Source organism: Pholis gunnellus, assembly GCF_910591455.1.
Source record: "Pholis gunnellus genome assembly, chromosome: 6".
NCBI lineage: Eukaryota > Metazoa > Chordata > Actinopteri > Perciformes > Pholidae > Pholis > Pholis gunnellus.
In genome coordinates this window covers 20,166,768-20,238,856 of record NC_136532.1, presented here as the reverse complement: position 1 = coordinate 20,238,856, position 72,089 = coordinate 20,166,768, and the positions used below count along the sequence as shown (strand labels likewise).

Sequence of the window (72,089 nt, the reverse complement as noted above, 5' to 3'; positions counted from 1 at the left end):
CAGCCACTGTGCCATGTCATTGCAGGGTCAACAGGTGTAATCAATAACAGTAATTATGGCCCTGGTATTGTGCATGCTACCCACTGGAAGGCCGTGACACTCTAAATAGAAAAGGACCATAAATAATGTTAATTACACATGTTATAACCGTGCTATGACACCCGGGTTATTTACTATTTTACGACATGTAGAGAGCAGTATAGACACCAGGGCATCACAGAAACATTACCGATCTTTCTCCATCCTCTCCCACAGAAGGCGTTCTGCGGTTGCGAGGCATTGCAAGTGTCGGCGAGGCACCGAACACAGCAGGGCTGCTGAGATCTGGCTGTGCCGCTGCTGCTGTCTGGGATTCACTTCTCTGCGGCGTCTTCAGCACCGAGCGCGGCTGTAAGCTCCCACCTGGTGTGGGCGCCCGGGCCGGCGTGCCCCCCTTCTGTAGCGGTGTGCTGGGAGGCAGGTACTTATCAAAGAACTCAGGAGAGAGCGGACCTCCAAAGCAGACCGTCTTTTTCTTCTTCTTCTTCACCGTGGAGGTCCCGGTGGAGTCGTCCTCCCCAGCAAAGACAGTCATCCCTTCAACGCACAAATGATTTGCGTTTTTTGCTGCCCTCATTACACAATGTACGCAGAGGCAGAGAGTAAAGATTCTTCGCTTTAAAATCTTGCTGTTTTACATCAAAAGGAACTGATCACAAAAATGATTTAGGGTTCAGAAGTTTAAGAGAGATTGATTAAGTTTTTCAGACACTGATATGCCAGTTAGACAAGCAAATAGTAGAAGAAACTGAAACTATGACAAGATATGACATACGGGAATTTTTTAACTCATATTCAGATATTAATATAGTGTATTTATAATTCAACTATCTGAGATATAAAGGACTACCTAATTATCATGAAGCAGAAGTTCCTATAAATTTGTCATGTTGCAGCTTTCTTACACAATTAAAAGAAGCGTTTTCACTGGGTCAAAGTAATGTCTGTGGTATCAATATTGGGACGATTGAATTTGCTCATCGAGTCCAGGTGTTGTGAGTTGTGGGTGCTGATCCCCACATTGCACATTCATCCCATGTTTGGTCTATTTGATGAGAACTATTAACACTCCCCTTGTAGCTAAAAACACACACAGTGTTCTCCAATACACACGACTCAAATGCCGTTAATTAACACAATTTCTTTTCAGAAAATAAAAAGGTTAACACTCTCCTGGTATTCAGCCTGGATACGCTGCATCCAGCAGAACGCTGTGCACCGAGCCTCAAAGGCAGGCTTGAACCGAGATAAAAAGGTCAGTTACTCCTGCGCGGCCGCTGAGAGTACTGTGTGTTTACCTGTGGGCTTCATCTCCAACAGAGAGGGAAGAGAGGGGATGTGGAAGGGGGGGGCGGGCCGGGCCGGTGAAGCCGCTGCAGAATCATTGGGCGGTGGTCGGCCGAGGCTTTGGAGTTCAAAGACATCGTCCTGTTGAGAGGGATTATATGAGCTGTAGTTCAAGGAGCTTCACAGAGCAGGTTGTTCAGTACGAATTATTGTGTATAGAATCGGTTTCTTCCAGTAACCTCACAGTGGGTAAGACTGATCGCATGGACAATGTCCAAATGTTGTTGTGTAAACCAATTGGTTTGAACCACAGCTGTCAGCACTGATCAAAGTGGTTCACCTGTTAAAAACGTTCAATGTGGGGAAGAAGGACCAGGAAATGCATATTTAGCATTAGCTCTACACAACAAATACAGGTCCACTATAGCTGCATACTAGCGAATAAGAAACGTTTTTTATCTTAGATGAAGATGAATGTTGGAGTGGGAAAACACAGAGAGACCTTTAAGTGGCATTGTATGACATTTGTAAAAATGGTGCTTTCTGTCTCGTCGCCTGCGTGACCAGACACGTTGAGGGCGAGACGCTCTGTTGAGGGAGGAGATTGTCACAATCCCATTACTGTAGCTCCGACTTGTGATTGCCTGCTATGGGGCTGCAGTTGAGATGCATACGATTACTGCTTGGCACCATGTTTGAGACGGAAGTGTGCTATACTGAGCATTAAGAAAACAGTGTGCTTGGTTACTTAATGTTACAAATGTCACTTCACTTCCCTTTGGCAGTAAAAACAACAAAAAATCTGCTTGAATTCTCTCTGAATCTGGTTGTGCGGTCAATTAAAAAACACATCTTCACTGGTTCCATGGTTAGACCTGTGGATGTTTTTGATGTTTGTGTGAAAATGGTAAAGTCATTCTGTTACACAGTGGGAAGGTATTTGCGTCATAGCAGCATCACAAAGGTCTCTATAAATGTCTCTGTGATCCACTCCTAACTTTTGTGTGCACGTGTGTGAGTTCAAGTCTGGATTAAGACCAAACCTGCTGGTTCTTAGCAGGGGAGCAGGTTTGTAGCTCAGGGTCAACGTGAAGGGTCGGGGATATAAGCACAGCGTGGGCCTCTTCCACAGTCTCACGGGATGTCAGTGGTCCTTGTGCCACAACCTGCATCACTGGTTCTTTTTCTTCTTCTTCTTCCTGTGGATATGATCAAGGGATTCCCACTGTTTCATTCTGCTACACAGCACCACAACAGCAACAACACTACTACCAGGGATACAGGAAACGCAGATTTAACAAACTGCTGTTTCAGTGTAGTTTAGAATGAGACTGGTATCTTAAAACTTGATGTTGCACTTTACAGAAAGCAAGTGGAAGCTCTGAGTAAAAAAAACCCCCAAAAGATGTAATTATAAATAAATAAAGCTCCATACACAGCACTTAAATCAAACTTGCTTCGCTTGAAAGTTTTCCTCTTTTTTTTGGGATGCTTGTGTTTAAAAAGCCCCGTGCAGCACGGAGTTCTAACATTCATCGAGGAGTTAAAAATAATCAGAGGATTCAATGGAAGGCAAGTACAGAGAGGGAAACCCTTTTAGCTAAATTATTAAAAGCAGTCAAGTAAGTACATGGTCAGAGTGAGTGTACCTCCTGCTTCTTCAAGCTCATGTGGAGGATAGGAGCGCTGGCCTCTTTAATCTCCACCTCACTGCCTTCAACGGGGCCCATGCGCCTCCTCTTGCTGGGTATGGGCGTCATCATTGGTGGGTGGTTCTCCTTCCCTCCATAAGGGCGGTTCCTATCTGACAGAGGGGGAAAAAAAAGCACCCATCGAAAGGACAAGTTATATAAACATAGAAAAACAAATGGGACTTTGGGACACCTCAGCTAAATGAAGATAAAAGATCCCATATCAAATAAACATATCATAAAAGCACTGCTTGGGAAAAACAACTTGATCAAAGGGATGGAGATAAACTCTCACTACAGCAACAAACAGCTCAGAAACTGGCCCATTTAAGAAGCTGACCAAGCTCTAAAGAAAATACTGCTGCAAGATGTTGTCAGAGTAAAACTTATACTGTGCTATGCATTAATCCACTGCTTCTCAACAGTGCCTCCAGCCATCATAAAGGAGTCTTACTGGCATGGACCCTTGTTGAGAAATGAAACTATTAATCCTGTGGCAATGAGGCAGCCTCACCAGACAGATAATCTCTTGTCTTGATGCATCCTCCAGTGTTGCTGTCCTGCCTTGGCATCGGATCACAGACCTCACTCTCTTCCACATCCATCAGGCTCTGGAAGGAGGCCATCTTCTGCCTCAGCGTGGAGGCGACCCGGGGAAGGAAGGGGCTACTTCTGTCAAGCTGAGAGTTGAGACAGCAGAAACAAACAGATCTGCTCAGTGATGCAGTTTGACAGGTCAGAGGCTTTGGAGATTACAGAATTACCGAGAGGAAGGACATCTATCACAAACTACTTCCACACACACACAATCTGGGAATATTACTTTTAGAAGTTAACTGAGCTGTGCATCATCTAACGGCAAGAATATTCAGTCATTACTATTACGTATTATTATCAGACTCATCACCTGCAGAGAAAAACACCAAAAGTCCAGAGAAACTTCTTAAACCACTTCTGCAGCATAATGTCCTTAATATGCTCCCTGTGTTCCAAACATGCACAGTTTTGCCAACATATGGCTGAATGCATAGCTTTCATTTGAATCCTTTGCACAACGAATTTGTGCTTGTGAGCAGACTTGTGCCATTGGCTTGTCAATGCCCACCTCTTCTCCTTCATTGGTCAGCAACATCCCATCTAAAGCAACGAGTGCGCTCGGACAGAATATCATAGAAGCTGTTTACAAGCTTAATCCTAAATTATTTTGTCATATACAAATGATGTGCATAATTAAGAAGAATTGTGTGTTTCTCAAATGATCATAACTGAGAATATATGCTGATGTAAACAAAGCTTTAACAGCATCAGAAAACATGAAAAAGTAAAGACTCAGAGGTTGTCTATTGTTAGTCCAACTAAAAAGGAGACTGAAACATATTGTGGTTTGGGGCATACTGAAAACACGGATGGACTGCAGAGAATAGAGCAGAATTGATTTGAAAAGTGTAAACGGATGTTATTGTGGAGTCAACATATTCGAGTCATCCTGTGTATTCCTTCACACTAGTATTTCCATTACAAAGCAGCCTGGGAGAGCCCAGCTTTCATGAAAGAAGACTGTTTTCATTGAGTAATACTAACTATTCATATTTATTAAGTGTAATAGCTACTTTCACAATGATCATATGAGATACAAATGAAATCTAACCAAAGATGTCTCCATCAAGACACAGACTCTCCTAAATTGTTCTCTTCAAATGTGCAATAAGATAGACTCAGATAAGTCTTTTCTTTATGATGTTATGATATTTCAGCATATTATATTTTATATAAGACCACGTCAATATCATTGCAAAGGCTGTGAAAAGTTCTATGTGTACATTGAAGTTATCCTCTTAAAATAATGATATACTGTATATATATCATAAGCTACTTGATCTACACATGTGGCAGAATGTGTCTTTTCATGCAGAGTTTCTGCTACATTCACATGTGGTGGGCCGCCAAGCTGGAATTTTCAGTGCAACATCAATCCACTATACGTAATACTGCTGCATTTAACAGCATTTGCCAGAAGTCATTCAAAATGCCACTGTCACAACGGGAGCTCCATGCTTTTCTCTTCTGCTCTGTTCATTTGCTGCCTTAAGCTTATGCTGATGCAAAAAGCTACTGTTGATGTGACCACTTATTGGGCGTGATAAGTAGACGGATGTCTGCATACAGCAGCTTAATGATGCTTGTAAGGTCTATATCGGGACACAACACCAGTAACCCCACACCAGCTAACACGTGTTAAACAAGCCGGACATGATAGCCTGTCAGCCCCTTAGATCAGGATATAGTAAAACTTATTCTGAAGCTGATAAGCTTTAAAAATCTCAATATCTCACTGTATGTCTATGGAAATGAATGTGTCTCAATTTGTCTGTAATCCCCTTTTGAAGCTAGAGTGAGTCAAAGCAACTTCTGTTGACAGCAAGTTCTTTATCAGAGAGCACGTATGTGAACACACACTGTAGACGTAGTGATGGCAATCCTCGTTTGCATCCGACAAGGGAAAACAGTACACAACATTTCTTTACAGAAAGTGTGCCGTATCGTCACGTACAGTATCAGGAAAATATGTCAGTTTCAACATTGATCACAGAGAGCCAACCAAAAGCCAGACTGCAATCTAAATACTGCCTCACACAGGAATAGGATGTGACAAAGGTCTGCGAGATTTACTCAAATGTATCCCATGAAGGATCTCACCTCTGGGGTTTGGAAGGTTGGTGGAGTCTTCATCCTCTGTTGTGCCATGAAGCGGATGAGGGAGTTTGTCTCTGGGGAGCCGCGGACACCAACGCCGGACCTCCGCCTTGCCTTTAATTGTGCTAGACGAGATTTATCTAGAACAAGAGGGAGAAGAATGCCACTTCAGTAACACTTGATTGGTGACATATACAGACAAATACAAATGTCTTTTGCCTCTGATTTTATGCATTAGTTGTGCTTAAGAGTGCATCTGTTACTGCTTTGGTCACTGTAGTATGATTTAACATGAGTGTTTCTTTGTGGATGGTTTAACTGCTAATATTACAGATTATGACAAACCCTTGATAATACATGGATTTCCTTGTGTTTTCCAACGGTGGTGGATGAATGAAAACAAAGTAAACATTTCTGTCTATGAAAGGCAATGCACATGCAGTTTAGCGTCAAACAAAGACCTGTCCGCTCACCTTTGCTGTTTGATAATGACGCTGGAGTAAAACTCTGCACAGAGATGCCAAACTGACTAGGTGTGAGCCCGGAGAAGATCAAGGGGACTGAGGAGTCATCTAAAACTGGAGGAGAGTCCACTTCTGAGGGGGTCAACATCTGACCTCCATCGGTGTTTATCTCAGCGGTAGCCATCTGTGTTGACAAATTGAATAACGTTAGGTCTAATAATTCAAGAGCAGCGGAACAACAACATGTGAAGTGTTACTAGAAGTCACTAGGGAGAACTTAAAATGAATGACAACAGGGGACTATTAACTATCATATATTCCCTTTATATGTTGTTCCAATCAGTCTAATGCTTGTAGGCAATGTCAACTGACAATATACATTTTACATTTCTTTCAACTTCACGTCAAAGTCCATATGGTTGCAAAAAGTGACGTCCCACAGACTTTAGCATGATGCTAATATAGTTAGCTGAATCCCCGGTAGCATAACAAAACTAAGTTAGCGCTAGCTTCATAATAAATGCCCTTATAGAACGAACTGAATGGTACGGTTTAACAACAGTGTAACAACTAACTTTACTGTAGACTCCTGCCAGGGACGTAACTCTGTTATATCACCAACTATCACGGAATATTAACGATAAAGCTAATTGTTACAAGCTAACGTAAGTTGTTCATGCCCTTCTCCTCACACGCGACGTTGGCTAACAGTAGCAACAGTACCCCGTTAGTGTTGAAGATAATGGAATGACAGCGAGTGAAACACTTACCTCGTACATTTACCTCGTGTTTTCTGATTACATATATATATATAAACACATGTAGGGACTATTGTGTCATAAAAAGCACTGACATCTTAATACATGTTCCTATAAAACACAAACGTTAGAAAGGGAGCAGGAGAGAGATTCAAATTACGCTCCACGCCAGAGCCAGCGGCGACGTATGTATCCCTCCGCCAAAAAAAAGTCATCAACGTTTCTAAACAAATACTTATACGAATTCAAAACACGCTGTATATTATTTAGTCTTGTTTAAAAATGTATATTGTAAATACCAAGGACTCGCATTGTTAAAAAAATGTCGATACTAACGGAGAAAGTGTATCGTTTGGAGGAACTAACCCGTATTTTTCAGGGGTTGAAAGAGAGCGGAACTCGTTTAATATGAACTGGCCAATAGAAATACCAGATAACATACCACGTGACCTCCAAAAGTGAAAGCAGGATAGATGGATGAATGGATTGATAGAAGGATGGATGAATAGATAGATAGATAGATAGATAGATAGATAGATAGATAGATAGATAGATAGATAGATAGATAGATAGATAGATAGATAGATAGATAGATAGATAGATAGATAGATAGATAGATAGATAGATAGATAGATAGATAGATAGATAGATAGATAGATATCCAGCTGGACTGGAACTTGTTCCCTGATCTGCTGTTGGCTGTCTTGGAGCTCGGCTGCATCCTTTTCCCAGTCTGTTGGTTCATATAACTGACCTGAAGCTCAAAGTTAAAAACCTCAGTCAGACAGGTAGCTATCAGCATTTTCTTGATGGAGTTCATGACATGCTGTTAGTCCTTTTAACAGTAATAATAAAGCTGTGGGTTTTGAGCAACCAAAGCAGTGAAACATACCTTTGGGTCAATTCACTTGCTTTTCTCTTTATAATAGTGAAGTTGTGGTAAGTAAAAAAAAAAGAACTAAGCTAAAAACATAACCCAAAATGAATGACACTCAAATCAAGAATCAAAAAAATATCATGATGATAATGTATTCAGACATAAATTACCATATTTTCACGTGGTTCACAATAGTTTGACATAATATACAGCAAACTCAAAAATCAATAAGCCCAAACAGGTGGGTGAACTGTGTTCTAGTCTTGAAAAGCTCTGTAAAGCCTGCCCACACACACCAGTCACAAACAAACAGAGTTCCTTCTTTTGTGAGGTTTTGAAATCTGCGGCACAGCTGAGTACACTGAGATCAGATGCAACCGAGAGCCTCTTTCCACAGCTGGGACTGTCGACCACATTGAAGCATGTGGCTTCTTCTGTGGACACCAGGCAAGGCTGTGCAAGTCGATGGAAGCTTGACTTCTGTTGTTGTTGTGCAGCACAGTCTGGGCAAATGAAACAAGTCTAGACATTCACAGGTGAAATAAGCCTCTGCATGTATGAGTTCCTGACCCAAAATCAGATGTGTAAAATTTGAAAGTCTTATTTTGAGAAAATAGAATTACCAACACAATGATGCACGTAGTCTTAAAGTATTAGTCTGGCCTACATTTCCCAATCATCCCCAACTAATCCTTAAATGTTGGGTTGTGATTTAGGTTGTTTCTATAGGCTTTCAATGCCTTCATTTTATTACAGGAATTATATTTCAAATGATCCTACTGGATAACTTGGATAACTGTCTTCATTGAAGTGTAATAAGCTCAAGTATCCATTACCACCACTCGCCTTGTTCCAAATGTGTTGATTTGAGCTGATGTCATCATCCTAAAAGTGGATGGCGTTACAATATCCTTTCATGTAAGACATAGGAATTGTGTAGAATTAGATGTTACGGCTTGTTATCTGTTCTTTGTTGTATTTTACTCCCACCACTGTGAGTGACAGAAGCACCCAGAACCCAGCACTTACAGCAATTTATTTCACTTCTCTGCTCTCTTGTGTCTTTTGGAGTCAGCCTATTGCCAGTTATCATGACAATAAATAAAGATCGGTCTAACACCAGTTTGTAATTTGTGTGTTTATTTTCCTCTTTAAAACAGATATGTGGACGTACATATTTTTGGTCCCAACCAAAACTGTATAAGTACCCCTTAAGGTACAAGTATCATTGGTTTAAAATATTTAAACACTGTCTAGTATTTGCCTACATGTTGTGTATATTGATAAAATTATCATAAAAATTATCTAAAAATTAGCTAAACACTGGATCCTACATTCCCCATAATGCATCCCGATAGCTTATCTTTGTTGGACCAACTGTGTGCCCCGAGTATATAATGGAAGCCTCCTATTATAGCAGAGCCGAGATGGAAGCTAAGCTAACCCAGCTATAGGACCTAAGGCTACTCCACTACCCAGCCTACTGCTGGCTGTCTGATGCCATCTTCACAGAGAACTGGCTCCATTGTTCATCCCGGATCTAGCTGCACTTGATGGGCGGACAGCAGGACTCCGGTGGGACGAGAGGAGGTGGACTCTGTGTTTACATCATGATGCTTGGTGCTCAAACACAATCAAAGTTGATGGACAATGTTTTTCCTCACGTTGAATTTTCAATGTGAAGATGTCGGTCATATTATCTGCCCAGAGAATTGTTCTTGCTGCTGCTGTTTTCATTCCTTATGATGCAAATAAAAAAACGCACTACAGGAATGTACTACTGTTTTTGTTTTTGTTTGTCACAATTTGTGTTACAAATGGGCTACAACTAGATTTCGTTGTGCATAATGACAATAAATGATCCTTAAATCCAAGCTCAGGCCGAGATAACTCTGATGACATCACTGTGACATCATCGGGGTCATTTTCTCAGACTCGACAAAGCTTCTCCAGAGCCACAGAAACACTTTTACTCCTGCTTTCACAGGATAAGTAGCACTCTCTATGACTAAACTGACATTTATGTGTAAAATTGGTGTACTTCCTCTTTAACAAACAAAATCACACACCTCGAGCATATCTCTATTTTTATTTGTGTATATATACACATATAAAAAATAAGGACATATGTACAATGATAATAAATATCAACACATTTGTACAAGTGAAATAAGTTACTTAACATATTTAAAAACAAACATAAAAGATCAATAACAGACAAGCAAAAATGGGGCAAAATAAAATCAGGTTGATAATAGAATAATACAAATGATGACGCGAGAAACAGCAGAACTTAAAGCCATGTGTGGGAGGAAATATTATGAGCAAACAAATGTGTAAGAACTGAAGAAATGCACATGAAGTACATTACACATGCATTTTTTTGTAGTTTGAGACCTGTATTCCTTTATCTTTTTGTTCTTTGCAACATGTTATATTAAATAAAAGGCCTGATTGTAAAAAGGGAAATATTTTATAAGACATGACCAAGTACCAGTGTAAAGAGCTGACATGTTTTAGCTAAATGCTTAAGGGGATGTAATAATATAAAGTGGGCACATTCTATCACTGATCTGCTTTGAAGCAACAGATACATATTTGGTTTTTAGGAGCTGACAAATTAAATAATGGTTAAAGTTTTGGTACATTACTCAGCCTTTCATAAAGTGAGGGTATAAAGAATTGGGTCCAGCAGTTCACTACTGACATAAACAGGAAGAAAAGTCCATCAGCCTTAAGACATTTTGCTTGAGGGAAAATTTAGCTGCAGACACAATATGCAGAGAGGTTGCAGACATCAGCTCAGTGTAGCAAAGTGGACGGACTGCTGAGACTTAAATATCGATCTGGAATCAAATCAAATCAAATCAATTTAATTATTTCAACAAGAACAAAAGCAACTGCAGTCTACTTTGGCTTTTCCAAAAGGTGAAGAGGCACAGAAAAAGTCAACATGAACGCAGCCATGAATTCCTGTACAACCCTTGAACCATAAAATCAGACATATACATATTTGTTTTTCAAAGAGAGCATTATTGTTCCACAACATTAGTGTCTGTAAAAGTCCAAAAATGGCCGATCAAAATGATGCACTTGTACAAGGATGATCATATCAAAGATGTGCAGTCCACTTGCAGAGGATCATGCAACGTTAAGATGGAGTTCTGATGGAGTTCTGATGGCTGAGTACCTCTTCAACCGTGGGATCATTTTTGATATTCTACATCTCTCTCAGCGCTCTGTACACAGTGGGGGCAAAAACAAGGTATTTTTGTCCTCCCCTTCCTTCTTGCTGTGCTCCTCTGGTCCCGACAGACACGTCCCAAAAACAAAAAGCCACATCTGATGGACAAAGCACAGAAAGAGGACAAAATAATGTTAATTTAGAAACAGCAAACATATGCGCGTGGTGTTCTCTGAATTTTAAAGTTTCCTTGAAATTGGATCAGAAAGAAGTTTTTTTTCATCACCGTGGAACACATCACATTCTGGGCAGTTGGTGCATTGGATAATTTATTCTGATAGTTCATACTAACACCTCATTATACCAGCCTGAGTAGGTGACTAGAAAGCAATATATGAGGGTATTTGAGAATTTGCAGCAATTAATAAAATATTTGGTTATCTTCCAGTTATGAGTCGAAGACTGGAATGAAATGGTCCCATTTACTGTCTGAATCTTGCAAGCAGAACATTGTTATTAAACAGATATTTCAGGCTGACAAAGGTCTTCCTAAGGTCAACTTATTTTGATCCTCGTCAGATTGAAACGTTTTCTCCTTGATGAAATCTTGTAGTCGCAGGCTTCAGGCAGTGCAGGTCCTTTTCTTATCATTTGCCATGAAAGTTTCTGATGCACCTGTCCCCTCAAGACTTTAATAAAAGTTTGCACGAGGACAACTTTTGATGAGAAGGAGACTGGTCAAATGATGTAACACGTGTGGGCGTCTACATGCTAGCAGCTCTGGGGGGCTGTACTTGCTGCCAAACTCACTACAAAATGCAAACTAACATTGGGAATGGGATACTGCATTGAGCGTAAGAAATGCATTCTGATGTGAAACTGTTATGTGGGTCTCAACAAACCAAATGTGGGACAAAGACTGTTTGTGTTGGACAATGCTGGCCACGTTAACAATGCTGAGAGGTGGTCTCACATTTTTATATAAAGTCTATCTAACATGTCTATACTTAGCTGGTAATATCTCCTCTGGTTGATTCAGTCGCACACAATAGACTCTGCAGGTAACAGGATAGGCCTTTAGTGCATGTGAAGGACTTAACAAATGTATTTTATTTAAATGAAATACAGTGGATACAAAAGAAAACTAAAGTTTAACTCTGTATAGCTTGTGACTTTGTGGTGACAGCCTTCCCTGACTTCTTCACTGCCATTGGATAAAAACCAGATATTAGAAAGTCTGTCTTGCAGTGGTTTGACTTTTGAGAACTAGAGCCAATGAATATGCAGGACATCATCTCAATATGTGGAAGGCGGGACAAGCGACAAAAAGGCGGGAAACCTGGTCACCCTACGTAGCTAGCGTTGGTGTTTGATTTTTTTAGTCTACAGGCAATATGCTGTAATAATACCACTTTAAATGATTAGAATAAGATTAGTCTTCTAACCGCGGATAATGCTAGTCTCTGCAAGATAATCTGTGTTGTCTCATCATTAAATGAAGATACATTTTGGGAGATGCACACATTTGCGCTGTTGCAGAGAGTCACATGAGAAGATTAATACCACTCACAAGCCTGTCAGCTAAATCTGGAACTGGAGCCAGTTAACTAGGGAAAAAAGTTAGCCTGGCTCCGTCTAGTGGGGAAAAACCCCTGCCAGTATCTCTAAAGCTCACTGATTAAGACATAATAACTCCTTTGTTTAGTGGAAAACAACAAATAGCAGTTTGGGGGTTACATGCCAGACCATTTCTTGGCCAGGAGCGGTGACTTTGGTGAGGTTAGCAACTTTGTTTCTACACTTCAGTTCAGTAAAGATTGAAAAAAACAAGATGTGTTATTTAATGAGCCTTTGTGAAGCTTTGGAGGAGCCAAGTTTTCCCCTGCCTTCAGTTTTTTATGCTAGTTTTGCTAACCGTCTCATGGTTGTAGCTATATTTTTAATGGCCAGATAGAAGAGTGGTGTCGATCTTCTAATCTGATTCTCAACAAGGAAACAAAATGTTGCCTATTCCTTTTAGTGATAAGTTGAGCAAAGGGACAGAAAGATAAATGAACTAAATAATTCTCAACACTACACTACAACCAGAAAGATAAATTGGAAATCGTTGTTTGCATGAATTGAATCAAGTAGAACAATACCTTTCACTGGTTCACGGCTGTTTCCCGCCAGGAGCCAATGGTTTGTCGGCGTGGCAGCAATCAGTCTGTCTGTCCATTCGCCCGTCAACACTGTGTGTGTGTGTTCTTTTTGTGTTGGTGTGTTTTACAGTGCTCTTCCACTGTATAAGTCCACAGTAGCCCCGGGTCAGTCTCTGGGCATCGGTAAGAGGGAGGGGGGGTTCATGGGTTGTAAGGGTGCGTCACAAACACACTGTCGTCCAGGATGGTTGGCATTCAGAGGACTGTGAGTGTGTCGGTGTGTGTAGGAGGGGTTGTTTCCTTCTTGGCAGTGCAAGTTACCATCCTCACCATACACACACAATATAAAGCACTTATTGAGACATCCACAGCGGTCGCAACAGTGACGGTTCAACTACATTCTCCTTGCCTAATGTCTTCATGTCAGCTTCAATTTGGAATTAAGTGTGCAGTTATTGTTCCGCTGCTATGAGCTGAATGCAAATAGCCGTTTCGTCCTACAGTGATGAACAAACGTCCAAAAGGGCTCGGCCAAAACGCATATCTGTGACACACTTTGACTCTGATGAATGTCGTTTGGAGTGCACTTGTAGTATATTGGACTCGAAGGTGCGTTTGAAGGTCACCGTGCAGGCCTGAGCGAGGAATGTAAGCCCTCACATCGTCACTCACAGAGTGGAGCCATTCGTCACTTGATAATCGTCTGAACACTGCTGTAGTCGGTAAGACATAGAAAAAGAACAACAACAAATGTCTTGATTCAAACCAACCATCACAACAAATGAAAGTGGAAGGGATCAAGGACTTTCTCCGGGGCTAAATACAACATGGGGCGGGGGGGTTTAAATTGAGCAGAGAAAGTCTTGAGAGATTGTCCTTCATTCAAAACCCCCCCCCTTGCATCTTTCACTCCAATTCACTTCATTTTCCATTTAATTTCCTCTCTCTTTGTCTCTTGCTCTCTCTCGTCTCCTCTCTGTCCCTCGCAGAGCTCCTGCTACGGGGACATGATTGTCGTCTTGCTTCGAGATTAATTAGTCTTTTTATACCGCTCTCGCACTCTTGGCTCACAAATACAAAAAGGGAAGACACGCTTCCAGTTTTTAAGTGCAGTAAGCTGAAAAAGTCTCAAAGGAACAGGACAGAGCATCAGTTCAATAGTTCCAGTCAGTTGCACTTGCCATTCGTCAACTGGTTTCAGCACAGGGGCTAAAAGCCTCTTGGTCCACTCAACAAAAAAAAAGAAAATTTGCCCTTCAGAAGACATGTAACACCATTTGTTTGATTTCAATGCTTGAGGTGTTCTCCTCTGCGTTCAGCCTTTTTAAATACAAAATGTACACAAGTGGCATTTGCACACTGGAAGCAGAAAAAGCCACAGCCATGACTGCATGTTGCCCAGAACATAATAATTATAGGAGTGCATGTTGGCGAACACAGTGAATGAGTGTTTATATTTAACATGCTGTGTGCTATAAATGTCAACAGTGAGCCAAACAGGCATTGGCTGAGCGGGAGAGAGAGAGAGAGAGAGAGAGAGAGAGAGAGCACGGGGAATTGACAGCGTGTCACTGAAAGAGAGAGAGAGAGTAGGCATCCTCAGAAGGAGGGAGGTAGGTTGGTTGTTTTGTTTTTCCAACTCAGGGAATGGTGACGGAGGAGGACAATGCCTAGACGGACGACTCCTCGGGGTTTGCGTCGGGCAGCACGCTTCTCTGCTGCAGAGTGCGCCTCAGCTCTTCCTTGAAGGGGCTGGAGTAGTCGTTCCCGCCCATGCCCAGGCCTCCCAGCCCGCCGCCCCCAGCGCCAGCCCCGCTAGCCCTCTCCTCCCCTGCTGTGCTCAGGTTGAGGCGGATGTAGCCATTGCTACCTGAGCCTCGAATGTTGGTGAGGCTGAGACGGCTGGGGGAGTGGATGGGCTGGCCGGGAATGGCGCTGGGTGACGCCGTGCTGCTGACGCTGCTGGGCCCCAGGGCGTGACCGGGAACGATCTTCAGCGACCCGTCAGAGTAGTAGTAGTTGGCGCCTGTCTCCCAGAAGCGGTCCTCGTCGCAGGGCATCTTGCTGGGCACAAAGGTGGGCGGCTCCTTGGGCAGGGTGATGGGGTAGACCAGGGTGCTCTCGAGAGGCTTCATGTCAGCCCCCTTTCCCAGGGCCAGCTTCAGCCTCCTGCGCAAGTAAAGAGCCGCGACAAGGAGCAGCAGGCACGCCGCTCCGAGGGTGATGACCAGCACCCAGAAGAGCCCCATGCTGCTGTCTGGAGCACGGGCCTCCATGAAGACCGGAGCGCTGGCTACTACGGCCACCTGGTAGCGCTCTGTCTGAAACTTGACCCCCTGCTCCTCAGAGTAGCAGATATAGCGGCCCGCTTGCATCTGGCCCGCTTCAGGGACGACGAGAGCTTTGAGGGTCCGATCGAAGCGCGGCCCTCCAGCCTCGGGGTCACTCAGCTGGAGCTCACGTTCGTTGAGGACCCAGAAGGGCTGAGCCAGGTTGGAGACCAGCTGGCAAGGCAGCACCATGTCAGACCCCACCACCACTGTAACGTTCCTCAGACGGGAGTGCTCTGCAGAGGAAGAGGAGGAGAGTTTGAGAAGGGGGTGTAGGACAGAGGAAAAAGGAGAGGTGGCTAGGTGTCAGCCATAATAATTCCAATTCATATTCCACACCAGCCAGCTGTCTTCTGCTTAATTCAATTATTCAGCTACTGACTTCTGCACTGACAACCAATTCCCACAAGGGGCCACTACTGAGGTGTGGCCCCTTACTCACCAGGGCTGGGGATGGAGACGGGCTTATCAAACTTGGCTTTCCCCCGGCTGAACCTTTCCAGCATTAGATCCTGTGACAGGGAGGAGGTGGACCTGGAGGGCAAAAATAAGAGCGGAAGATTAATAACGGTCACGCCAAGTACTACAGACAACTGTGTAATAATAATACTAATAATAGAAAACTCTATAGAAAACACATCAAAACAAACATTTACATAATAATTTAGCTACAAGATAGCTGCAAATTTCCTTAAATAGACAAATACAGGATACAAGTCTTATATTACAACCCGGTGAATGTTATTCAGCTTTGATCACAGCTTGTTAATGTAGTTTCCCCACGAGGGACATCACAGCATGTAAAGTAGGAGAATTTTACGCAACAGCTTCAGGGGGAAAGTCTGCAAAAGCTGCAGTAAATGATGCATCACTCTTCTGTTAAGAGCTGCTTATATCTAGCTAATAGACTTTTATTGGTATGGTTTCACTCTAGAGTTAAGGGGCACATAATATCTAAAAACTGTTTCAGGGGCTTTTCCAATATTTGCAACCTGCAGGTTCCTTAAAAACATCAAATAACAAGCCTTTCACATTAAGTATGTTTAGTTTATAGTATGGACACATGGGTGCACATAGGTACTCGTCTCACCCGCGGTGGAGGTCGATGCGGACGCAGGCCCGACCCTCGCTGTCCCAAGCGCAGTAGGGATCCCGGGCGAGCAGACAGTCTGGCTGAGACTGATAGCGGCTGCAGTTGGCCAAGGGCAGCTGGAGAACCTCCGAACGAGAGCCGATGTACAAGTACTTCTACAGACAAACACAGAGAGAGGAAGAAGAAGAGGAAGACAAAGAACAGATCCAAGCCATCACCCAAAGACAGAAACCAGAGAGAGATGAAAAACAAGGAGAAAGATAAACAGAGCGAGAGAGAGAGTGACTCAGTTAGGAGTTATAGTAGATAATGGGATAATCACTCTCAATTACAATAACATTCACCCTTCTGACCCTCTTCCAAACCAATCTGGATTGCACTCTTTTTGCGAAAGCTGTTATAAAAAGTCTCGGTCGCAGCTAAGCCAGCATTAATAAGATAAGCAGTGGGCTTTAGATCAGGGAACGCCCCGTCAAAACTGCATCGATCGGCGGACAACAAGCCATTGTAGAACCACGGGGACACGGCCGGTGTCAACACACACGCTCGGTTGACAGGACAGGGACGTTGACAAAACAACAGGGGCAGAGGTTCAAATCCCCACTGAGGTGAAGGATTGTAATTACTGTTCTTGTGAAGAGGCTTTTGGATTCATGAGGCGACACTTGATCTGAAAAAGGGCAGTGTTAATAAAAACATCTGCTGAGTGGCAGCGGGCCAGTGGCACCGGGCTGACTGCCTGTCAGTGGAGCCATGTTTGTAAGTGTCTGGCAAAAACAGGTACCAACAGGACGGCAGAAGATAAAGTCATACTGTTATTATTGAATACCAATGAAAAAGTGATGCAACAGCAGAGCAAGCTAATGGAACCCCGGAACTATGCTTTCGAGGGGTATGATCAGGGGAAGAACCAAGATAGTTGTGCCAACAAACTTGAGTAACCTTCCCCCTGAGAGACCATTAAGAGTTCTTATCGCTCCGAAAGACAGAAAACAATGCTTCTAGGAGTTCATGACGTTACGTGCACGTGGCTATGCTTTACTATACTGAGTACCAGCAGCTGAAAGCTCAAACGATCAAAAAAATGAAAAAAAGGAAGAGCTGCTTTCTTCTATTTCTAATAAAATCCGTCCTGCCTCAATTTGTTGAATTGAATCTGGTCTGTTAACATGTTCTTAAGAAAAATGTATCCAGACAGAGATGAATCAACTGAAATGCCAACACACAGCCTTAAAGCATTTTGAGACGTTGCTTTTTGACTTGAAAGTATAAGTCTCGATTTGCTTAACTGAATGGAAGCGGTGTATCTTAACGGGGATCCTGCGGGGACTTAGACCCCTTTCCTCACAATTTGCTGACATCAGAATTAAAGGGCTGGATCGGACAATTTCTTTATCTTTCTGAAACAGACAATGTGCCAATCAAGCCGACTTTACGCTGTGATTGGTTTGCTGTGTGAGAAAGTGAGAAAGTAATCCGGATTTAGACTTCTCTCTCAAGCTCTCTCTTTTTGCATTTCATGTGTCAAATTCCATGTGTATAAACCAGCTGCAACACTGCGAATGCCCTCCTGATGTTCAAATGAGTATCACGTCTCTCCCCTCTCTGTGACTGCCATCTTTTTAATACATTTTTTGGGGCATTTTTAACTTCATCAGATAGCGATGGTAGAGAGAGATGACAGAAAATGAGGATGATGCCATTGAGTGCGGCAGTGCTATAAATATCTTCCAACCTGGGGAGGCGGTCACAGTTGACGAAACAGAGGTTGAGATATCCTGACGTTTTATTTCTAGATTGGGTCAAGCTCCAAAAACGCTACATGCATCTTTTTGTTCTGCCTGTGAGGTAACGCAGCCTTTCCATTAAACCGAGCATTATTAAAGCTAACCCAGGCGACATCATCAGGGGATATTTTCTCAGACTTGACAAAGTTCATCCAGAGCCACACGGGAATTACACAACGTCTGCATGTGTAAAACTGCTGCAATTCCCTTTGAATAACAAATTCTAAACATGCTTTCCCGTTGTCCTTACCTTGGAGTGGGAGATGGTCAGGCTGTCCACTGGCTGGGCTGTCTCAAACAGCTGGATCTCCTCTATCACGTAGGCCTCGGAGCCCAGGATCACCACCCTTTGCAGCCAGCCCTCCGCTGCAGCACACGGGAGAGAAAGAGGAAGGAGGAGTCAGCTCACTTCACCACTGTTGAGTCAATCTTTCACTTCAAGCTCACTTTAGCGCACTACATTTTCTTTATCTGATCAGGGCAAAGTTTTCACGGCACGAATAGAAACCCATCTTCAAACAGATCTGCGCTTCGGCACTCAGCTCCCGATACAAAACAGACTTCCCAAAGGATGTACACCTTTGACCGTAGAACAGCTCATTTGAATATCATTGATATGATATTAAGAAATATGTAGATACACACAGCTGCGACTGCACACCAGTTCATTTGAATAATGAAAATGTGATTTAATTAATTTGCCTGTACAGCTGTGACTGGATACCAATGAATATAAATATTAAGGATCTGCAAACAAACACCTGCTGTGACTGCACAGTATTTTACTTAAAAATTAATGATGTGCACAAACTATGCACCTGTGATTGCATAGAAGTTCATTAAAATATGAATGGTACGATATTATAATACACAAACACACTCCTTTGATGCCATGACAATTGATTTGAATATTGATATAAAAGGTCTATAAAAGACAAGGACTCTCCACTGAAAAGGTTTGCTTGAGGTTACTTACAAGAAAACAAATGCAAAGTTGTCTGCAACTTTCATCAACTTCTATTTGTGAAACTTTAACGCCAGCTGCACTAGAATGTCAACTGGCAACTCTGGCAACTGAGAAAGACAGAAAAGGAAAAAGACTTCTCCTGCCAGAGCTGAGTCCAGCTCAGCAAGAAAACGATCTAAAGGTGAATTTTAAAGAGTCAACATGCTGTTCCTGCCCTTTTAAGACCTTGGGTAAAGATAATATCATCAGAGACATTTGCAGACTTTTTTCATGAGGTGTTTGGGGAGCTGATGCTGAGGGAGGAGGAGATCTCTGCACCTCCTTTCATGTACGGCATTGTGAACAAGTTGAGATCCCCTGTGATGAAAAGCGTTTCAGGCACAGCTGCTGGGGTGACCTTGATGTGTGTGTGTATCCATGGATGGAACAGTATTACGTGCTGACATGTACTTTTTTGTGTGGCCCTCTCGATTAAGAGACTGTCACAGATAATATGAAACGCTAACTCGGTAGCTGACGGGAGGTTTGAGGGAAATACATACACACACACACACACACACACACACACACACACACACACACACACACACACACACACACACACACACACACACATATACAGACATAGCAAGCCACATATCATCACGATCGCCTCTCGCGGTGTCAGGGACCAGTGTCGGCTAATCCCTCAATCCTGGAGCCTGTTTCTTTTCTGAAGAAACAGTCTCGACAAGTGCTCCCTCTTTCTCTTTTTTCACGTCAGCTGTCGCTATGCTGCAGCTAATAGCTAATCAAGCCCGCAGCCCAATTGGCACTATGAGCGCACGTCTGCCAAGGGCCCTGTTGAGTTTGTGCTGTGAAGCACGACAAGCGGGGATGACTACACTTGGCTGAGGAAGCGTAAGTGTGAGCATCTCTGTGCGCTTGTGTGTATCAGTTTGTGAGTGTGTTACCCACGTGTGTCCGTGTGTGTGTGTGTGAGATGTGTGTGTTGATTTGTGTGTGTCCGGGTTGGCCTCCCTGCTTGCCAGCAGAGAAGCCCCGAGTCCGCTGTTGTCGCACTGTCAGTTTCCACAGTCGCTCTGTCGCTGCAGTGATCTGAATGGTAAGTAGTTGAGTCTCTCTCCATTCACGAGATGGGCTGCATTCAAATTCACATTCCCTGGAATCCACTGTCGGATCTGTGTTATTAAGGATTAAGGCTCCGTGAGGGATTCCAGGTCCGTGCCAAAACAGGACACCTGCATATGGGCCCGATGGCTACGACTGGAGATATTAATTAAGTCGCGCAGACGTAGATGTTTCCTTTGATGCATGAAGATGGATCTCAGCATGCAAATCAAGCCCTTAATTGAAACCCAGCTGAAGTCTGGCCAGATGGCATGTTGTTTTGCGCCACCATACCTAATGCCAGTACCTGTCCCTGTCTGCCGCCATGGCCTGTAAGCTTTCATCTCTTCAACAAATACTGTGTGCAACTCACACACACACACACACACACACACATACACACACACACACACACACACACACACACACACTCACCCACCCACAGTTAAGGGAATATAAGCAAAGACTGTGTACCTACAATACATTTTCTCTGCCACATCGAGAGTACATCATGCTACAGGAGGTGGGCAAAGTAACAGGAACACCATATACTGTATAAAGGAATCCTGCAAACAAATTCTAGTTTTAAACTTAACTTTTATGTATGTATACATATATATCATATATCACAAAGGTGACGATTTAACACATTTTTTAAAGCTGGCGAGTGTGGTGTTCTCTTGGCCTGCATTGTATTTGAAGAGGTTATTTTGTCCCAAAAACTTGAACAAAATGTAAGTATGCTCACTTTAAGTACTAACATTATAACCAGGTAGAAATATCTTAAAGCGTAAAACTCATATAATGTCATTTCTGCCACTGTGGGGTCTCAAAGACGGACTTTGCTGACGTCGTGAAGTATTGTGGGATCATGGGAGTTGTAGTTTTCATTGTAAAACAACCACCACTGTCGATGAAAATCTATCTGAAGTGACTCAGACAGGGGTCGTGCTCACGGACGGAGTGATGTATTTAAGTATTATTCATGTCACATTCACCAGATATATCATTTCATTCTAAAGAAATTGCCGCAAATAACACTAGCTAAACTTTACGTCAACTTCCTTCCTCACTCTCTGACGTATCAGCTGGTGTTTCCCGCGTTTCCCCGGTAGTTAGAGCAAGGTTACCTTGAAGAAAATTACAGATTCCTCTGGGTTTGAACAAACCTTTGGGACAACTCAACTAAAATACTTAACATAGGTCTAGTTTTTTTTCAGGCATTTTAGCACGGAAATGTTACAGCCTATTAATGTTACATAGCCTATTATACCCTCATGTAGTTTGTACCTGTGCCGATGAACAGCATGTTGTACGCCCGCTGGTCCAGGGCGCTAACCCGATCCACCGCTAGCCTTGTGAAGTTGACACCCTTGGTGAGCAGCAGGGGGCGAGCCAGAGCTTTGTCCTCCATCAGCGGGTGCTTCTTGGCAAAGTTGAGCGTGGCGTCAGGCAGCTGCAGAGAGCTGTTGTAGCCGTTCTCCCTGTCTGAGTTAGTTATACACTGCGGCACAGACAGAGGATAGAGAGACGGGGGAGGGAAATGGAGGGAGGAAAGGAATGGAGGAAAAGGACGAAGGGAAGAGTGAGAGGGCCAAGAAGGAGAAAGAGGTGAGGAAACTTCTTAGCTGCAGCTGGCACAGGTTGGCATGGCTTGCTGGCTTTGGGATGACTCCCTCCCTCTTTCCCTTTCTCTCCTCTTCTCCATCTTTATTTCCCCTCTCCCTTTCAAATCCGCCTTCCATCACATCCCTTCCTCGGCTTCCTTTCCTTTCGTCCTGGATCATTACCTTCTTAGCTTTTCGTGTCGTGCCAGCTTTTGCTCTTTTCCACTTTCATCGCTACAGTACCCCACACCACCCATTTATACTTCCCTCCCTCCCTCTTTCATTATCCCTCCTCTGCCCACTTATGTCCCCTTCTGTGGTGCAGTGGTTGACAAAAAACCCTACGTTTTAGAATAATGCTCTTGCTTCCTAAAGTTGCCCGGAAACATCATATATCACATGTGCTAGTATCGGGCGCCCAGGTTCTTACCGATCCAGGTCGTGGCACAGGGACAGCACCGGTGTAGCGCCCCCACCTTTGAGATGCCTCCCTGTACTCTTTGTAGGATCCTTCAAACACCTTCTTCACATCACTGATCTGGTACTGGCAAACCGCCGACACGTCCACGTCACCCCTGAAACATGGCGACAAGGCGGGGGAATTAGCGATGTGTGGCGGTGCAAACTGAGAGACGGATTACCTGTCATACACTTGTGGAAAATGTGTCTTTTCAGTAGCAAACAGCTTTTGGATGCAGCACAAGTAGAGTCAGACAGACGCACGAATGTGAGCTGTACCATACAGAATATGGTAAAACATAGCATTGTAAATATATAATACCCAACACCCTATGCTGTCACTTATTGAGTGAGCTGAAATGATAAGATGTGTTGACACATTTTCTGTGGCGAAGCAAATTGATGTACAAATTGATGTACATGTAATACATTTACTTGACAAGCCACCGAAATCAATCATTTGGTGCTGCGACTCAGGTAATGCATTTCATTTAATGGTAAGGCAAGGGGTGCAGGATCTTTTTTTTTTTTTTTAAACCCAATTTTAGACCCAAAGTGGGACTGAAATTGGGTATTGACGCATGACCCAGGCACATTAAGTCACAAATATATTTCATTTCCATTCTCATCGGCCGGGACGACGCTTACTTTATTTAGCTCTGAAACAGAGTTACTGACATATTAATAAAAAAGGCATATAGTTATGAATTAGCCACTAACGCTGTAGATTTGTCCTGTAAGGAAAGTGCTATTCCAGACTGAAACAGTGCTGTTAATGTGCAGCAGTTCCACGGCATTTAAACGATGAACATCTAAACCAAAGGACAGCACTGATGTCTTAGTAAGTTAAAAAGCTGGCCTATTCAGTCAGATTATGGCTTGAACTCTTGAGTCATCATTTACATAATGTCCAATTATCTTAATGCCATGGGACTTTAAGGAATCCCCGGCGAGTCACAGAGAAAAAGGATTAGGCGGTTTTTTTCAGCTGCAGTAGGAACTCTGAATGAAGAAACAAAGCTTGAAGTTCAAAGCTGGTTCGCTTTGCGATATGATATCTTATTGAGGAACACAAAAGACTGACATCAAAGGGTATTACCCGGAGACGGAGAAAGTCTCCAACTATCCTCCTAAAGAGAACCTCCTGGCCTCGCTCCTAGTTCTTTGTTGATAAGTAACACATTACAGTTATGTAGCGGTCCAACAAATGCCAGTCTTCACTCCACTAATAATACCCCAGTTCATTATCAAAAATAAGTTACTATTGTCAACACCAATCAACACATTGTTGTTTAATTAACGCTTTTAATGAAGTCAGAAAAAGTTGATTTGACCCTGAACTAATTATTATCAAGCTATAAACCAAGAGCCGAGAACCGTGGACATCAACAGAGTCTGTTTTCCCTGCTCAGTCTCACAAAGATGTCATTTACTGTTAGTAAGATAGCCAATGGTATGATGCATTTCTGCTCCCAAGAAAAAACAAAGGGGGGGTGTCATGATACTCACATCGGAAGGTATAAGAAGTGATGTAAATAATTTCATTCAACCAATGACTCAATCTCTAGTCTTTAGAAATTTAGGATGGAATATTTGTAGAGCAGGACCTAATTAAATCAGTCCGGCAAATGTGTCCACTATCCTCTGAAACAACATTACGTCTATGTGACATTAAATCACTAAAACATGTTCAAGCACACTTGAGTTGTATCCACTCAAAATAACTCACATTACTGTCAGTTGAAGGGCTATTATAATAAAAGCCCAATTACACAGTAAATACCTAATCACATAAAGTACATAATTAGAACTAGCATATCAGACTGACTGGATGACCTGTGATTTGAATAAAAAGCAGAGTAACTGATATGTTGGCAAAGTGATGTAGTGTCTCGCCCCGACAGCAGATGGCACATGTAGTAATTAACTCCAAAGGATGACACTTAAATTGAGCTACGGTCTCAATTAAAGGTCTCTGACAGCGCTCGCTGTGACTCACCACTGCGCGTGGAAGATGCCGTAGAAGGTGGTCCCCCTCCAGTCCTGGCCCGGCAGCGTGAAGACGGCCCTCAGGTTGTTGAAGGAGACGTGGCGCTCGGGGAGGGAGCACTCCAGACGGACTTTCTGGAAGGTGGTCCACTTCTTCTGCAGGGTTCTGGTACCACCCAGATCCCCCTGAGAGAGGACATGTTAGGTCTCATCAATGGCTGATATGGGTCGGATATATGTAAATTATTTTGGATTATTTGGATTTGTTAAAACCCCCCCTGCAATGTGCCTTTATTCAGTTCACTGTGCCTGCCCTGTGTTAACGAGCACAAGCTGCAGCCTAGTATTGGAATAATCAACAAGTCAGAGTCTTATTGTTGCTGTGTTGGCCAGGGCTCCCTTAGAAAAACAATAATGACATCAATAGCAATGACAATACTAAAAAGAACAACAACAACAATAATAAATCAACATAATTAATAAATCACAATTTTGCATTTTCTAGTATATTTCTAGTATATATTCTAGTATTTGAGTGCCTTAACTGTTACAATTCCAAATATGGCCAAATTTATGTAAATTATTAAATCTAAAACATGTATTTATAATTATTATTTCTACTTTCCCTGCTGAACCGAAAACGTACCGAACCGTGACCCCAAAACGGAGGTACAAACCGAACCAAGAATTGAGTGTAGCCTTCCACCCCTACACTGTGCCTTTTCTGTAGCAACATAATAACAAACCTGTTCCATGCGACTGAGCTGACAGAACTGTTGGCATGTTGGAAAAACCTCTTAAGGAGCATTTAGACCCTGGGATGTTCACGGGTACCATTGAAACGGAGGATAACAATAATAATAATATTCAATTATACAATAACCATTGCGCATTGATGAGCTGTCCCTTTATATAGTACACTGTGGGCTCAAAAGAGGCCCGTCTGCCACATATTCCTATCATCCTCAGTGATTGCAGAAGCTGTAAAAAGGAATAAAAAAAAGAAAAGAAGCAAAGGCTCATAATACAGCAGTAAAATACCGACATTGTGCAGCGGCGGCTACAGCAATATCAGCAGGAGGAGCTAAATTGTTCATTGCTCTAGTACACATCGTGGGTGAGCATCTGTTTCTAATTCCATTCAAAGAGCTTTATTGTTCATCACAGCGCAGACATGAAAGGACATTTACCATAAAACAGTGCATATATTGTACACTTAATTAGACACATCTCCTCAGATTGTTAACAATCTATTTTGCACAGTTTAAAGGTTACTGAGATATGTCTGCATGTGTAACTGTAACACGACTAAAAAGTCCCTAAAGCCAATGCGAGAAAAAAAAAAAAAAGCAGTCACACTCTTCACAGCTAGAAGCACCTCTGATGTCTGGCCATAATCACTGTGGTATATCAGACCTAATCAGTTATCCTAATGAGACCATTAATGAGGCGAATGAAAGCATTTATTACCAAATAGCTCCATGTCAATGTAATTGTCTTCACATAACACATTGTTGGTAAATGGTTGTTTAGCTGAAATTTAGGGTGGGACAAAGTAAAGCACAGGACAGCTATTTTCTCTGCGCAGCGTTTTCTTAGTGCTTTACTCTGGTAATAATGTAAAAGTGGTGGGTTGAACATGATGGAAACGTTCTGTGTCAGACATGACCTGATACATGTAATGAGAAACATGTTCTTCAAGCTTTTACATTAAATCTATCATCAACTCCATCTATCTACAAGGTAGATAGATGGAGTTGATGATTAGATGGACGCATAGAGGCATATGGCAGCTCAGAGATGACAAAATGTGAATGCATGTCTGTCCTCGAGTCAAGACATTAGACCGGAGATTTACAGGTAAAAATATCAGAGCACTACCAATATTTTGAGCCCTCTTGAGAAATTGTGTGTTCGCTGTCTAGAAAGCAGAGCAAGTGCCGTTGGATCTGAACTGAAAAAAAAAACCCAACCGCCATTATGTTGACGTAGCTTTGTAAGTAACGTCAGGCTATTGTAAGTGTGATTTATCAGATTTAAAGCTATATGTATTGACTTAACGTATACTGGAGCTGTTGAACATCTCTACCAGTTACCTCCTTATATGGGCATCTCCTGTTGAAGCCCAAAACTGTTAGCAAGCGCTGTCTCAAATTATTAAGTGCTCAGAAACAGCTGCCAAAACAGCTGGAGAAAACAGAAAAACAGCTGATTGCAAGCCAAGCATGCAGGACACTGTTTTGCAGACAAAACTAGTTTTGGGCTTCATATGTCCCCGTGCATTCCTAAACAAGTCAGATTGATTACTGTTTGAATTAGGATTTTGTCGTTTATAAACCTCCACAGAAGAAGGCAGCTCCTTTGACTTAGTTAGAATCCTAATTGGATCTGTTCTGATCAGTTTTGATGATTACCTTGCAGACTCGGGCCACTCTGGCCACAGTGAGCTCAGTGTCACAGTCCAGCTCCAACGCTCGCTCGCTGAAGAAGAAGTAGATCTTGTCGTCGTCCCCCTCTTTACTGCCGCTGCTCTCCCTCACCAGGGCTGAACCCACAAAGTCCGGCTCTGCACACACACACACACGTGGAGATAAGTATCAAAAAGTGTATTATTTACACAATGCCTCAGCCTCTAGGTGCATTTGAACTGAATCACAGCACACACACACACACACATAGACACACAAGCTTGACACCTCGTTCTCATTCCCTGCCGCCTCTTCTCACCTCTCTGTCTATTTTCTATCAGCACTCTCTCCTTCGCCTCATCTCTCCTCCAGTCATTTCTCGCTCTCTTTCTCTCCATTAGCGGCCCCATTTTGTGTTTCTCATTTCCTCCCATATCCATTCTCGTCCTTCTCAGATTCCCTCTACTTCCAGCCCTCATTAGATTTCGATTGATATGTTTTTTAAAAAGGCGGACACAGACATTCAACTAAATTCAGTCATTTTATGCTAAACTATTTTTTTTTTTTAATTACAAGGATACAACGTTCCCTCCAGATGGACTGTTCTTTTCTGCATAAAAGCCTCAGAAGCAGTATTTTATGCCATCATGGGACACTACAACTCTCCACTGAAAGCCAGGCCAATTAAATGCTCTCAGGCTGGTTAGAAGCTGCTTAAATCAAGGTGAGGCTAGCTTCATTGGTCTACTTTTTAATAAAAGCTCAGTATCAGCATGAATAACAATCGGACACATCGATCCGAACCTCAGCCTCATCTGTATGTCGCTCCTTCATCCCCTCAGTTTTCCATTCCCCTCACCTATCCCTCTATCTTTTCATCGCCAATCCTAATGTCCGTTCTTTCATCAGCCATATTCCCTGCTGTGACTTCATCCTCTTCTCTCCCCTTCGTTGCTCTCCAAGTAGCTCGCTCCTTTCTCCACCTCCTCCCCCCCAAAAGATAACGATCCCTCGCTGTAGCCAAGTCCTGCGCTTCATTTCCTGCAACTCATTTCTTTTTTTTTTCTCCTCTTGTTCTTTTGCATGTTTCTAGCTCACACTTTTTTTTTTTTTAATGAAACTCTGTTAAAAAGAAGCCAGCGTTATCTCTAATGCGATTCATTTTATTCAAATACATATTTAATGTGTCAGTGTCGCAGTGTCTTGGAAAACTTGATGCAGCATATTTAAGTTTAATTCAATGGTAATTATGGAATAGATATTTTTCCATAAATTTGAATTTTCTTCTGAACATAACGGTACAATACAAGTGTACAGTTGTGCATGGAATTCTAGTACTGTGGTGGCGTAGTTTCTACGCTGGTTTGGAACGTAGTGTCTTCTTTTAGGGCCAAAACACACACACACACACACACACACACACACACACACACACGCACGCATGCACGCACACACACACACACACACACACACACAGTGTAAAAGTGTAATCAACAAAGGCTACAAACGTGAGCATGTCTGGCAACTAACTTAGAAAAGTTAGCAGTAAGCTAGTAGTACTAACACTACCCCTGGATGGTACAAACTGCGTAGCTTACTTGTAGGAGGTAGCATATCATTAGCTACCCATTACCTGAGATATAGCGTTACTTTTGCCCAATTCATCCTTCTCCTTCTTCTCAAAGACTAAATAAAACATATTGCTTGGATTTAACCTCTGTGTTGCTTGTTCATGTTTTTCCACAGACACATTCAAACAGGGTTACATTAGGACTAACCAACATTTGAATTAATTCTCTACATTAATTAATGTACTATAAAACTATGGCTGGAATCCACCAGTAACTGGTGAGGATACTGACCTGTGACATGTAGCTTTTAGCATCGGCCTTTATAGCATTACATCATGTATGTAGCCAATAAGAGCAGATTAAAGATCCCTTTACATTCGTTTGAACACGAGATGCCAGCTGGCAAGATTAGAAATTCTTCTGGAGGCAGTTTTCAAACAGCTCATTAGTGCTGATAAAATGTGCAAACGACGGTCGTCATTTCAGCCGACAAAGTTGTTGGTCGTCAGCTAGAAATTAAAAGCCTGCTGTTGTTTACTTCTGTGTGAAATTGAAATCCCATTGTTTCAAAAACGACTCAAAATTTTGAGTAGGCCTAGTAAATGCGCTCGAAGCTAACAACCAGTTTAATTATTTTTCTATCCGTTCCCTCCCCTTTACTTCCCGCTTCTTTCTCTTTGTCGTTCTAATGTCCTCTTTTTCACTTACCATTGAGCCAGGCAGGCAAGTATTCACTCTTCATGCTGTAGTGCTGTTGGCCCAGGTTCCTCAAAATGACTGGCTCTGTACCCAGGAAGTTGTTGAGCGTTGCTGAGTACAGCTCCTTATCTGTACCAACAAAATGCAAGCTTTAGTTTAATTCTGTTTTTCGGCCACAATTGTACGGGCCTGAGAGAGGGACATTGGTTTAGCGGGGATGCACAAAGAAGGACAGAGAATGGGTGCCTTTCAGTTCAGAGAAGCTGTTCACACTGAAGTGAATGCAGCGTGCAAAGTTAAATTGGACTCCTGGACTCTCAGTGCAATCATGTAGCTACAAAGCAGATGGGAAATGCTGCAGAAGTGGGTTGTGGAGACATTTTATGCTAGAGCTGTAACGACATGGCGGTGTTGATCACTGTACAGACTGCTGAGCTGACTGTTGGTTTGGTGTTGATTGATATGAACCCTTTTCCAACTAAGAAGTGCTCATGCATCTTTTGTTTAACGCGATCCTTTAATGATCGTTACACTCGTTCAGAAACACTCACACTTGTATTTTCTTATAGATCATTTTTCAAGTGCAATAGCCTGTCCAGCTAGGCAAGGGCATTAACCACTAAAGATCACAAATACAACATGAACAAATTGACTTTACATATCCGTGTGCTATCAGTGAGTGGGTAATACGTTAACAAGTGGCCTATCATTTAGTGTCCAGATATTTGCATGTATTTGGTGGAGAAACCTATTGTGTAACAGCCAGCGGTTACGAGCATACAAGTCACTTGATGCTTAAAACGACGTTATCTGTGGTCGTGTACAGAACGTCAAATACCATGACATAAACGAAGAGTTTTGACTTGATCGAGTTTTAAAGTGGCAGTCAACGCGTTTCGCAGCCGCGGACGCCGCCGGTGTTTTCAGTTAAACAAGTGACAGTGATAACTTGTGACCCTCAGCCGAGTGTTTCCCGTGGTTGCTCGAGGTGACGGGAGCTGTTGAAAACACCAACAGAACATGTAGGTGTCCTCGTAAAAGCCTTCAACCCATTTTAAATACTCAACTGTGTTGATTATCTACACCAACCATTCATGATAGTTCGGCTGAAAGTCACCAGTTCACATGGTCGCTCATTAAACTGAAACTCCCGTTGCCCTGAAACCGTTGTTATCCTGTCGTAATCCTGTAGAACAGGAGTCCGCTGTCGGAACATCGATGCTGACAACCGAGCACGCTACAACCAGACATTCTGATGGACTAGTTTAAAATCAATATTTAAAACTTCCGTTGCCACCATGCGCACGCATATTTCTGCATGAATATGGAGTACATTACAACATGGGTTCATTTACATAAATTCACACTGACACTCACCCACTATGAGGCCAGTATGCCCCTTGGCAGGGTCATATGGGCATTTACCCTTCCCATCTTCCAGGGCTGCAGTGTTCAGGGTAAAATAGTCGGCATTCTGCAAGCACACACAGGAACACAGGTGTTTGTGGTCAGTGTGTATTATGAGCCACATGACACAGCTGCAAGCTCTGTCTGTCCTTTCTGAGGACCATAGCTCCATCCCTGGTCATGTTGTCCTATTGCATCAGTGTCACATATATGCACACACACACAAGCATTCACACGTTCATCTAACCCAGCATGGGATACTGTTTTCCATTGCATTTATTTTTACATTTTATCACACAGTGGTCTTCGCCTGAGGTCAGATGACTGACATCTCAAGTTGACACCTGTCAACATCGGGCTCCCAATAACTCTGTCAAGGGAAAAACACACACACACACACACAAACACACACACACACACACACACACACACACACACACACACACACACGCACACGCACATACACACGCATAGTTACCACATAGGTGCATTTGGGCTGGAAGGCGTAGGTGCCGCAGGTGTAGAGATGCGTGTGGTTGTAGCTCTGCAGGAAACGGATGTAGTTGAAGCACTCGGTCTGTGAAGGCGAAGAGGAGGAATTGTTAGAATGCTGTTGTTTGTTGGGCAGGTGAAGCTTTTGTCCTCTGTTAAGGTGAATTCTATTCCACCATGAAGTCTCTCGGTATGCTCATGCACACCTCTGAGATTTAGCTTGGAGTCTAATGCTTCAGTGTGTCTTCTTTTAAATCCTCCTTCCCTTGAAATACCTCAATAACCTTGAGACTAGATCATGTTTGCTGATTATATCCGTGAAATCAGTTGGCCAGTCAGTGATTGAGAGGATGTTTTGATATTTTCTGTATGAACAAATAGTTTAAAAAAACTCGAAGACACTGAACACCGGCAGCCTTTTAGAGCTTCCTTCATTTATCAGGTGTATGAAGTCAGCCAATCAACACTGTTGTACAAGTGTCCCATTGAGGACATCCCTTAATATAAGATGTAACCACAATATCTAAGTAACCTTTAAACTGAAGAAAAAAACAACGGATCGTTTCCATTCAAAAGATATGTGTGTAATTAGCAGTATAATATATTCAGTGTTTTATGGGTAGTGCCCTTCAATGTCTGCACTGTGATGAACAATAAAGCTCTTTGAAAGGAATTGGAAACAGATGCTCACACATGATGCGGGAGGAATGAATAATTCAGTGCATCCACTCGATGTTGCTTTCGCAGCAGCAAAACAATATCTGTATCTCACAGCTGTAATAGGAGCAATATGATTTTTTTTTAAATTCATTTTTACAGCTCCTGCAATCAGTGAGGATAATTAGGATGAGATGTGTCTGGCAGACGGGCTTCAACTACAGGCCCATAACTACAACATTAAATAAAAAGACTTAAGTATAACAACGGTCAGTGTAAACACCATATGGCTATTCTTGAATATAGAAAACCAACTCCTGTCATATATGTGTGTATATATATATATAGAGTCATATGTGAGAATTCAAAGCTATTTAAGTCACTGGACTAAAGTGGCTGTGTGGAATAAAAATAGTATTTTTGACTAATTGTCTAACTATGTTGATCATGCTGTGTTTTATGAAAGACAAATGATCAACTTTCAAAAGGTGAATTTATATTAAACATTACGTTTTCATAACTATTTTTAAAGCTCCCGTTTTAAAGATACTCATCTCTCAACATGTTTTTTTCATTTGTTCTTTCTTTCTCTGAGTCAATTTTAGTGAACTGTAGCACTCCAGTGAACTATTTCCTCTACTGTTTAAAACCACATCAAAGGTTATTGTTGAGCGACGAGAGAAGTTGTAGCTCCATTTCCAAAAGAGCTGTGTGTTCCTATAAAATATTAAAGGAGACTGCAAATGTACATTATGCAGGGTAAGCAGTGAGAAGCTCTTGCTGAGACTAAAGTGCAAAGCGGTTCACTATCTGTGTTAACAAAATGCACCCCAACTGATGGTAAGAACAGCAGGCTCATATGCCTGGACAATGTACGACTTAATGCTGAATTACAAAGAGTTACTTCTCTGTTAAACAGCATCATATGTGGAATAAGTGGAACATCATTATGAGATTTGTTAAGTTTAAAAAGAAATCTGATGGACGATTTCATCTCCGACCGTGGTACACCATGATAATAATTCATATATTAAAGGAATAGTTTCCTGCTGAGAGTTGAACGAGAAGATGTCTGTTGAATATGAAGCCTCAGCATCAGTCGTTATCACATTTTAGATTCTCTTTGGAGCAGAACCCCCTTAAAAGTTGCTGATCCTAACCCCATCTGGAAGATGCACATTCACTGCGTGCTAATGTAATGACTGGAAGGTTTCCAGTTCGAAGTCCCAGACTGACTTGACAAAATGTAATTGAGCAAAGTGAAGTGCTGTCTTAAAAAAAAACTACTGCCACTGTGCCCTAGAGCAAGGCAGGTAACCCTCAATCCATGTTCATACCTGGTTGTTCTTCCCTTTGGCAACGCACTCTCTCTTCTTATCCTGCGGAGCCGGCCAGTCGATCTGGAGGAAAGAAAGAGACAGATGCGATGTGGGCAACATGTCGTCTTCAGGAACGGTGCTGTCTGCCTTTCGGCCCATGAGCAATACATCCTGCAAGTACCAATGTGTCTGTAACATCACGTTCATTCATGGACCATAAAAAGAAAATGTATGTGTAAGTGACGTCACCTCATTTCTTTCTAAAAGGATGCACTCAGAGAGACATCAAGGCGTTTTTGTTGAACTCGACCTATCGACTGCACTCTTCACAACTTACTGCTGTTACTATAGTAACAACCACAGACTCAAGCACATTTTGGTACTAAAAACAACATACATTTAGCACATAATGGGCGTTTTACTTCACTTACTCTTCGATCCAATAAGTAGGTACAAAGTGTTTTCTGAAGTTACACTAGTTCACCTTGAACTTGAGATACAGTTAAGTCCACAGACTGAGCCGCAGTAAAAGAGGACGGCTGCAGAGACCCAGGTTCAGCCCCCGGCAGCGGCGCCTCTGAGTTAGTGGCAGAAAGGAAACTGTGAGGTCCTTAGTGCAGCAAAATTCCCTAATGATGATGCCATTGTTTAAAGGATCAAAAGACTGACAGGCAAGACAGTGTATCATAATGCACCTGGAGGAAGTATCACTCCCGTGACAAGCTTTTTGTCCTCCAAAAAGCTAAATTCTGCTGAAAGTGTGTAGGCAAATAGAAAAGAAGCGTGCACATTCTTTCACATTTCACATGTCCATACTTTCCCTTAACCGCTGACTATTTAGTGTTATTCACAGTAGCTGCTTTTTTTAATGGCTGCGTGACACATGGCTGAACTTTGCTCCGTGGACAGAGGTCCACGCTGTGTTACTAAGAGGTTTCCACATCGTTAGAAATAATTACACTGGTCATTACAGGCAGAGAGCTGCTGCGAATTCAATATTAAACTGATTTACTTGAGTGGGTATAAACCAACAGCAATCAAACGACGAGTTGTTGCCGTGTACTGTACTGGTAGACTTTATTATGATAATATAATTAATCATTAGGATCAGTGGCTTTGAACTATTACCTGTAGGATCTGTGGGTTTAACTAATGCACTTGAGTTTTTAAAATACAGACGAGATAACATGAAGCACAGCAACACCAGCAGTTTATTGTTACTTCTAATTTGTTCCCAAGGGACACTCATTAGTCACTAGTCACTGTCTACTTCATTATCTAATGAAGAAACTCAACTCTTCATTTGCTCCACACAGATCAGGTATTTTACAAAAAAACAGCAGGCAGCAGTAGAAGCGTTCTGTGTTAATGCCCGACGACCTACAAAGACAAGTCTGCCAAAGCAAATGTCCTCCATTTCACATTAACACGTGGCACGAATAATAAGCTCTCTTCACGTTAGCGTCTTAGAGTCTTTGTGTGACAAATAATTGTACAAAGTATAGGTATGGTTAATGTATGGCTAATAAGTGTCAGTGAAAGAGTCTCAAGTGATGAAAATGAAGCATAAACCTTTAATTTGGGAAGGACCTCAGTGCTATTACACGGCCATCTGGTTTCAGCATCTTGAAAGCTCTGTGTTAATCTCGGGTGTTTTATCTCATACAGTGTCAGCGCAAGTAATGGAATCCACGCTTTGGCCATTAGCTAATGAATTAAAAAAAAAAGCACACGAGTTCTAGGGCAGCTCAAGCTGAGATGGCCCTGAAAACAAATGTGTAGAGCAAGGACAGCCGGATATGTGAGCCTGATATCTCGTCAACTTGAACATTTGCTACATTTTGTACTTTTCAAAATGCTGGAGGTGAAACGGCGCATTAATGTAGCAAAATTGTATCGGCGGCGTCTGAGGCGCCATTGGGGAGAATGACTGAACACAATTAATAAATGAATTGATGAAAAACAGAAATAACATAACTTATATAACTGACATGGGAAAGAACATAACTAAATAATGTAGGAGGAAGCACTTCAGACACGAATGGGAGCTGCCTGTCTCCAAATTTTGAGAAAATATATCCCTTGAAAATATTGAGGGAAGAAAGTCAGGCATAAAAGTAATGACGGAAGACAGCGGCGAAGAAATAAAAGAGTAGCAGTTAATGGAAGGAAGGGGGAGGAGGGGTGAGAGAGTGATGGGCAGATGGTGACAGAGGGGATGGACTATTCCCTCGTCTACGCAATGCCATTTCTCTGTGTTGGCTCCTTCCCACTACAATGCACACTAGGGGGCTGACAACAGGTGGTCTTATCATTACTGTAAGACTCATAACCCTCACTCAAACAGCCACAGCCTGTGTTGCGTGTGACAGTGTGTGTATGTGCATCTAATAACTGCTCATTACGGCTCTAAATCAGATAACAATTCCCAGACCGCTGCAGGCTGCCTGCTACACCTTCATCGGACTGCTGCAATTGTACTGATTGCAATATGGACCAATTATTGACGGAGCAAAAGCAAAACCAGATTGAGTCTCTGAGGCTTTAGCATCTCTGTGTGTGTGTGTGTGTGTGTGTGTGTGTGTGTGTGTGTATCAGGTCAAGTCAAGGGTATTTATAGTGCTTTGAACAAACAGGTTTGCCCAAGAGTGCTTCACAGAAAAACAAGATACGCAAATTAAAACAAGGACAGTAAAAACATGATTGAATAAGTGCATCGTAAACTCTGAGGAAACTGAGAAACGCCTGTGAATGTGTGTGTGTGCCTGTTTACTCCCACACATTCACAGTGGATATGTTTGTGCTGACAAAAGTGAAATATTGGAGCCAATAGCCGCGCACATTAGGATCTTAGTATTTGGCAGCGTACTCACACTATTGCTGTTGGGAGCTTTTAGCAACAGATAACATAAATAACTCCCAAATAAAGTAATAACTTGTCAAAAAAACATTTGAATTTAGTCCAAAATATATAAAACTTGATCGTGTAAAAATCCCTTTCGTGATTAACAATGCATCTTTATATTATAAGACCTTGTTTTTGTAAGTTTATGGGATTTATATGGTTTGATTTAGTTGAAAGATTTTATGGTTGGCGCCTAAAACAGAAAACAAATTCAGTTTAAGGGTATTCGTTAATTAAGTCTAAACACTACATCTAATGATAATCAATGCTTAATTGAGACATTTTCAAGTGCACGTCTCTTTTCTTCATCAAGGACCAACTAGTACGGAACATTCCATTTAACAAACAGTATTATTAATTCATATTATTCAATCTATGATAACGTGTATTTTGTCAGTTTCAGGGCTCCATATACATTTTTTTTCTGCGAGAAATGCTATATCTTTGATCAGCAGCAATAAATATATTTTATTATATTTTTGACCCTTTAAGGAGGACACACAATTCGAGAAGGCATTAAACTGCTTCTCAGCTCGTACATTAGCTTGTACAAGGCCTGAACATTTAATAAAAGAAGTACAGTACACGCCAGACCAATAAAGAACCCAACAACTAGTATGACTCAGTGTACTTTATTATGGTACGATTACGGTACGATTGATGGTTCGCCAGAATTTCTTTTTGTGTGCGTTCTGAAATGTCCTTGAGTCCAAAAATGAGCCAAAAAAGGATCAAATGAGGTCGTTCTGTAAGTTAATAGACAGCAAAGAAGTTTTTCGCTTTTCCTGCATATTCAAGCTGAATCGTTGATATAATAATTATATCACAGTTGATATCATAATTGAATTTGGCGTATTTAAATTAAGTATTTGAAATGTGTGTTTATCTCTGCAGTGCTCAGTAACCAGGCTGCGCGGAGGAGACGATGCTTTTTGTTCCTGAACTGTCCATCATGAAGCGTTGTGATATTAAATCTTATGTGTTATCATTTAATTTCTCACATTTCTACAAAAGCCTTTCAGACTGTGTGGGCGTTCGCAGTGGCAGTTAGTCAGAGGTAGTATTGTGTGAATACAATTGCTTGTCTTGAAATCCTTCCTATCCGTCCCATATTGAAGTTTTGTCAAATTTGAATCCTCTTAAATGGAAAATACAGCTTTTAACGTGTTGCGTGTGCGTTACCTGAGGCCGTAGCTGTTTGCTGATGTCGTTGGGGTCCAGGGCGAACAACGTCTCGCGCGCTCCGACGTACAAAACCCTCTCGTGGTCAGACAGAGTCAGCATGCTGTAGTTGAACACTCCCTGAATGCTGAACCTCGCCATGCTGTCCAAAACATCTGGATAAAGACACAGAGGGGCATCGTTACATTGCTGATAATACTGCAGAACTGCTCACATTTCCTTTCAACTGATCTGTTGACAGATGACAGAATAACACCCGAGAAGAACATTTCACACTTCCCTTGTTGGAAATGTTTGATGTCTCATCTTATTCACACCACCGAGCCTCGCCTACTCCGCCACCTATAGCTCAATGTCGTCCATTCTGCTCGTCCGGTACACATGGTGCACTTCCCCCACAGCTTTGCTTTTCATTACGAGCTGTGTGTCGTATACAAAGCTTTCAGGTTCACAACATGTGAAAGTTTCTGCCCAATTTAATCCCGTGGCCAAATCTGCTCACGAACTTCCACCATCTCAGCGTCCACCTGTCGACATTTCTGCAATCCATTACCTATCTATACAGTTTCGTGACTGTATCTTGCAGAAATATAAACACCGAAGTACTTAAAACTGCCTCTGTGGTAGTACCTACAGTAGGTATCTGCAGGACCACATTCAGGCCCGCTGACTCACACTCAAGACTCACAAGGTCAACAAAATACTAGCTTCACTGTCTGGCTGGCAATCAACACAACATCAACTAAACTGATGATATATTAAAAAACATTTTTCGTACTAAAAGCCCCCACGGTTGTAACTCATAATTAAGTTTGCCGAAACTACCCGAGGTATCTAGCTTTAGGATCTGTTGTAAATGATTCCTGCAGGATGGAACACTGCACTGAGAGCTTCCCAAGCTCTGTATTTACTTTAAGAACCTAGAGCAGAAGCCAGTCTTCAAGGCAAGCCTGATAAGTTCCAGATCTGCATGTCAGAGGAGAGATAAGGTGGTCTGCTATTTAGAGAAGCTGTGCAAATAAACAAGAAGCAATATTGCACTTGCCCTTCCAGCCCTTGTTTTGATGAAGAGTGCAGTGACGTGTGCTGTTAAAGTTATGAATCTAACAGCAGAGCGAAGGCAGCATCTAGAGCTTTTAAAGTAGCACTATATTGATGAAACCATAATCTCACACTGATAGACATGGCTGCAAGTCTGCGCAATCTGCAAAATCTAAACCTTTTGTTATCTATAAAAGAAAGCAACCGTCAACCGCTTCAATCATCCAGCGCTTTAATGGGAGCTTTAAAAGGTAGTTTGTTATCGAGCCAGTCAACAAGAGGTTTGTATTCATGCACTTGTTCAATAAACGTTCCATTAAGAATGGCAATTTTCAAATTGAGAAAATCGGCTAATCTTGTTTTTTATAAAACCCCCCTAAATTGTGTTTTGCCTCAATTGGACACAGCTTTTAGACTAATGATTGTTAAAGAACTCCTACACTCAGCACCGCAGCATTTAAGAAGAGAGCAGCTTAATCAAGGCTATATATTCGGAGCACCTATACACAACAAAACAGGGATTTAGAGACAGACTTTAGTGCAAAAGGGAAAATGAGAGCCGACGTGGACAGAATGCAGAGCAAAAGAACATTGATAATGGGAGTAAATCTGCAGGTGTGATTACATTGTTCATTATCTGTGTTGCACATCTTGATGCAAATCACATTTTAATAAAAGCCTAAATGAGGCCTTTTACTCTGATTAGGCTATCACTCAAGAGTATTAACGGAATATCAGCCTCTTTGTAAACCCAGGTATTGATCCTAGCTGACTCAATGTGATTTATCTCAGGACTGTCTGATTCGTTTTGGGGAGTGCCCACATTTTTGGATTGTTTCTGATTTTCGCACTTGCAGACGAACACAAACAATCTCAAAAACATTATGAGAAAATCACAAAATGGTCTCTCCGCGGTCCCATCGGCAGGGTTTGTTGAAAAACCAGAGCTGACTTTTTTTTCCATCAAAACTTAAAAAAAAAGATGCACCCACTGTTTCGCTGTTCACTCCCACACACACACATACATAAATACGCCCAAATACACACACACACACACACCTACACACATACACACTTCAAATCCCCTGACTAGCATACAGACAAACTAGTGGTGCAGAGCAGATGCAAGACAGGAGGAAAGAGAGAAAGGATGGTGTTTAGTTTTCATTATCCACACTCTTGTTGCTTGTAGTGTCACCTTGTCTTCTCCCTCGCACTTTATCGGGGCTGATAGAACGTGTGCACAACGCGAGGCGACGACAGCCTGCGCTGCACGTAATGCGATCTCATAAATTGAATAAGAATATTCCATTTTTTGTTTTTGACAGCTTGAATATTTTTCACTTCTTTCGCTGTTTCCCCAACTGAAAATAGCAGCTGAAATCCAGGGAGGGAACGGCAGGAACTGGTGTGATTTATGGTGTGACTAACTGCTCATGTGATGCTGTGGCCTAGTTGGGACTAAACAGACTTTTAGACATGCAGCAATATGTACTGGATGAAGGAGCTTTGTGTGTGTGTGTGTGTGTGATAGAGAGAGAGAGAGAAGAAAAGAAAGGGAGATTAGAAGTGAGGCCTGTTGCCGAAACCTTCAACCAAAGCATTCAACCTAAAGCCAGTTTCTGGAAGATTTAGTTTTATTGGCTTCAAAAATACAGTGTTATCTCTCTCTATACCTGCTGCACACGAGTGATGCTTTACATTTTCAAAGTGAATCAACATTGCTGTCAACGGAACGCAAAACATCAAGACATTTTAGAGACAAATGGTAGCGCCAGAATCAAGACAAACAAAAATGTTGGGCACATACTGTACTTTGCAGCCAGACATCTGTCCTGTGACTATTTGAAACAGCCTCCCAAAGTATAATAGTTGTTTGCTGCTATATTAATGTTCTGAATGTTAAATACAGCTCCGTTAACATTTAGCAAGTTGAGTCTAACTGCTAATAGCTTGTCACCACTTTGTTTTTTTGCATCCACAGAGTGCTCAAGTGGCCCCCTTGGAGAACTGGACCAGCGGGCCCCACGTAATTTGAGTTTGAGACCCCACTTTTGAAAAACCTGAAATTATACCCTGGATAAATGTCTACTTTAAATGGGACCATTTCCATGTGAAAAGATACAACACGTTTAAAGTGTTAGCTGTTAACTCCAGAATTGTTCTGAAAAACACTAAGAGCCTCTTAAAAAGCATTTTGACCATCCTGGCACAATTACACCCTTCCACTTAAAACCATGCTGCTTATGTGTGTGTGTGTGTGTGTGGATGTGTGTTAACAACACCCAGCAAACATCATATAGATCTGATCAAGATACGGTTAAAAACAAAAAAATGCTGCATGTTGTGAGAGGCACGGGAGGATGGAGCGAGAGAGATAGAGGAAACGAGGGATAAGTACTGAAGTCAGCTTATTATGTGAAGAGCAGCGGTGTATAAACATTGGAGGGTATGTACGGATGAGGGAGCTTGATGAGAGAGAGTGAAGAGAGAGAGGCAGCATCCTCAGGGGAGAACTGAGCACATCTGCTGTGTTCCACACAGCCAGGCAAGAAAACTCCAGAGCTGACACACTTCTACACACACACACACACACACACACACACACACACACACACACACACACACACACAAATCAGTGCACGTCTGAACACACACATAAAGTTGATGGGTAAGCTGAAAGACATATTGCATTTGCACAAACACACACACACACACACACACACACACACACACACACACACACACACACTTGCATGCAGAGTCCTGGATAGTTCTCCAGGGTACCTGCTCAGTGACTTGAGCATCTCTCCACCAACAGAGAGAAAGTTTTGCTCCGAGTGGCTTGTTTGAAGTGATCAGCGGCTCTGTCATTAAGAGGCGATACGGGCAGAAGCATTTACCATCTGCCACCACTCTGTGGCAGCCCTGAGGCTACCTGCTGTGTGCGTGTGTGTGCGCGTGTGTGTGTGCGTGTGTGTGTGTGTGTGTTTGCTGTAACCTGAGTGACTGTGGGTGTCTCTGTAACAGACACAAGGCTGTCCACACCTGTGGTTCGTCACTATTTATGTGCAAGTGAACAAGTATACATGTGTTTTTTTGAAGGACAGTGTGTGAGTTTGAATGTATGTCTACATTTATGTAAACATCTGTAGGTTTAACAAAACTCTCATTTGATGTTTTCACAGCAGTGGAGAATTGAACGCCAAAATAAAAGAGGCAATCCTCTCTTCTAATAATGACTGTGCAGAAAAAAAAACAGATTAAAATCGATGTACTCCAAAGCACAAAGGATGCATATTATACAACCCGCCTTGCATTGAATATACAGCAGTGCAGCACACAACACTGTTGGATGGAAGATATTTGAAAACTGTTTACAGCTTTTAACGGACTGTCTTGAGAGTCTTTCCATCATTTCAAGGATTTTGTTTGTGTGTGTGTGTGTGTGTGTGTGTGTGTGTGTGTGTGTGTGTGTGTGTGTGTGTGTGTGTGTGTGTGTGTGTGTGTGTGTGTGTGTAAGAGTGGTTTAGGTTAAATTACAAGGCCTTTGATGCTTCTAGACAACAGTTTGTAGGGAGCAAACGAAGAGAGGGAATATAAATAAAAGAGCATGAATAAGAAATGGAGGGCAGAGACGAGGAGAGGCATAATGAGTCCACCAGATGAGGGGAAATACAAACAAAAGGGTAAATAGAGAGACAGAATAGAAAGGGAGAATGCAGATGATAGACAACTCAAAAGGCCCGACCGAGGTCAGTACCACTGGAAACAGAAATGCTCAGCAATCACCGCTCTGCAAAACCTCTCCACTGGCTGTGTATGCGTTTGAGACTGTGATGTAAAAATGATGAGCATTTCTGTACACAAGTGGGTGGATTATATATTGTTGATAACACAACACACATTTAAATAAAGAGATGTTGGGGATTTAAAAGGGAAAATGTTTATCACTGTTTTTCGGTCGAAGTTTGGAACAAATACATAGAGGCATCAAACTAAAATGTTTGCTCATTGAGTAAGCTATTTGTGTATAGCTCGAGGCTATACTTGACATTTCTTCTTTTGGATGGATTTCCTTCCTTTCCGACAGTCGTTCATTTCATTTCATCTCAAAGGGACCTGAAACATGCTTGAGAAAGATAAACCATCACAGTGAACCTTTTTTTTTTGCCAAAGACCAGTGAAGCTTGACCTCCACCAGCAGCCGGTTAGCTTAGCTTGGCATGAAGACAGGAAGCAGGGCGGAAACAGCCTGACTCTGTCCAAAGGTAACAAAGTCCACCTACCAGCACCTCTAAAGCTCCCACATAAACATGTCATATCTCATTTGTTTAAGTGTAAAAAATGACAAGTTATGATATAGCTAAGCTCCCTGGCTGCTGGCGGAATCTTCATATTTAGCGTACAGACATTGCAGAGAGTGCTATCAATCTTCTCATCCAGCTCTCGGCAAGAAAACCATTAAGCATGTTTCCCAAAATATCAAACTATTTCTTTAAGCAAAGAAACAAGACCATTTGCAAAAATCCATTTAAACGTTTGCTTTAAGAAAAAGTGCAGAAGTATTTAAAGCAAAAGTGCTCATACTGCAGAAAAAAAGTCCCCTGCATATATCATTATGTATTCTATTATTTAATTATTATTAGTGATGCAAAGATGATGATGTGTGTGGGCAGCTTGTTAATGTTCTAGCTTGTTGAGACAAAGATTACTAAAATATACTCTTGTTTAGCTTATGCTCAGTGCCTTATATAATGCCTTTAAACTCACCATATGTAATACATCTGGTGAATGTACCTTTACTTTGAAGATTATGATAATCATAATCTTCAAAGTAAAGGTACATTTAGTGGAGTAAAAGGTACAATATTTCCCTCTGAAATGTTGAAGCAGGACAACATAGAATGTAAGTATTTGAGGAAAGTACCTTAAAATTGCACTTGTACTACTTTTATTCAGAGTCAAAGACATTTCTTTGAACAGGACTGTTTGGAATAACATCTTCCGACTCGGGTCATGACAGAGTGTGAAGCCTCTGCTTGAGCGCCCTTGAGTGCACCACACGGCAGAGTTGTCACCCAGCACCAGTTTATACAACTGCAGTATCACGGAACAATAATGCAACTGCAGACAAAACATTATCAAGAGGATTACACATCGCAGGCCTCCTGAAGCTAATCAAGCTGTGACACCATGTGACTCTTAGGAAAGCGGGCAACAACTTGTGTTAACCCTGGTAGCTTCGAGGTGACATCAACAGGTGGAACGCAGCAGAAAGACATTTTGGGTATGTGTATAAAGTGCTTGTTTCCGTGCTTGCATGGGTTCGTGCATGGCCACTCTTCCTTGTAGGGTATCTCAGGGTCATGTCACAGCTGCACCATCCAGCACAGACCAAATCATACCGAGCCAAACCGAACAGAACTCCAATGTGGGGTTGAGGAGGAGGACGAGGTGGTGGTGGGGGGGTGGGGGGGGGGGGGGGGGTGGGGGCGCCTGTTGCTTCACGGCCGGCCTCGCCTCTGTAATCTGCCTCCATCAGCCTTCCAGCGGAGCTCCAGCCTCCCGCTCCCTGTCTCCTATAAATACATCCAGCCTCTGCTTATAGTTCGCAACCGCCGAGCCACGCACTCACCAAACTATGATTAAAGGCCTATTTTAGGGAGAGCTTTGAAGCGGCGACAAACACCGAGCGCGAGGCAGAGACAGACAGACAGACAGACAGACAGACAGACAGACAGAGGAGGGAGAGACGTTGTGCAGCACCCACACAAACATGCAGATATACCCGAGCGTGTGCACACACGGAGCTTCGTCTGATCCTCATCTGAGCAGGTACCCTCTTTGAAGGAAAAACAACAACAGTGTGCACACAAAGGCACACACACTCCCACGTGGATGCACAAGCTTTGTCTGCCGAACAGATGACAAGTTCACAGGAGAGTCAGGTGTGCGACAGAATGAGAGCAGAGAGACACAAGAAAGGGAAATATATACATGCCTGTACGAGCTAGATCGGCAATAATACCTTTCCGTCAACTGTGCAGTGAATTTAGGTCATTATGGATGATCTGCCATTGTAAAATAAGAATAAATGAGATTGATAGGATTGTTCAACACAAGGAATTCATGTACTTAAGTCGCTTGTGACTGGATCAATATGCCATAAAGAATAATAGCAAGTACACTGACGAAAGTACACGTTTTTAAGCCAAATAATTACTAGTCTCTGCATGGCTTATACGTGTAAGCCGTTGTTTGTCGATTATGGAGCATTTGTATTTCCCGTACAGCTTCACTATTACAGTTTTTCACAAACAGTCATGGCAATGCGGAGCGATTGAATTCAGCCAAATTGGTAGAGCGAGATGAAGGGATGGGAGAGTGGGAGGAGAGGAAGTGGTAAAAGTGGATTAACACAAGGACGGAACAAGTGAGCCCAGTGGGGGGATGGTTTTCAAAGGGGGGGTTTGGAAGTTGGAAGATGAAAGCGGAAGGGGGGGGGGGGGGCTTGAAACAGCCGAGCTCGCTGGGGGGTCGCTATTGCAGCCCACAACAAGCTGAACAAATCATCAAGAGCTGGTTGATGCCACAAGTGAGGTTTTTCCATTCCAGCGTCATGTATGACTGGTACAGCAGCGGGCACCAGCTGGGGAGACTTAGGCCTTTTTGAAAAATGTTGTGGTGATGACACACACACACAAAGAGAGATAGGCGGATGCCTGTGGAGCTCAACGGGTGCAGCATTGGCACAGCTGTAGTTTGTGAATTTGATTCACTGAACTATATACATTTGCTGATTCAGAAGAACAGTGAATTGCCCCTCGCGTCCTCAAACTGGAGACACTCCAGTCTGGGGTTTGAATCACCAACCCTAAAGAGCTTGCGATTTAAGACAAAGGCTGTTCTACCACCTCAATCAGTAGATTTCTGTCCAGCTGAGTACCGCTACTTATGACTCAGCTTTTGAATGAAAGGTACTCATGGTGTAGTTATTCTGCGTACAGGGCAAAATAGAAATTTCCTGCTTAACAATCAGTGGAGGAGGCAAACATGTGCAGCCATGTGAGTCACAACATGTGGTCTTGTTCATTCAGAAAGCTACTCGGCACAGTAGATTTCCTGCTTGTGCCTCAAATTAATTATTCCTGAACACGATTTGTATCCCCATATGCTGCATGAACAGGTTAACCTTCCCTCTAGGCTGTTGTTTTGTTTCCTTTAATGTCAAATTCAAGAACTAAATGAATGCGTCAAATCATTTAGTCCATAGAATAGCAACAAAAAAAAAATAATCACAAACTGTTCAAATTGCTTGTTTTTTTTCCCAACCCACAGTCAAAAACACAAACATATTCAATTTACAAAATAAAAAAGTTAGAATGTGTTGGTCAAATGTGATAAACAAAATCCAGCCGTTATCACATGTCAAATGTCAAAAATTACGCTTTTGAGTTACGGATAGGGACTATGAGCGGCAGTGATTTTTGTATTATAATGTCAACGAGGGCACTGCTACTACAAGAAGGTGCTTCGGATAAGAGCGGCCTTCGAGTGGCATTTTCATTTTAATCCACATGCCCACTTGCTCACACATCAGGTTCCACAGAGTCAGTGTGACCACAGAGAGCGCTCCAGCTCCTGACATCTGGTCCCGGCTGTTAATCTTCCCTGACCAATCAGCACAGGGTCAGGGGATGAGTGACACTCATAGCAGATAAAAAGCGGTGATGAATCTCCTTCTTCCATCACTCCCTTCTCCTCCTCCATTTATCCTCCCAGTCACGCACAGCCTCTCTCTGCCTCGCTCTCAACCGCTCATTATTGTAATTGGAGGGTTTGGGGAGATACGGCAGAGAGAAAGAAAGAAAGGGAAAAAAGAAAGGTAGAGAGAGAGAGGGAGAGAGAGAGAGAGAGAGAGAGAGAGAGATTGAGAGGTTTCTGGAGGTCAGAGGCCTGGCCCTTTTCCACTCTCTTTCTGCTCTGTTATTTCTCTCCCGCCATTCTATCTTTCTTTTTCTAAACCAGGAGGAGAGCCTTTGCTTTAACTTTTCTTTAAAGATGCATGTGCTGCATCAAAGCTGGCTAGATTTTCAAACAACATATCAAGTTTCTAAGGGCTCTATTTCTTCTTCTCTCTTCACCTCCCTCTTTCTCCGCTCTCTCTCATTCTTTCCTCCTTTCTTTGTTTAACCACAGCTGCTGCATTTTGCCATAGTTTTAGCTTACTGGCCTCTGTCTTTGGGCTGGGTTAAGGAGTGTTTGTGTGGTTGAGTGTATGAACCCGACAGGAGAAAGCCAGAAAGAGAGAGGGAAAGAGAAAAAGACAGAGGAGGAGTGGGAGAAGACAGCGCTGCTATTAGCTGAAGTGTTTTCTGTCGTCAAAAGGCCAGGTTAAGTGCGTGAAAGCAGCTTAAAACAACATAATGGATGCTCCAATCAGCTGTGACCAATTAAGTAAGAAACAGGAGGGAAAAGACTAGAACAGGTCAGTCTAAGAGACAGAATGGAAAAGAAAGAAAACAAGTCAGAAAGAAGAACTTTTAACTTTTTTCTTATTGCCAACAAATCCTATGAAAAGAAGCAACAATGAATTGATCCTCGCAGGTGTGTAGACTTGAGTTATAGGACTCGGACTCAAGTCAGGCTTTTTTTGTAAATGTGGAAAAACCCTCTAAAATAGGCAATATGCTCCTTTCCCAATTTTCGGTAGGAGTATGCCTTTCTGTTTTTTTTTTTCTCGTGTGACGATGTAACGAGCTCTCCGGAAAACAGGGTTAGTAGACTTCCAGGGAAACTCTTACAGTCGTTACTTGAGCCTCTCTGTCAAACTCTCAAACTAGAGTTGGTGATTGTTGGAACAGTGGAAAGATAAACAAAGACGTTTTCGATTCATATCATTTTGTATCTGTAGAGTTTGCATGAAATGCGTTCCACGACTATTAGCGAGGTCGAATTGCTGTTGTCTGACTGGAGTATGGTGCTGTGAGGAGAGCATTTAAGTCTTAAGTCTTTTCCTGGGATTTGTTGCCACTAAGAGAGCAATGGATTAACCTCAGCCTTTTCCTTTAACATTAAGGGAGAAAGTATGGATGAGAAGACCTTTAGCGAAAAAAATATTACAGAGAAACTTGTACAAAATGAACATACATTTGAAATACAAACCACATAAATGTGAAAAGAAATCACGATACATGCACTATGTCGGTAATTAGAAAAGAAAAGTATGCAAATTTATAGCGCTCATTAGCAGCTCTATGAGGGCCATACATAATGTGTGTACATAAAATGTCTCAATAGGAGCCGACTGTTATGTTTTCCTCCTCAATAAATGTGACATGTGGGTGGCGAAGAATAACAGCAACCTACAATTCAAAATGTCAAAATGTGACTTTTAAAGAATAAAAGAATAAAAGGTGGACAAATAGAGAGAGAGCGAGAGAGAGAGAGATAGAGAAGATGATTGTATTTCTTCTTCTGCAACCTCGCGTAAGCCTCATGTAATTGCTGGGTGGGGGTGCTGGTGTTGGGGGAGGGGGGGGGAAATATTATCTCTTCAACCATCTCTGCCCCAGCATAACCCAGCCAACACACACACACACACACACACACACACACACACACACACACACACACACACACACACACACACACACACACACACACACACACACACACACACACTCCTGCACGGCCCGGAGCTCCAAATCCCTCAGACTGCCAGCCTAAGCAGTACACACACTCACACACACATATAAACAAAGGGGGATTAGACTGATAGACACACAGCTACACGTACACACACCCACACACACACACTCTCTCTCTCTCTCTCTCTACACAAATAGGTATAAACACACACGCCCTCTGTGCCCCCACATTTTCTCTCACTCTGGTTTTTCATCGCTTGTCTTCTCTGTCTTGTAAACTCACACTGCATACAAACAGCAGCTCTCACACACACACACACACACGTTAATATTGAAGCTGTGTGTCTGTGCAGGGAGATGCCTCCATGCAAAATGAAGCACAGGGCAAGTGGCCTGCTGAGAGTGTGTGTGTGTGTGTGTGTGTGTATTTTCCTTTCTCTGTCGTTCCACCGAAGCTACTTTCTGTCCTTTTAAGGCAGTTAGTGACTGGCCTCTCTCTCCCAGTCTTTCTCTACGTCTCTCCATCTGAATCTCTTGCTTTCCTTCCATGATATCGCTCTCCTCTCTCTTCTCATTTCTCTCCTCCAATCCTTCCTTCCCTCCCTTCCTCTTTCCGCAGCTTTGTTTTTCCATTTCGTCTCTCTCCTATCTCCTCAGCACCGTGGCAAGAACCCATCCATATAAGTCATTTTACCCAGTATTGAGCCTGAAAATCAAATTTTTCTTTAACCAAGTGGAGAAATCTGTCAAACGGGTAAGATAATCCCACTTGTTTCCAATGCAAATCAATTTACGTCAAGAATCCTTCTGCACTCGAGTGTCATACTCGAATCAAGTATGATAGAAGCCGTTTCATGACAAGGCTTTTATTTCGAAGACATTAATGACAAAAAAAGTTGAAGATGCACAAGAAGCGAAGGGAAGTTATCTCGTCTCTACAGACAGATTTATTCACCAATCTTTTTCCAGAACGATACTGAATATTAGATACTTTTTGGAAATGTATTTTTTTTTTTGCTCCTTCCATGTGTGTGCAGCTGTCCCAGTTTGCCCCGTCTGGCGTGTCCTTACCACAAGTGTGTTCTGGCCAAAGTGCAGCAGGGCCACTCTGCCAACATTGGCTCACACTGGAGCATTTCTCCAGAATGTATTGACATCCTATCGATTGCTTCACCCCCCCCCCCCCCCACATCCTCTGTCCTCACATCCCGACACAACGCCAGTGATGACTGCATGGAGGGATGAGAGGAAGGAGGATGGCTGTATGGGGGAGGGGGAGGGGGGGGGGGGGGGGGCGGCATGTGAAAGCTGCATTTGAAATATCTCCACACCCCAGAGCTACCCAGCGCCATTCTCCTCAAGAGCGGCTGAAATCTGAGCTCTTTGTGAAAACGCCATAAGAGCATTACGAGTTCATGCGATGAGCCGCAGCATACAAAGCAAAAAAGGGGAGGGGAGAGATAAAAGGCAAACAGAAAGGGGAGGAAGAGAAGGGAAGGGAGAGATAGATATGGGATGAAAGGTGGAATAGGTGGTACACAGAGGTGAGAAAATGTAGCTTTTTTTATCCCATATATTTTTTCCTCTCTCTTAATACAATTTCCATAATCCCCAAGTGATAGAATGCAGTACTTCTCCTTTGAGGGATTAAAAAAAAAGACTTTTCCTCAGCTTGCAACAATTGGCATTGTTCAGTGTAGACAGTCGGGTTTGTCTGCAGAGGACGGCCGAGATAAAGAGTGCAAATGCAGTTGAGCGCTAGGATTAGACTGATGTATTGTTTTACCTGGGGTCGATCTCTTTACAAAATCTGAAAGCATCTACCTCTGATTTAATGGAAAATCCTCCCCGGTTGTTGTAACGGAATACATTTTTGCAATTACTGGTTTTGTATCGGATGTCTGACCAGATTAATCGTTCCAGGGCCAACTTGGAGGATTCCTCCAACAGCTGTCAGTCCTTTAAATCCGCCTTAAGGTCTGGCTTCAGTGGATTTGGTCGAGGCAAGGAAAGTAAATATGCGTTCATGTTTTGTGTCAGGTTCAACGTTGGTGAGCTTTGACATGCAAATTTGGATGTTCACCAATAGCTTGCAGTGTTGATAGTATTGAACTATGAGAGCCGGAGATGGAAGCTCTGTGCGCCAGCTGCTGTGTTGCACTGTGTACTTTTATTTACAACCCCTCTGTCTGACTATAAACTGCTCCAAAAAGGAGGAATAGTTTGAGACAGATAATCAGACTGTAAGGAAACAGAAGTCAGTGGTACAAATACATTAAACAAACCGTGTGTACTTATTGTCCCATTACCAAACAAGCCTCCACGCTTGTAACGAACAGTTAGCGAGTCCAGCAAAGCCCCAATAGTACGAAGAAAATAGAACGAAGCTTAGAGTCCCACGAGTGGTTAGTACGCCAGCGGTTAGTATGCCAGCTACAATAGTTCAACATCTAGCCCTGCGAGTAATCACTAATTAACCAAGCTTCTACAATCACATAGTTCCCTTCGCCCTTAAAGACATGGTCAAATTAAAATAAAATACAACTTCTCCAAGTTATCCAAGCTAACGGCCAAGTGAGGGTTTTATATAAGACAAGAAAAACGGACAAATCTTTAGCAGGTAACAGGAGACAGTATGAGCAGTAAATGCAGCGACATATAGGATTAGAACTTGGAAAATATAGCTATTTTTCATTCTATTGGGACTTTGCCGCTATCTAAATGTATTCTTTAACTCTGTCTTTCACTTAAAAGTTTCAAAGCCCCCTGAGGTCTAACTCCTCTATCAGCTTGTAATACACCGCTTCACTCACCCTGGTACCGAACAGTCTTGCGTGGGATTGGGTTCCAGTTGAGACCCAGCGACTTCTCCCATCCAACCAGAAACACCAGGAGCAAGACCTTTGTCCCGCCCATAGCTCCCATATCAGCTCCCATTCGTTGGAACTGGCGTTGTGTGATGGATCGGGGGATAAATCAGTTGGTGAGAGGGACAGGAGAGCGGCCCAGCTCCTGGCAGCCTGCCGGGAGAAAAAAAACAACAACACATCAGCAGGAAGCAGCAATTCACTTCCTTTATTGGCTTGGTTGTTTATCAGAAACTATTTTGTCAGAACAGTATTTACAACTTGCACGTTTTTCAAAAAGCCACACAGAACACGGTTCACACATTCAAGCTGCACTGAAAGATACATTTGTCCCTTTGAAAACATGTACTATCAAATTTCACATGGCCATCAAAATCCACAATAATGTAAAACAGAAATGAGTTATGCAAATCATTAAAGCCAATAAGGACAAAGCTGCAATCAGTGCATGTGCCTCTGTGTGTGCGTGCGTGTGTGTGTGTGTGTGTGTGTGTGTGTGTGTCTCTGCCAACAAAAACAAACAAAACATTTTAATGACTTTTGGCCGGGGGTTATGCAGGAAAGTTTTCTCTGGCCCTCCCTCACTCTGAGCGATAATCCAGCTATCGGCACTCAAAAAGCTCAGAAATAGCTTATCGCCGCGCTCTTGTCAAGCCAATTCAGCAGCAGTATATTAAACTGGGGCTGAGTTATCAAAGTTAATTGGCGCTGGCAATGCATCAAATGCCAACGTGTTGGGAAACGAATGTCGAGGCAAGGACAATCCAATAGCACCGTGTTGTAAATGAATTGGTTTATACCTAATGAACATGTCAAGTGTGCGGCTACAGAGTGGCAATAGAGTCCAATAACAGCACAGGATGATTGACTTGTTACGGTGCTGCAGGTGAGACTGATGCACAGGGCGAGAAGAGGAATTTCACTTTAAAATAGTACTTACACGCCTATAATGACACTCTATCAAGTTTTTTTTGTTATATGCTTGTGAGGACATGGCAGCCATTCAACTTTTTTTAATGTATGTCATATTATCATTTTGTATGACCTCAGGGACATCAATTAGTAACATTATGTGTTAATTCAAGATGAAACATGTCACTTGTCAAATCAACCACGAACAGCCTTCGATAGAGTCATTCGTTTTCATTAGCAGTACTTTAAATATAGTTCTTAATTACGTTGGACTGGTGCCATCCGTAGATATCCTGCAGCCACCTGTGCTGACAAACATCCTCGATCAATGATGACAAGTAGGAGATTAAGAAAAGAAATCTATAATTATTCTTCAATGACTGCTCATGAACGGTCATTATTATAAAACAATCTATACTGATTTATTGGTTAAAGGGTTGAAATTACATAAAAAACAATTTATTTGTCTAGCTCACAACAGTGAAATGCAACACCACCAGATCCTGTCCCTGTTACTAAAGGCTTCAGTTTGCTTCAAACAAACTAGGTTTTACAACGTGTCGTCTAAGGACAAAGTGTTAAAGTGCCTATTCTAAATTACCAAAGGTAATGTGTTTACCCCCTCCTGGCTGCATTCCTGATCCCTCTGTGTCTTTTGCATGTCTTTGTAGTCTCAACGCAATAAAAAGTACAAATACGGAGCACAATCCCTCCTTGAAGGCATTCACGGTGTTGCACTTGAAAAAGACACCATACGATTGTGCCATTGGAAATTGGCCTTAAAAAACTGTTCCATTATCTGAAAAGCACTTTGTTTGAAGCATAATTAACAAAACATATGCGTCACATATTAACTTTTGTTCTTGGTAGAAAGTAGTTCCAATCTAATAGTACCTGCATGGGACACTGTGGGCAAAATAATGACACACATGTAACACAAGTTACATTTAAATGCCATTTTAAAATGCTGCGAGTACAAGAAAATTCAGTTTGCTTCTGTTGTATTCAAATGGCAGCAGAAATCTCAGATATGTATAGGTCAAAACCTCAGTGCTCAAATTATCTGCATGGCTACATAGCATTGGCAGTGGTGAAATGAAGTATTTTTTCTAAAAGTGGGTTTAATTTAAATGTAAAGGTGACCTATAGTAAACCCACTGCGTCTCCAACTCACTGACCACAATCTAAACCGAGTCTAATTACTCTGACCATAATACTAAAGCAATTACTGAACTTTAACCTAACCACTGCAGAAATGAAGCATGATGGATCGTTCTTAATGTTTGCATTCTATTGAGGACCAAATATCCTCATAATAATTGAAAAACTGAGTTACACGCACACACACACACACGCACACCATCGCTAAAATTTCCCCTCTGCACCTGCTGCTGCGTATCAGCGAGTGAAATGACGCCTTTGATGATGCACGCTCATTGGAGATGGGAATACATTGACTTTTAAACAGACACAAAATGTCAAACCGTATTTACCTTAACCCAGCACAAAGACAGAAAATACCTCTGTACTTGTAGCACATTGTATGTCTCCGCCTCCCTCTCCCTCACCTATTCCCACAAGTGAATACTAAATTAAAATGCTGGCAAAAAAAACAAAAACAAAAACACTTAGTGAAGGTAATTGAGATTTGGAGGTGTGTGTGTGTGTGTGTGCCCATGTCCAACCAATGTGACTTTTATTGATTAGAATTTTGATAGGAAAATAAGAAAATGCTGAAAGAAGAAAAAACACCTCCCAGACTCCCTCCAAGCCCAGATCAGATCATAGCGACGTGCGGCTAAAAGAGCGTGCTTAAATGCTTGGTTTGGGTGAAAGCACTTCAAGCCTTGCAGTGCCGACTACCAGCTTTATTGGATCGATGCTGGAGGCCTCGCCGGCCAACGCTTGAGTGAGCTGAGATTGAGATTGAGATTGAAAGGTGGGAAGGGAGGGAGTGAGGAACGGAGAAAGGGATGAAGGGTTGAAAGAATGACAGAATTGGAGGGGAGAGTTACGGAGAAAGAAAAAAACAAAAACACGTTGAAGGAGGCTTACAGGCTTACTTTTCTTTTTTTTTTTATCCCTTTCATCTCTGTACTGAGAGGTAACCAAGTGAAGTGGAGATCCTGTAGGCCGGATTAAGAGAAGAGGCAGCATGTAAACACTACAGAGGAAGATGAGGAGGAAGAGGATAGCGGGGAAAACAGAGAAACAAGGCATCTGTCTGAGAAAACGCTTAAAATCTTCAACGTAAACATCGCTATCGTTTCCTCTCCCTCGGCTCTCTGCCTCTCTCTGCTTTTCTTTAATTCCGTCTCCCTCTCTTTCCTTTTCTCTGCAAGTCGTACAACACAAGTGTTTGTCACTATCAATATTGTCAAAGCGTTAAACTAAATGCTGATTTTAGAATCCAGGAAATAATGGTTTTTAAAATCCTTTTAATTAATAGGGTAGGACTACTTTAAAATATTGTCTGTCGAGGATGTTCCCTTTTCAACTCGTGCATGCCGAGGAAACCCTCTTTGACCAAAACAGCAAAAAGTGGATTTAAAGAAAGGTCATCGTGGCCCACTTATCTGTAGACTCGTTGACTTGTCTACTTGAACTGTAAAGCCAGTTAAAGCCTGGGGTTAACAGTAGAGCCTTCATAGATACCTTCGGTGCAGGTTTCCTCAGCTGTTAGCACAATTACAACACCAGATAGATCTATCGTACAGTACGGGATCAGGCCGTATCGCAAGCACAAGGATCTCTTTAAAATAAACCTTTTTTTTATAAGAGCAAAAAAAAAAATGTCATTGATTTGATTTTCTGGATTGCAGTCGGAATGTGAATTCCAAAAATATAACAAAATAGTTTCTAAAATGTATTTGTAACCCTAGCTTTAACTCAGGTTACATTATTGGGCTGGATAAATAGTATGTAATGAATAAAGAACGGCTCAATGCCATTGGCGTAAAACAACATCATTTTACATAATAAATGTCGACTGAAATGTATCCGTTGTATCTAACAAAAACAATTCATACCCACGGCCAGTGTGGCCCATAAGCAGTGCTGGAAGAAGTAAGCAGATTATTTACTATGCTTTACTTTAAAGTAAAAGTAGCAATAATACATTAAATGAATAAAGTACTTGGTTTCAAGTAAAAGTCATGCATTTCAAAATTGTACTTGAGTAGAACTCTACAAACCATTTAAAAACCAACAAAGAAGTATTCTTCAGTTCAGTGGGATTCATTTAGCTGCTTTAATAGCATGTAGCAGAGGGATTCCACACAGTGCCAATACAGGAAATTGCGCCATTACAGTCAACTAAGAGCAGATGATTGCCATTCAGTGTTGTTGACTACATCTCTTCACTTGTCACCGGTGTGCTGCTAAAATGACACAATGAAACCAAGCCACACCTGCGGGAAACGTTATAAACGCCAAGGGGAGACGGCTAAATTCGGCCTATGATGCATTCTTCTTTGCTATGCTTTTCTTTCTATCAAACTGACTTATGATCCCTCGTTGTGTCGTAAGAAGCGGGATTCAGCCTCGCTCTCCCCCGACGGCCATATGAACTCACTTGCTCGGTCTCTCACCGCTGTCTCTTTAAGTTTCTGTGGTGACACATAACTCTGCAGGTGGTATCAAATCATCTTTTAGCTGCTGGTGTTGTTGTTGAGCCTGGTTTAGCTAATGAGCTGAGACACGGCAGCCTAATAATATCAGTCAGCACTCCACAATGGAGAGCTCATTAAAACGTAGAGAGAAATAGGCCACATGTTCTGATTAGCTTGCCGAGCTCTGTGTGTGTGTGTGTTTTGGCTGTGCTTGTGGATTTGTGTCATTGTATATGCGCCCATGTGTGGGTGTCTTTTTCTCTCTGCCTGAATGTGTGCATGAGTGTTCGGTGCGTGTGTTTCTTATCAGTGTGCATTGGGAGGTAAGATGAGTCCCTGTAGGGAGAAGCAAACCAGGGTCGTTTCTTCGAAGTGAGCGGATGTCGGAGGAGAAAAAGGAAGACAAGAACGTTTTCAACCCCCATCCCTCTGTCCTATTTTCTTCATCGCTATGTTTTATGGTGTCCTCTTTCTGCCCTTCATGTTCCCCACCACTCCTTTCCTGGCAGCATTTTCCTACTCTTCCTTACATATTACCACACACACACACACATACACACACTGACCTCTGGTGCAGTCCCAGCTGATTGCTAGTCCTTCCAGGCATTGTATGACTTTTAACCCCGACCTTTGACCCTTTTGTGGGTTAGAAAGCCAGGGAGCATCACCAACCGCCCTCCACCCCGACTTTCACACTGGAACAGACTTAATGTCCATTAACCCGTAAATGCCCCTACACGCACACACACACACGCACACACACACAAACACAACCACTCCCCTCACAGGAGGACGGACAAAAGGACTGATCCCACCCCATCATCTCCTCTCTCGCTTCCTTGCAAAACAAACACAGCAGCTACCAGCAGCTCTCTTCCTTCCTTCCTTCCTTCCTTCCTGCAACCCCGTCCCCTACCCTTTCCCTCCACCTTTTATTGCTCCGGGAGCATTTGAAAACACACACAAATACGCACAAGTGCAAACTCTCCCACACACACACACACACACACACACCGGAGCTGATTCACCTAAACAGAACAAACTGGATCAAACGATTTCACACCTTGTGGACGGTGGGATGAGAGCGGCTCCAGGACCTTTATGCCGCGCTAGCCTCACTATGAATTCATTATAGCGGGAGGTTGGAGCAGCACTGGTGCATGAATGGTTGGACACGTAGGAATTTCTGAGGCTGCCAATATCCGTTTTTCAACATTCATTCAGTTGAAAAGTTAAAAAAGGATCCCAACAAACTAACTGTATAGTGCTGAAAGCCTCTGAAATATTAAAGAGAGCATCATGGGACAATGCAACTCAGTATTAACTATTATTAAAACCAAGGCTTATAGCTCTCTATGAAGAATGAATAGCATTAATTACTTGTAAAATGTCTCATTAACTATAGAATAGAATGTCCTGAAACATTCATGTATTGAGATCCCCATTATCGCAATTATTCATTGATTTTTGGTACAAAAACATTCAGGTTTTATTTGTCACAAGCTGCAGCTTACAAGATTTACAACACTACTTTGGCGATCCCCTGACTTTTAATCTAACGCCATCATTATGTCAAAGTTTTCATTTCATTTACGACCAAATATCTGCAAAACTAATGACATTCCCATCAATGCCAGCTGTTTGTGTTTAGTGCTAATTAGCATATGTTACCACCATGCTGACACGGTGAACCTGCTGAACTCTGCATGTTCAGCTTGTCAGTGAGCATGTTAGCATGCTGAGGTTAGCAGAGTTAGCAGAGCTGCTTTAGGCCCTTGCTTGTAGAAGTGAGAAACAAGTACAAATCAACTCATTTCAATCAAATGACATTGCACCAACATGTGTTTTTTGACTTGTTTTTAAAAAGAATTGTACGACTAGACAAGAATAACTTTCATAGCGTGATGGTGTTTTTGCGACCTTTGACCAGGGAGGGGTCACACATCCAGAGGATATCACTTCAAAAGACAAATGGGGTCCTATAGGAGGAACAGTTTAATCGTTGCCACGGTTCAGCTTTTTGAACTTTACTTTCAGAGAGAGCTCGAGACCAGTTGTGCAAAAACATGATATCTTTCCACACAGAAGGATTCACTGCCAAATGATAATTTGTAACCCGAGTTCAGCTAATATTCTGGTGGTTCAGATGTTATCTGAGAGTCTGTGAACCCACCAGACAGCCTTGGAAGCAGATGTATCATATGATAATTTCACCAATTTATATGATTTTATACAGCTGAAAGGTTTTGATCAGAGATGAGAGATCAGCCCTCAAAAAACGTTTTGGTGATTTTAATCTAAACTCACACGCTTTAAGTCGCTCAGCAGCTCTAGCTAAATAATGCCTGAAATATGAATGTAAAAATATACAATGGCTCGGCTTGTGCAACATATCAAAGAGGAGATTTCAGAGTTCTCGGTTCAAGTACAGAGCAAAATGGCCATGAAACCGGAATGAAATAAATATCATGTTACAGCGCTCCCTGTTAAATTGATGACTTGTGGGATATGAAGTGAGGGACATCATCAAGGACTTTAACTGTTTTGTGCTATTTCTTCGCACTCTCTGTAAAAAGGTTCCGCATTACACTGAGAAGCTTTTCCCCATACAGTGACAAGAAAGATGAAGACAACAGAGCTTTTATTCAGAGTGTGAAGTTAATGGAGCAAACAGGGACACTCCATTGACAGTGAAACACACACACACACACCATACTCAGCATCTGAGAGTCTTCGTCCAAAGACACACGTGGACATTTAAAGCAGGTGGAGTGGGTGTTTGAAGGCAAGGTTTAAAGCAATAGCAAGCACGAGTGAGCCTGCATCTAAGTGATAGCATTGACTAGCATATCTGAGAATATAGGTGGGAAAAAAATGGGTGTCGCGTTTTTATGTTGACCGACTCACATTAAAGAGCTGTGTGTTTATGGCTGCGTGTGTGGGTGATGTGCTGGCACAGATGAAAGACTGCTTGATCAGCTGCATGCTGCAGTGTGTGAATGTGTGTAAGAACTAATTTGAAAGAGTACGTGACCATGCAAGCAGCAGAGTCCTTCTGAAACATCCAACACGATGTTATCATCGTCTCAAAAAAGTGTTTGGAATAACCCTTTAAAACTGCTACCATCAATATGCGAGCCGCCCATCAAATTTCATGCATCTGAGCACATGATTCCCCATATTTGCACACAATTAATGATTTGCTAACCAGCAGCGGGGCATCTAGCAATTCAACTGCATCAAGTTAATGTCATTGACTTTCCTTTCACATGGAGATTGGAATTCACCTCCCATCCTAATTACCTCAGACTGAAGCGGAACGGAGCACCGCATTTGACTTTAAACAATCTATTTCCACTTGATGGAAATGTCAAAAAATAAAATAATGTCCTCCCATGAGAGAGAGTGAAGTGCAACATCTTTTCCTCCCTCGCTGCCACCTCGCCCCAGAACCCTGCTCTTTCATGTCGCTCCCCCGGGAGATTCTGCAGGCCTTCAAATCTCCATCTTCTCTCCTTTCATCCCTACTGTAGCTCTTGCTCGCTCGGCCACATCACCCCCCCCCCCCCACACACACACACACCTCGCCTTGTCCGTGTCATGGCACGGTTGGCCGGTCAGGCGTGGTCGGCTTATAATTCTTTGATCGGCGCTCTGATCTCTTCCATCAGTGCCAGGGGCTCCCGCTGATTACAGATGAAATGGATCTGATTTGGACTCTAACTGCGGGCCAAACACCTGCTCAGACCCGAGGAAGCGATAGAAGAGGAGGTGCAGTGGAGATGAAGCCAGAGAGACTGACGGCCAGCTAATCGGACGGCGAGACCATCTGTGCCTTTGGTCTGTAGCGGTGGACGCACGCCTGATGGAGTCAGACCTTAATCCAATCATTTGGGGAATGGACGTGGCGTGGGGATATTTCATTTCAACTATTGAACTTTCAGTACAAAGATTCAATTATAGTTGATCCCCAATTTTACTGATAAGACCATATTTTTGACGCAGTAACCAGTTTAAGTGTTACAGAGATTTAGATTTAAATTACTGGGCAGGATAATATGATAACACAAACATTTTTGACAACTTTGTAAAGCTTCTAACCAGATATTCAAGCTGCACCAATACATATTTAACATTATGGGCCAAATGGCTACATATAATTTGAAAGGGGCCTCTCGCACTGATGAATTCACAGAGAATTATCAAAGACTCTGCGGTTCCATTCGGCTTCAGTGTTTTAGAGCGTCTTTCAGGTCATTATTTTATTTTTTACGGTTGTAACTTCAATGTTTTGTTTCAGTGGCACCGCTCACATTAACCTCGTTGCCAGTCACAGCAGGCAGCGGTTTACAATGAAAAAGCTATAAAAACTCCCCCGCTACACTAGCTAACCAGCACAAAACAGCAGGCAGACAAAGGTAGCCACTAGCTGGTGAACTGAGTGGAGCATTCAGCACCTTAAGAGACAGATACATCTTTTAGGAGGTGGGGGAGACCAAAACAGGTCTCCCCCAGTCATGCGCAAATTTCTTGAACGTGACAACCATCGTTAGTAATACACCAGATTCAGTTTTTCTGAATCTGGTATTTGACTGAATCTATGAACTCCCTTTGCAGCCTTCATTATCTACCTCAAGGAGCTGAAAACCAAGCTGAAAGAAATTCATTAGTTTGAGTGGAGACTTTTTTTTTTCTGTTCGCAAATGCTTTTAATCATTTGGTTTCAAGCCTGTACCCAAGAGGTTCATGGTTTTAATTCCAGCCAATCACTACAGCAGCTAATTTCACTCTGTATCAGTCTCTGGTGAAAGGTGCTAATCAGTAAGAAGAGCAGATCTGGTCATGTGCTGTTTGTAGAACTCTACTTCCTGAAACTTTCCACCCTGTTTCCAGTTGGAAATATTATTTAAAAGAAATCTAGGTATATTGAAACAAAGATAACCTAACTAACCTAATGGTTGGTTGAACGTATCCTTAGGTGTCAGCAGTTGTAGTTATTCTCAGTGTAATATATGGGACACGGACTATTGCAGTAAGAATGTACGCAACGTCATGTTAGTGGTGTACGATATGACAATATCAGTTGCAGTTCTCTACTGCATACGGCGACGCAGTGCTGCTGCTAAATGATTAGCGCCGCTGCTGTATAAATATCTTCCCAAATGCAATATACTCCATCTCTACTTAAAGCAGCCAGAGTCAGAGACGAGCGAGGATTATAGATCGAACACCCAAATGCTGCGTTCACACCAAACTAGATTACATACAAAGTCAATGCAAAGACGCAAATGGACGCGAGTAGACGCAAAATAGTGCCAGGCGGCGCAATTGACATGAATGACGCGTCAATTTAGACTCCAACGTGCTGACCGATTCAGTGTTTTTAGCAGAGCTGTACCAGAGACTATTACATTAAAAAAGACCCTCATAATACTGTTCCAATGAAAACTCAACTCCTGACATTCGATCCTGGTGTTCTTCGCCACTGTTTTGGAAGAAGGAAATAACGGCAGTAACAGACGAACCGGCTTTAAAAGTGACATATTTTCTTTTTAATAAGTGCTGTGTGGTGGATCTTATTAATATACACAAATGGAAAGAGTGGTTCATGTGGATATTGAGAAATCTTTGGAAAGGTAACTGATGAATATTGAAGGACATTTTAAACAAACTTTAAAGTGTTTGAGAGTGGATTTTGGTGTGGTGTTATGTCAAAAGGGCATATATTTTTAGACAAGGAAAAAAAATCATATAATATTTTTTCCACATCGCCCACCCTTAACATCAGTGATAGATTCCCCATCTAGCTACATTAACCAGATTACTCGTAATCCTTTAACCTGATTGTGGGAACCATGTTTTTCGTTTACTTGAGATGTATGAAATAAGATTACCTCAGAAAAGCCACATTAACCAGGTTACGTATGTGCGAGCAGACACAGAGTCTGTGTTTCTCTCTCTCAGTCTCTCTATCAAGGGCTCCCTCTCCCTTTTTTCTCTCTGGTCGACCTTGTGCTGTCAGCGCTCCGTATGTTGTGTCTGATGTGCGCACATGAGGGCAGTGAGAAATGGTAAAACCCACGTGCACTGTGCCCTGCCTGCATGGGGGATGCTGGGATAGTGCTCGGGCCTTTCATCAATACACATATATAAGTGTGTGTGTGTGTGTGTGTACTACTCAACGATCACCATAAAGCCACAAGTCGATCAGTCATGTTCAAGGCGACACACAAACGCACACGCACGCACTTGGTGCTTATTTAAATACTAAATATAATTGCTGCACAGATATATGGACCATACCGAAATATATCCGCATAAATCCACATACATTTATGTGGATATAACGCGCACAAACACTGTGCACACATGCAAAACATAAAAGGATTCTTCATCACGTGTCATATGCACACCGGCACACAGGCTCCACATCTTCAGGCTCACCGCTCACATATGTTGCAACCTGCTCCTCGCACACCAGCGCACTAATCAAATCACTCCCGCAAATATGCCCTGTTCCCCCGCCGGCCACATTCAGACAAACAAAAAAAGCTGACAAACTTTCTCTGTTGTCTTTCAAAGCTCATTAAAAAGCATTCAATGCCGTACGATTTAGCGCTGTAATCAGCTCTGAATAATAGAAATGGTCATATTGACGCCTGCGGGCACCCGCCGTACTGTCTCATTTCGGGAAAAACAACCGCTGGGCGTGTGAATGCAAAATACTGTGACACACACACACACGCCCACGCACACACTATCTCCCTCGCGCTCTGGTTTCACTCTCTGCCTGCCAGTCTCTGAAACAAGTGTATTCTGGCCTGGGGAGACCGCCTACTATGCTCCTAAGGTTTCTAATTGTCTGTCCGGTAGCACTCTTTCTCTTTCCCTCCCACTCTCTCTGTCTTCATCAGGTCACTTCTTTGTGCTTCTCTTTCTGGAAGAATTCTGGAGTTCACGCTGAGCCCAGAGCCCTGGATCCCAGTGAGGTGCCATGGGGCAGAAAGGTTACACCTAGCTGGACTCCTATAGAAACAACCCACACACCTCAGTAGCAAGTCGGCAGGAAGGGAGGGAGGGTTACCCTGACAAAGAGATGAATAGAATGACAGCAGATAGAGAGAAATACAGCACTGAAAGGAGGAGACACGACGGACTTGTGAGAGTGACTTTGTTGGCTGAGCTTTAGTAATGGTGAAGTTTCTTATTGAGGCACATGAACTAGCTTTTTTTATAGTAGTTGGAAGTTGTTTTATAGCCACATGTTCTATATGCCGTCCAAACATATATGGCCCACAAGCTATGGTCCACATAAACACTCATTCTGCATGCATCAACACTGAGCACTGCAATCTTGCTGCTGCACCGTTACCTGCTTTCTGCACATTTAACTTCTTCGGCCTCCCAAGCCGCCTGCTCTATTAGCATTTAGATTTATCTGAATTTAGAATGTTTCTCTCGAGATGTGTTAAAGGGTAATCAAAAGTTGTGTATCTCGGGCTCCGCTGTGAGATTCGTGAGCTCAGGGACAGTTTGTGTCCCATGGACCACATCCCCAAACTAATACGTGTGTTAATGAATTATTATTAAAGCAAATGGTTTAAACTGGAGCTGAACTGCTTTCTGATCATCATCATTTTTCATTTTATTTTATTAATCGTGAAATCGTACTCATCAAGTTAGTTGCTTGATTAAAAGCTGGGAACAAAGCGGCGTCACTAACAATAAGTCTGATGAAGTAAAAACCTTAAGAGTTTTACAGTTTTACAGACCGACTATAACCATTTAGTGTTGTAACATGATACCCTTATACGTAGCATTCCGGAGAACTAGTAGCAGAAATGGAATATCATATTCATAACTACGTTTTCATCAGCGTATTATCACCTAAAACTAAGAATTCTTGTTTTTCACGTTAGCTTAGAATGAGCCTTTCATATCTACTGTACATAGTCCACCGTGTTGCATCGCCACGTTTCTACAGTAGCCCAGAATGGACAAACCAAACACTGACTGTAGAGGGAGCCTTTGTGTCTTTTCTTGTTTCCCGCAGGTTATCCGGTTAGTTACCTGGCACACTTGTGAAACTTGTGGTTACGTGAGCTGCAGAGTCCCCACACCATTGTACCACCAGCCGCCGCCTGACTTCCGTTGCGCCTACGACTTTATTGCGCTTTTGCAATTGCCGGCTCACGTTGGATCCTACACACTGGACCTTTAAGGTTAAGTTAATGAACAGCCGTCAATGCATTAAAATAAAGCACTAACGGCTCACAGCAGTGACTTAATGAAACTCGGACCATCCACCAGCCTGTTACACTGAAAAAGAACCGACCAGATGTGAGCAGTAACACACTGGTTTATAGTTAACATGTGTATCGGTGATGTTGTAGCACACCTGCCATAGTAATCAACTGAACATGCCGCGGAGCACACAGGATGGCCAACAACTTTGGAACGTGCTCTCAAGCCACGTGCACAGCTGTGTCGTGTTCACGAGTGCTGGTTGACATGAACACCAACAGGAAGCGGGAGCAGGTCAGCGAGCATCCAGCTCAACTGAATATTGAGGGGAGAACATTAACCTTTAGCTTTTGGAGGCATTTGGTGACTAGTCATTACAAATATGGAGGTGGCCACCCCGTCTCCCACGGCGATTATGCGCTTGCACTTTTATTCTTTTATTTTGCTGTTTTACTTTTCATTCATAAGCCATTGAAATCCCTGGAAGGCAAGCAAAAGCTGTAAAAGCACATAGCGAGAGACACTTTTCCCTGACTCAACAACTACTAATAAAGAAATTGCCCTTGAGCAAAGCACTTAACCGAGCTCGGTTCAATGTGCTCAGTGACTGAGAGAAGACTGGACACAATGAACGAGTTGTGCTCCTGGTGGTGGGCAGTTCCCAGTGGCCAAAATTAGCAGACTGTGGTCGTATTGGGCAGCTCCCAGGAATGAATGTGCATTTACTGTTTTTAAAAAAACAAAAATGCAAAGCAGGACATTGCTAAAGAAGCGTGTGCATACTCAGCAGAAGGAAGTCCTTCCTTGGATGAATAAATGTATGAAAAAAAAATAAATCTGCCAACGACAGCTATACAGTTAGGGAAATCAACACTCATCAGCTAAAAATGCACCTGGAAGACATAGAGTACATTACAGCGAAGACAGATATTTGATGAGGAGAAGAGAGAAGCAGTGAAAGGTGAGAGGAGTGAGAAGAGAGTGGTGGTGCCTCGGCGCCCTAACACAGGGTCTATTAGAGCCTGATTGGGACCATTAAAAGGGAAAGACGATACACGAAACTGCAAACAGCGCTCCTCTGGCCCGGCTCTACATTAACCACAGCCTGCTCTCTACTTTGTTGAACACTCGGGCTGATCGATAAGCAATGAGGGGGAAGGAGAGGAGGGTATATAGGAGGTGGCGAGGCGAGCAGGAGAGCAAAAAAAAAAAAGTCCAGGTTTACGGGAAGATAAGCTGGGATCGATAGAGAGATAGAGAGACAAGGACTGCTGCTGCTGCGTGGAGAGAGAGAGAGAGAGGACGGAGGAATGCGAGATGCGGCAACCACACGCCCGTCCACCTCATCAAACCCGACGGAGGGGAACCCGTGTGTGCCAGGACACTTGGGCGATGTCAATATACTTACAAGTGGCAGCAGAGGCCTCTTACTGCAACAGAGTTAATATACTGTAAATCTCAAAGGAAAGCCGTTACTCAAATAATGGCTGATGTGATTATTAACAAGCCTAAAAGCATTTCAGCATAACGTACATTAACACAGCACTGATTTCATCAATACAACAACGCTGTCGCTATGCTGCTCTGTTTTCATTTTTATTTTTTTTATTTTTATAGATTCTCATTTCTTGTAATTGTATTCCCTTTCACTTTTTAAGTTTGTGAAAACTGAATGTGAAAGTGTTGAGGATCTTCGACGGCAGTGTAACAACGAGCGCAAAAACAAAGCTCTCCGACTCGCATTTGTAGAATATTTGTAGGAATAGAACCAACACATCTAAATCGTATTAATCAATAATGGTATAGAACCATTTTTTTAACCAGGCACAAACAGAAATGTAAAAAGACATTGGTGGTGGCTGAAACTCAACACTTCCTGGAGAACATTAAAAGCCTGCCAGGAAGGAGCAGACATACTGTATGCCTTTTGAGGCAATGTAAGTGTTTTAATGTGAAACATAATTGCAGGGAGACAGGGAGTTGCGTCACTAAAGTATTATACAATATACAACAAAAAAACAAAAACAAGATTAGGAATAAATGTCGTGTTGTATTACATGTGCACCTGTCACCCAGCCTTGATGTTCATAACCTCCACCTTCCTCTCCCTCCCTCTATCGCTCTCTCCATCTCCCTCCTTTGACCGTAATGTCCCTCTTTATTTTTCCTTTCTCCCCCTCCTCTCCTCCCAAAGCACTCGGTGACCATGATAGCACCCTGTCAGGGAAAAGCTATTTATGATCGTCAACCAATATCCTCACGGAGATAAACGCGCAGTGTGAGAGGTAGAGAGAGAGAGAGAGAGAGAGAGAGAGAGCGAGACACTACCAGAATTATTAGAGAGAACGGGGGATATTGTGACAGTGTGTGAGAGACATACACACACATACACACACTTGCAGAAAATATATGGATTGGGGAACAGAACAATGTTGCCTGAGGCTGTTTTTTTTCACGCCTCTGTGTTTGCAGTATGTGTGTGTGTGCACGAATCGGCCGTTGTTGTCACAGTATTTGTGTGCGCTTGAGTGCATCCCTCTTTGTGCTCTGTGTGTGGAAGTTGGGATACAAATAATTACTTAATTCTAGTACCACTCGCTTGATCATACCGACAACGGATTGTAAATCAGACGGCCACATACTGAATGACACGCCAGTCTCTCTCACACACACACACGTCATACATGGTGATATCCAGCGTTCCACTATGACAAGGGCATGGGCCTGATTTTAGGAGGAGAGGGGGCACAATGGATTACAACTGATTCTATGGATATTTGTTTCTCAGATCTTTCAGACAGACTGTCCTTACTGTTATTTACAATCGATCACATTGGATCACACAGCGAACAGAGCATCCGAACTGAGACGCATCTGTAGAAAAATACGATTAGAAACGCATTTCAAACCACCTGAAATGTGGTTTGGATCCATATTTCGTGTGTTGTTGTTGTTTTGCTGTCCACCCTTTTGTAAAATCAATCTGGATAAACTCTGGATATGTCAAAAAAAATGGATACAAGCTGGCAGTCTGAACAAGGCCTATGATTATAAAAAAGTGTTACCACAGCCTGTGGTAACACATTTTTATTTTGTTGCCAGGAAGCATTGACTGTCAAATCCGATCGGTTCTTGCGCACATTGGGATCCGATCAGCCAGAACGCATGCCGAGGTGGCCTGGCTCGCATTGAGTTGTGATCTCAGTGAGGTGTGGACAGCATGAGGGAACAATCTGGACAATTTGTCAAAGGTAGGTCCCCAAAAATGTAAGCTTATTGTGACACGTAGCAGAATTAAAATTGGTTATTGTGCTTTCAAATGACGGTGATCTAAGAAAAAACCTTCATTGCCTTATCTTTTTGATTGATATCCAGCTTTATACCTTTTCAAACGGTAAAGTGGAAATTACATTATGTATTTTGATGCATTTAGACTAAAACTATAAACTCATAAAATGTATTTTCAGTAAACCGTAACTTTAAATTCTGTGCATGGCCTGCCATATTCACTTTGCTAGTGGCAGTGCTGCAATCCATGAATTCCTCTTTTCTTCTTCTCTTTCCTTTCTTCCTTGTTTTCCACTTTTACCCTTCGGCGAAATATGGCCGCCTCACCTTCACTCACACACACAAACAAGAGGAAAGGGTGTGAGCATCCCGCTCACACACCCCACTACCACTCAAACCCGTAACCATCAGCATATTTCTTCAGGAAAATGCCCTGAAATTTGAAATCCAATACCCCACTCAAATTCTACTTTTTGTTTGCTTTCTTATTATCTCCCGGCTCAAGCATGCTCTCCGCTGATTCTCTTTGTCTCGCTCCAGTCTAATTTCTTTCGAGGAGCACCTGAAAATGCCTGTAATTCCCTCATCCTGTTTTGAAAACGACCACTCCCGCCCCTCCTGCATGGTTTTCCTTTCCTGTTCACTTTCTTATTTCGTTTGATTCTTCGCTCATTATACATGCCCCCCCCCCCCCCCCCCCCTGCTGTTTTTCTACTCCACCCTTTCTTCTGTTTTTAACGTCCTTACTTGTTTTTCTTCTCCTCCCTCGCGCGTCTGTGTGCTTTCTTCTTGATCTCCTTTTCAGGTTTTTTTTTTCTCTCTCGTCTTTGTGAATGTTGAATCGAGACACTTGACTCAGATGAGGTTCACATTGGGCTAAAGGAGAAGAGGAGAAGAACAAGAGAAGGTTAATGAGTGACGGGGGTGGATGTTCGTGCGTCTGTGTGTTTGCGTGCACTTAAGTCCATGTGAGATTGGCAAGGCCGCTTTAATCATTTTAATTTCTCTCTGCGCCAGCCTGTGCACACGCATAAGTACACACGCATACAAACAACTGTTCTACTCAGATGTACACAGACAGTTGGTGAACTACTGAAGCTGGCGAGCTAGCCACGAACACGCTAGCCAGACAGGGACATGGCAGCCCCAGTCAGTCACAATAGAGAACCAAAGTAATAAAGTGGTATTTTACTATGGGAGCTGTAGTTTTAGGCAAACAATTTAATTGTTGTTTAGGTTTATTATAGGTTTCAAATTTCAATAAAAAGTGCTGTAGCAGATGGCAATATGTTCAGCTACAATAGACAGTAACGCTTTCAGACAGATCAATAAAAAATGCTAATTGATTTATGATGGCATTGAGCTACAGCAGCTAGTGGAACAAATGCGTCTCTTGAGTGACCATTTTGGTAAAAAAGCTTGGCTTTTTCGAAATTTTCAGAAGTCATAGATGAAGCCAGCTTTGCGAACCAGTGAGAAAAAAGAGGAACAAACGGAGAGCCGGCCTCTGCAAGTGGTTTGAGTGGTCGTTCAAACTTGTATTTAGAACATATGGTACCATCAACTCCTCTCTGAAAATCATCCCTCATTTGTGGAGCTGATTGTACAAAGGGTCATATAAAAGTGGATGATGCATCAGAAAAACAGCTAACAAGCTACAAAAGCTTCCTCCATTTGGCACTCTCTGTTTCCTTCAAAGATAAGCTATGTTGCTGTTGGTCAAAGGCAAATGGCATGAACCTACGTGCCGAAGTTCACCAAAGTTGAATTTGATGCGGAAATTTACTTGATTTTCTGTTTTCATTGCTGTTTTGGGTCCTAATACGCACATTAAACACACACTCTGACATACAAAGCCACACACACACACACCTGGACCCTTAGGCTGCTCACATTCATTGGATCCCACTGCAGATCACATAACTAACTGCCAAGTCTCAGCCGGTGTGTGTGTGTGTCTGTAGGTTGTGTGTGTGTGTGTGTGTGTGTGTGTGTGTAGAGGCTAAGATTCATGTCAACATCAATGGCTCACTAATCACGAGGAGAGCGCCGAGAGCCAAGCAGATACTGTCGGTAACGTATGGGCCAGCTACTGTTACACAGAGGTCGTATACAGAGCCAACAAAAAAAACTCCGACACATCATAGTTCATTCACTGCTGTCAATAAACTAGACACTGGAAACCCTGCTACACTGCGTGCACACTGCTCTGCACTATATCGACTGGAAAAGCTGTGACGTCCATCAGACTTTATTGATTGAATGCGAGAAACCCCACAAACCCTGACATAACTCACAGAAAAATAAATCACAAATCTGTGAACAGCGTCTGTAATTTAGACTTTTTGGCACATTTATGTGAATGGCATGATGCCCTTGTTACATGAAAACAAAAATAGAAGCAAGTGTCTCTCCAAAATGTCAACTAGAACAGCTGTGTTTTAATCCTTGTAACAACATCGTAGCTTTTCAAATGGCCTATTTATCCAAAGAAGTAGAAGGATTTTTTCAACCCGAAAGAAATCTATTAATCCTTCATCACTGGGAGGGGACAATGTGAAACCTTCCATTGACTTGCTTTTCTAAAGAAAGAGAGCAACCAAAGGCGGGATGAATCCTCTTTTGATGGTTGCAAGAACATAAAAAAGCAGGTTACGTAAAAATCAATTTGATGGTCCTTCAAAATCAAGTTAGTTTAATTAAATGGGCTTGAAAGTGAATTTAGACTAAATGAGAAACATCACGGCTATGAGTCACTCACCATATGAGCGCGAGTGTGTATGTGTGTGTTAACTGCTTCTGGTAGAGTGTTTAACCCTTCAGTGGGAGTCTCCACCTGGGACTGAACCGGCGGCGTGTCTGCTGAAGCTTTAACGGCAGCAAAAGAACTTTAAAGGCTGTTGGAAAAAAAAAATCTCTCCGAAATGAAATATACTGCTGCTACTGAGGCCACTGGCTGTGCTACCTATAGGACTGGATGAACCCACACACACACACACACACACACACACACACACACACACACACACACACACACACACACACACACACACACACACACGACTATGTGACAGCACAGCAGCATACTGGCCATCTCTGGTAGATTTTTCCTAAATAAGTAAGTCATCCAGACCTCAGCTTTCCATTGGCTTCATCCAGGGAAACACAGCAGCCAAACGCCTGCAAGGCTCCACACAAACACACACACACACACACACACACACACACACACACACACACACACACACACACACACACGCAAGCACGTCGTCTCCACACAAACCAATGCGCACACATATTCTTCCAAAACACAAACACACACACAAGGCGGAAAAGGAGGAGGAGGGGCGAAGTGGAGGGGGAGTAGAGGGGTCTGGTTAAAAAGCAGGATTTCAAGAACACCTGCACACACACACACACACACACACACACACACACACACACACACACACATACACACACACACACACACACACACACACACACACACACACACACACACACACACACACACACACACACACACACTCCAGCTGCTGGCTGCCTGTGTGTTTGATAGGCAGCACAGTGAGGGGCTGTGTGGAAGCCAGCCAGCCGCTTATGAATCAGCAATGACTAACAGTTTAAACCTGTACTTTCTGAGCTAATCGCCTGCATGCTTATTGTAAATGCATGCGTTGTGTGTGTGTGTGTGTGGGTGTGTGTGTGTGTGCGCGCGTGGGTGGATGTGTCGTGTACCCACGTCGTGTGTGAACACGGAAGAGTGTGTCCGACTGTGTGTTGATGTGTAGGAGCTTTCTTCATCAGGCCCAGTTGTGACAGCCCGGGCCTATAATTGCTTTGCAGCAAATTTGACATTGTCTGAGCTGACAGCACCCTGATGAGCAGAATAAAAGTGGAGTGACGATGTACCCGTCACTTCCTCCAAACTGCCTCGACAAGAGCACAACTCTGCGCTCCGTTTGATCGGTGCACAAGACAACGCAATGGGATGCTAATGGCATGCGAAGGCCCGAGCTTTGAGCGTGTGCCAAGGTGTGTGGGTTGGCCTGGTAAGCGCGTGTGTGCGTGCGTGTGTGCGTGTGTGTGTGTGTGTGTGTGCCAGTAATGGCAGCTCTAATCAGCGACAGGATTGGAAGAGGCATGTGGCAATAAAGCCCAACAAAATGCCTGCCAGTCCCTATTAGAGCCGAGTGCTCTCCAAAAGCGTGGCTGACGACACACACACACACACATATATATATTTATGCACACACACATACACACACTCCATCTTGGTGGACATCTGGCCAAGGTCAGAGTGAGATCTGAGCAATGAATGCCAACTGCAAACCCCTCATCACTCCACCCGCCCACGCCTCCTCCACCACCACCACCACCACCACCACCATTCGCACCCCTTTAAAAAAGAAAGCTTGAGCTGCAAAGCCTGACTTTACGGTCTTTGTCGCCCCGAGTGATTCGGTCGTAAACTGTGACCCCTCTAAGTGCCTGTTACCCACGGGTTCTGATTTACGGGCTAAAATTAGGGGCGGCCCCCATTTGCTGGGGTTATTATCAGCGCTGAGGCACGACAGAGTCAATTGCCATTGAGATCCCTCATGAGAGACGTCCATCCATATTCTACTGAAGGATCGATTATTCAGTGTGCTATAGAAATGACTGATATACAGCTGGCCGTTTACCATTTGTCTTCTTCATGCTTTGCCCTGTATGTGAAATACTGTTCCTGCTCTGTGTAACCACTCCTTTTATAGGCTTTGAGAGACATGTGGCTTTGACAATTATTCTTGACATTTTCACAGAGATGCCTGATGTTTGATAAATGTTCTTTATCAATTTTGATTAAGAATTTACTCAACCTATAGATCAGCTCAAAGCCATTAATAAGAGCGACTCTTGGGTTGCCAGATCGCCTATAATTGATTGGACTGTAGACTAAAACTAGCAAATATTTCATGAAATGAAGAGTTGCTTATTAGCCTTCAAAGCTTTTAATATCTTTCCGTCAGAAAAAGAGATGGAGAACGGTTGCACACCCATTATTAAGATGGCCAGTGAACTTTTAGCTATTTATATTTCATGACTGCTCTAACATTAGCAGTACACAAGGAAAATGCCCTCTTTGCCAGCTCCGAACTTTGCAACTCCAGCCCACGGCACAGATGCTATCAAAGCCTTTGGCACTGCAGTCGGTCAAAACACATCGACCGAGTTTTTGGCAATGTGAACGAGAGGGTTTGAAGTCCTATTGTCTCTGCAGCGTGACACGAAAACCCCCAAACTCTGCATTTGTTAATATCAACACATAAAGTGATTGTGATTTTTCTTTTCTCAGTGAAGTGGGACCTTTCCA

The 72,089-nt window shown here is 42.7% G+C and overlaps 2 protein-coding genes across 2 annotated transcripts in view; both read right to left on the bottom strand.

Annotated features, from left to right (window-relative positions):
* Positions 1-7,059, bottom strand: part of cdca2 (cell division cycle associated 2) — an 11,422-nt gene extending 4,363 nt beyond the window's left edge. Inside the window, exons 1-8 of the mRNA XM_079161642.1 lie at positions 6,946-7,059; positions 6,185-6,359; positions 5,715-5,851; positions 3,532-3,697; positions 2,976-3,130; positions 2,370-2,525; positions 1,333-1,467; positions 230-553 (exon numbers count right to left, since the gene is read on the bottom strand). Of these exons, the coding sequence (XP_079017768.1) occupies positions 230-553; positions 1,333-1,467; positions 2,370-2,525; positions 2,976-3,130; positions 3,532-3,697; positions 5,715-5,851; positions 6,185-6,359; positions 6,946-6,954 (1,257 nt within the window). The 5' untranslated portion in view covers positions 6,955-7,059. The remainder of the gene's footprint in view (positions 1-229; positions 554-1,332; positions 1,468-2,369; positions 2,526-2,975; positions 3,131-3,531; positions 3,698-5,714; positions 5,852-6,184; positions 6,360-6,945) is intronic.
* Positions 7,060-14,805: 7,746 nt separating this feature from the next.
* On the bottom strand, positions 14,806-50,748 carry sema4c (sema domain, immunoglobulin domain (Ig), transmembrane domain (TM) and short cytoplasmic domain, (semaphorin) 4C; the record flags this gene model as incomplete). Its single annotated transcript, XM_079160545.1, has 14 exons — positions 14,806-15,701; positions 15,908-15,999; positions 16,556-16,713; positions 18,596-18,711; positions 21,713-21,926; positions 22,460-22,604; positions 24,488-24,663; positions 26,892-27,043; positions 29,165-29,284; positions 30,533-30,629; positions 31,041-31,139; positions 33,049-33,111; positions 37,118-37,272; positions 50,625-50,748. The coding sequence occupies 14 exons, from the start codon at positions 50,746-50,748 to the stop codon at positions 14,806-14,808; spliced, it is 2,607 nt and encodes an 868-aa protein (XP_079016671.1).
* Positions 50,749-72,089: the final 21,341 nt, after the last annotated feature.